The sequence below is a fragment of the Scardinius erythrophthalmus genome (assembly GCF_964197995.2).
Source record: "Scardinius erythrophthalmus genome assembly, chromosome: 19".
Taxonomy (NCBI): Eukaryota; Metazoa; Chordata; class Actinopteri; order Cypriniformes; family Leuciscidae; genus Scardinius; species Scardinius erythrophthalmus.
Window position 1 is genome coordinate 27,913,915 of NC_138239.1, and position 72,089 is coordinate 27,986,003.

The 72,089-nt window shown below is 40.3% G+C and overlaps 2 protein-coding genes across 2 annotated transcripts; both read left to right on the forward strand.

Moving 5' to 3' along the window:
* Positions 1-9,769: 9,769 nt before the first annotated feature.
* Positions 9,770-50,896, forward strand: grm1b (glutamate receptor, metabotropic 1b; the record flags this gene model as incomplete). The annotated part of the gene is made up of 8 exons (XM_081394098.1): positions 9,770-10,481; positions 11,858-12,107; positions 26,132-26,367; positions 30,606-30,852; positions 31,038-31,206; positions 31,342-31,468; positions 36,094-37,024; positions 50,071-50,896. The coding sequence occupies 8 exons, from the start codon at positions 9,770-9,772 to the stop codon at positions 50,894-50,896; spliced, it is 3,498 nt and encodes a 1,165-aa protein (XP_081250224.1).
* A 2,675-nt stretch (positions 50,897-53,571) lies between these two features.
* On the forward strand, positions 53,572-58,266 carry rab32b (RAB32b, member RAS oncogene family; the record flags this gene model as incomplete). The annotated part of the gene is made up of 3 exons (XM_081394119.1): positions 53,572-53,785; positions 55,176-55,453; positions 58,129-58,266. The coding sequence occupies 3 exons, from the start codon at positions 53,572-53,574 to the stop codon at positions 58,264-58,266; spliced, it is 630 nt and encodes a 209-aa protein (XP_081250245.1).
* Between the last annotated feature and the right edge of the window lie 13,823 nt (positions 58,267-72,089).

A 72,089-nucleotide genomic window follows, 5' to 3' on the forward strand; every position in this document is an offset into this window, starting at 1 on the left:
GAAAAACAGACCAAACGCAAATGTGACCAGACACATGAAGGACGAACTTAAATAGTAGACAGAATAAGGCTAAACAGGGTAATTAATCAAATACAATTGAAAAGAACAAACTCATAATGACGTTGCCCTAGAAACAAAGGAGTGGGAAAATGAACAAAGGAAGATAGAAAACTAATAAATACAAACTAAAAGTCCAAACTAAATAAACTGAACTGTGACACACCCATTGTAAGAACACAGCTCACACTCACTATGGCTACGTTTACACTTGGCATTAACATTCGACCTGTGTCCAGATGTTGTCCACATACATATTGAAAAGACAAGTGTAAATGCGCTTCTGATCGGAAAGCTATCCGATTAGCGTGTCCAGGTTTGGAGGTAGTCAAGGACGCATTGTGATCGGATCTTAGTGTAATGTAAACACAATCCAGCCATCGTGTCTGCATTCACAGGTGGACGTCACACAAAAACCCGCCCATTGTCATTATTCTCCCTCCTCTTCTCAGGAATTTCTGCACGTAACTGTGTGGTTTTGCAATACAATCGAGTGCGAAGTACATCTCAAATATACTGAAATGTTTGCCTTCGCACCCAAAAGAACCATTCATTTTCTGTAAAGAACGCACATTTTTCCCACCACAGCTGGCAATGTGTTCGGACCCATACATTTCTCTGTACCGTTTCCATTACGGCATCTATCCACATTATTAGTACTTGTAGCTTCTCTATCCTCCTCATTTTGCGAGATTTGTAAAATGTCCCCCGACTGAAAACTGTTTTTAAAAGAAAACCCACCACTTTGCACCGTAGCTATCCTTTTTTTTTATTTTTATTTTTTCCCGTGGGAATGCGAGATCCGATCTGTTATCCAGATACAGAAGCCACGTGATGTGTACAGGTGTAAACACACTGTGTCCTGATTGGCTTATGAGCCGATCTGCTTGATCTGCATGTTAATGCCAAGTGTAAACGCAGCCTATTTGTCTGGTCTCGTTAGTCTCTACACAACTGAACCTTCAGGTGAACCTACCTGACTACTCACCTTAAAAAACCTACCTTCTTCATCCTCCTTATACTACATATTCCTTCAGACTGCGCTCTTATTTACAGAGCATTGGACTAGCTGGGGAAACACTAATTAAGGGGACACAAGTTCGATCTCCTTGTCAAGGGAGACAATTACAAAAATATTAATAAATCAAAAAGAATACTGAAAAAGAATAACAAATTAAACTAAATAAATCATAAACCTCATATGAGCTGACGAACACCAAAACAACAAGAAAACTAAAATCACCAAAAGCAACAAAACAAAACAAAACAAAACAAAACAAAACAAAACAAAACAAAACAAAACAAAACAAAACAAAACAAAACAAAACAAAACAAAACAAAACAAAACAAAACAAAACAAAACAAAACAAAACAAAACAGCAGCATCGAGACCATGTCGCGATCAAACGCCCAATTTACAGGCTGACCAGCGGGACTTCCCGTCAAATATCCAGCAAACCAATCCTTTGTTGAGCCGATTTTCGACCCCCTGACAAATTATTACCCCCCTCGTTGAAGTCAGTACCTGATTGCCTAATCCTAACCCCACCCCTAATCCTAACCCCTCCCCTAATCCTAACCCCTCCCCCACAACTAATCCTAAACCTACCAATACTAGGGGGGTAATAATTTAGCGGGGGTTGAAATTCGGCACAACACCGGCAACCATGACGCCCAAATAATGCAATAATGACGTGATATCCCGCTAACCTAGGGACGCCCTTTATATACTCTAAATACCACTCGGTTAATAATCATGTGGCGGAGCTAACCGTAAACGGCACTTCACCACATTTGGAATTCTTATTTCAACATACTACGATTTGGGACGTACTAATTCTATTTTCAAATACTATTTAGGATGGATAGTATGCGAATTGGGATGCACCGTCAGTGATGGAGCAGTGACCTCTGACCCTGAATGAGTATAATGTGGTTTTACTGTACTGGACTGCAATCCACTTTCACTTATGCCCTTCCAACTCTTATTTCCATACTTTCCATCTTCCAACTATGACTATAAAAAACACAGTCTTAAGGTACAGTAGCAAGAAGTATAATAATAATTCATATAGCATTCAGTAGAGTTGTGTGGGGTGGAGGTAAGTTAAACACAGTCTTCTGTGACGTTGCATTTTGGGAGAATGTCACGGTTGGTTGCAAATTAAGTTGAATGCAGGATCTAAACACAAGCAGTTTTTAGTTTATTTTAAAAAAGAACTCAGGATACATAGAACTCAGGACAGAAAAAACTCTTAAACGCAACAACAATAGACAACTGAACAGGACTTATCACAGGACTTAAGCAAACAAAGGAGCTAGTTAACTAGATACACCTGCACAGAATACGAAATCAATCAGTAACCATAGAAATAAACAAGCAGGGAACGGAGGAAGCCAGAACTGATTAACACATTAGAAAACTAACCAAACTCAGACATGAACAGAAAAACAGATAAAAAAAAACATATTCTAAACATGAACAAACAAACTCAAAACAAGACAGACAGAGCTGCCTAATGAGTACATATGAGTCGACTCGCTTTCTCTGTCAAAATCGAGTAGTTGAGGGTCTGTCCACATAAACTGTCCTCACTTGACGAAATGGATTGTACCTCATAGGCTAATGGCTGCAGGGATTCCTCCAAAGGGAAGTGCTTAGGGAAAGTCATGTGTGTTTGCTTTATTTGTGTTGTGCTCTTTGCAGTATATATTATTTAACAGTCTCTTTACATAAAAAATATACCTTTACAACTCCCAGTGACAAGCCAAAGGTGGTGACTTCAGCAAAAAGTGTTTGTTCAATCAAGCAGCAAAAATCTATCCACGCTTATCTATAAGTTTTTATAGTATGAAGAGGAAAAGAAACACATAAAATCTGGTTGTCACAAGCCTGGTCGAAAACAACTCTGAATTTCTGAATTAAAATGAGATTGTTCAGAGCAGGCCCAATAAAAACAATCTTTGTATTTTTCGTTATCGATTTTGTACTGTACGTCAGGCAGGTTGCATCAAGACTTGATTAATGCATTGATGACAATGAACACAGGTTATCAGTGGCTTGTACAGGGGCCTGGAGCGATGTAGAAGTCCTGTCTCATGTCTCTGTGGGGGTTACCTCTAAATACTGCCCTCGAGATGACGGGCAATGTAGATATGCTTACAAAAAAGCAACTGTAGTCGGTAACACTTTATTTTGATGGTCCTTTTTGAACATTCTGTTGACTATAAGTAACTTAGCAACTACATGTCAACTAACTCTTATTAGAGTATCAGTAAACTTTCTGCATAATATCTTCTAACTCTTTACTGTGATGGTCCTCCAACAGTCATTCTACTGACTATAAGTAACTATGTCAACTTATTCTATCCTGAACCCTACCACCGAACACTCTAATGAGAGTTAGTAGACATAGACATGTACTGTAGGTGTAATCTCACTTACAGTCAACTGAATGTGTTAAAGGGACCACCAAAATAAAGTGAAACCCTGCAGTCTAAACAGAAAAATCTAATCGGGTCACCTTTGACTTGGAGTTTGAAAATATCTAATTTCCCCTGCAGTTTAAACTAAACCATAGATGTCTGAGTAAGTTATAAAGGACCCATACTCAATTTCATTTTGGCAATGTCAAACGCTGATTTAACACTCCACTTCTTATCGGACATGTGTTAATGTTAATTATTCACAATTATATTAAGTACCCAAAATACTAATGCAAATGGAACAATTTGAACCATGTCATAATGTAATTCTGCTGGATCAGTCTTATTGCTGTCGTTGGATTTCTGCTGTCCATCTGCTGATTTAAAGTGCTGGAGAAGATTCACACAAATGCAAGCTGTTAAAGACACATTGGGCCTTATCTTGCACCCAGCGCAATTGACTTTGTACACCGACGCATGTATCATTCCTATTTTGCACACGCGCAAAGCGCGCTTTTCCCTCCACAGAAGCACGTCACTAAACTAGGGAATGAACTTGCGCTCCCTGGGCGGTTCAGCGCAAAAAAGGAGGCGTGTTCCGGCACAAACGTTCCTTCATGCTATTTTGCAGGTTTAGAAAACAATTGCGCCACTAACCAGGAAAAAATAGTTTAAAGTCAGTGGCGCGTTGCGCATGTTATTCATATGCTATTTTAAGGGCGCATGCTTGGCCATAATCAATGTAGCGTGTGCACAACATACACTTTGATTCTCTCATCTACACAGAAGCAGCAGTTTTCATTTTTGCAAATCATACATTATTACAATAGATAGATAGATAGATAGATAGATAGATAGATAGATAGATAGATAGATAGATAGATAGACAATTTATTATAAAAGCATACATCTAGCTTACACATTTACCCAAATTATCATACGCCTTTTTAACCGAAGTTAATTTGGGTGGGTTTCTCCATCCCCAACGTCCCTGACGAGAGCGTTGCTCTCCTTGGCTGTGAACCGCTCCTGGCGAGCGCCTGGCAAATCCGCCGTTATAATAGGAATCCGCTTTAGAACAAGCGCCCCTGCTCTTAAAGGGAATGTGAGATGACGCTCTGATTGGTTTATTTCACGTTACGCCCAAACCACACCTATGAATAATGAAGCTACTTCAGACCAACCCATTTTAGATTTGCGCCTGGCGCAAGAGTCATTTGTCCCGCCGGGAAAATAGCAACAGTGCCAAGACCCGCCCACAAAGTTACTTGCGCTTTGCGCTTTGACACTTGCGTTTCAGATCGTTAAAATAGGGCCCAGAGACTAAATAACTAAAAATGCTCTTGAATTATAAAGTTTAATTTGCATTTACAAGCAACAAACAAACCTCAAACCTCTGAGTAATGACTCCTTTGTCTATTATTATCTTCTTCGACGTGCGTCACCTCACAACTCGTGACAGTTAAACTCTTCCTAATGTGTAGTCTAAAATTATATGATGTTTGCCTTTATTGGTCCAATTAAACAGCCTTCAAATTTGTTAACAGAATTAGTGTTGAAAAGCTGTGCACCTCAGGTTAGCTTTATATAATCATGAAACAAAATAATCATATGTAAATATGTTCATGATAAATATTCAAGAACAGTATCCATATGAGGAAACATTTTTTTAGGCTATGTTATTTTTTGTTGAAACCTAGCATGTACAAGGGACACATGCGCAACACACTTTGGAAAGTTCACTGTTAAGATCACTTTCAGGAAGGGGAGCTCCAGCGAACTTATTTATTCACAATGTTCTCTCTAAAAAAATAATTATAAATGTATAAGGGATTGTAGTCTGTCAGGTAAAACATGAGCCCACTGATGTAATTCAGTAAATCTGCCATTATATGCCAACCATTATCGGGGGCTTCCAATAATATTTAATTTTTTGGAAGCATTTTTTATGTTTGAAAGTGGTATTGCAGGGATTGAATGATCCTCAGAAGGAGGAATATTTCAGGAAGAGAATCAATGACGAGCATCAAGCCAGCAGAATCATCTCACACATTAGAAGATCAAGAAGCCTCCACATCATGTGTCACATACCCGTCTTCTGCTGGATCTCAGCCACTGTGCTTCAAAACCTCCTGAAACAGGGTGACAGTGCAGAAATCCCTCAAACTCTGACTGAAATGTACATCCACTTCTTGCTGACTCAGATCAACATGAGGAATCAGAAGTATGAAGAGAGAGATCCAGAGAAGCTCCTGCAGTCCAACAGAGACATGATTGTAAAACTGGCTGAACTGGCTTTCAATCAGCTGATGAAGGGCAATGTGATGTTCTATGAGGAGGACCTGAGAGAGAGCGGCATAGACGTCACTGACGCCTCAGTGTATTCTGGGATGTTTAAGGAGGAATCTGTGATTCATCAGAGGAAAGTCTATTGCTTCATACATCTGAGCTTTCAGGAGTTTCTAGCTGCTTTCTTTCTGATTTACTCACATGTAAAAAATAAAAAATTGTTTCTGAATACAGAATATCAGTGGAAAAAATCTCTGTCTGAGCTTATAGTATTAGCAGTTAAGAAATGCCTGTGGAGGAAAAATGCACACCTGGATGTTTTCTTGCGGATCCTGCTAGGCGTCTCACTGGAGTCCAGTCAGAGACTCTTACAGGATCTACTGACACACACTGTGAACAGAGACCATGCAGAGAGGCACACAATATACATCAAAGACATAATCATAAATGAACATCTCTCTGCTGACAGATGCATCAATCTGTTCCTTTGTCTGCTGAAAATAAAGGATCAGACTCTGTTCAGAGAGATTCAGGAGTTTTTGAAATCAGAGAATCACTTTCTCAGTCTCACTGCTCAGCAATAACCTTCAGATATCAGAGGGGCTGGATGAGTTTAATCTGAAGAAATACAACACATCAGATAATGATCTGTAATCATATCATTTACAATAAGTGCTTTTGAAGAAAGGGCTCGTATATTCACCAACCCGAGCTTTATCATTTATATATCTGTATTATATCTGTTGTTTTTATTTTTGTTTTTCCTCTCACAAATTCTCACAAATCACACTCACTAATGCTCACAAATCCGTGTTTTTAAAACAGTAAAAGCTCTTTTCATGTAATTGTAATGTTATATTGTGTCATGTTTATCAAAATAAAACTGATAAAAAACATAGATCCCACAAAATGCAATTTGTTGAACTTTATTCTTGTACAAACAGATGCTGTATTAAGCAGTACAAATATTGCATTTATTTCACTTCATGATAACTCTTTATTTTGATGGTCCCCCTATAGGGGATATATAGGCTACACTTTATATATACAGTGTGTGCAGAATTATTAGGCACGTTGAGTTTCTGATCATATTTTTTTCCAGGCACATTTTACCAATTCCAAACCACATTAATCTTAATAACTACTATTCATTTTTTTATCATTTATAAGTGATATACAATTGTTCATGAAGGCTGGAAATGAAAAACACCTTATATTCAGGTGTGCATAATTATTAGGCACATTTTCTTTTATGGATGAAATAAGCCAAATAAGAGATTTAACTATAAAATTATTAAATGCCCATGAGAAGGATGCAATACTAATGCAATACTAGAAATTCCAGTTAAGGCATGACCATTGGACAGTGAAATGCTCAGGTCAGCAGGGTCAGACAAAAACAGGTGGAGAAGAAAAGACACATGTTAACTGCAAAATAATTAAGAATTAAGGAGAAGAATTAAGTGTGAAACTATCAGTAACACTTTAGTCTCCAGTGCCACCATTTTCCAGAACTGCAACCTACATTTTGAGTCTCCAGAAGTACAAGGTGTCAGGGTCTCAGAGACTTGGGTTAGGTAAAGAATCCTAAAAAATGACCCCCACTTAATAAGAATCTCAAGTGTAGTAAAATACATGAAGACTGTTTTTTTTTATAGGCTTTATAGACAGACAGATTGAGAGTGACTCTTGATGGACCAGCACCACATCCTCTTGTACCACTGTTTGAAGAATACATCTCAATAATCAACAACTAACAGCTATAATCTCTTTATTGTTTATGTACTAGAACACACACATTGACTTCCGTCTAGATAAGACACTGCACAGTCTTCTACTGTGTTTTATTAAGACGTTTGAATGCAGCTGAACAAGAGTTTTGTCTTTCTGATTCTCTGAGCGCCACCTGGAGGAATATTAAGGAATTAAGTTGATTAAAGATGAAGGTGTCTGAAATCGCCCCCCTATATCTTTAAATAGGACACTATTTGAGGGGACAGCCATTTTTAGAGGTGTCTGAAACCATAGTGGACATTATTGAGCGCACTCATTCAATCCCATAATGGACTGCAATAACGAGTGTACAACTGATGCAAAGCCACTTAAAGGCAGGCCTGCAAAAAAAGGCAAAAAAAGCTGATTGTTCTTGTCTCCATTTAACAATGCTTGGTCCGACCTTTGCGGCCTTTGAAGGATGCAGCCTCTGAATTGGGACACAGATACAAAGCCACTTGAAGGCAAGCCTGCAACCTTAGCTGAAATAAGCGTCAAGCCTGTGGTACGCATGGGAGACAAGGCCTTTTTTTTTATTGATGTAAATGGAGGAGAGGCTTCACTATGCTGAATAAACTGCTTTTGTGAGGAAATAGCTTATCGTTTAATGAATTGACAGCCCATTGGCTAATCTTCAACATATTTGCTCTAAAACATTCGTTTTGGAATGATCTATTTTTAGAGTTTATACCAAAAAAAAATAAAAGTCATGGACAATATTGCACAACAGGTATTATTCAGAGCACTTCTCAAAATGTAGAGACACAGCTGTGAAACCTTTAAAATGAACCTTCTTCTGTCAAGATATACAGTAACAGTGTAATTGAATTGTGGTCTGAAGACAGAAGGTTTTGGGGTAGTGAGTGATTATGTAATATCACTATTATAAAATCAAATAAAATGGTACATTTGTGTTAAGAAAATTCTTGTGATCATCTGATTAATTTCAAAGTGGACTTTTTTTTTTAAAATCTAATAACAGGTGAAACTGTGGGACATGTTTTGTCTCATGTCTCCAGAATCAGTGACGGGAAATGGTTTGATGTTTCAAGGTCAAATGAATGTGGCATCCAGTGAATTCCGTTCATCTCACCACTAGGGGTCTCTGTCACCCGCTTAATGAAATGGAGTGTCTGAATGTCTGTACATTCTGCACACTGTAATATATCTCCTCCAGTTCTGCATCATTAGTGTCTCCTTTCAAACCCTAATTGTGTTACTTCTGTGCATTTCTGAGTGTATCTGTTTCTTTTTGAAGATGTTTTGTGGAGTTATCTGGAAATGAGATCTGGATAATCTTGCAGTAGCCTACTTTTCTGGCTGCCTTCATATAGCCTAATATAACTGAAGTAAACATAATAGAAACACATTTTTGTTTCATTTTCTTCATTGCAATAAGATACTCATACAGATATCATACTCGATAAAAAAAAAAATTCTCTGTATTTGTGTCTGTGTCTGGTGTTTGACCTGCTTTCACATGAAGTGATGCTAAAGGAGGAGGTTCCTGCGCTCATGTTGGAGGATGAAAACGGGAGGCTCAGTTTGTGCTCCAGCAGCTCAGGAGAGAGATGTGACGACACACGCTGTGATTTCAGGTGAGAATGAGCACTGAATGCATGGCACAGATATACATCAGTCAGATCACTAAACTAATGTCCTGTTTGCAATTATTGCATGCCGGCTGTTATACCAGGTATTATATTTTTGTTAAATTATAACAGAGAACAGCTTGTCTACAGGTACACGGTGCAATTTTGAGGAAACTCTGACCTGTTCAGATCGAAACTTCCTTTTTCCTCCAGCTGTTTCAATATATATATTTGATTCAGAAATGTCATGGCCATGGCAGATATTTAGGATAATGTGCATTTATATTGTTTATGAATATCAACTATCTGTATCAGAAATAATCTACAAAGCATCAGGATATACTTTCACTATGATTGAATCGCTCTTGACAAAATTAATTTCTGGTTCAACGCAGTCCACAATTCAGTGACTTTAATCTACTGACATGAATTATAAAAAAACAAACCATTTACAGTTTATTTAATCTGTATGATGCTGCAAGAATGCGATATGAAGTGATTCATTCTCATCTTTATTCTGCAGGGAAGCTGTTTGGATTGTCATGGCTGGACTGGAATGCAACAAATATCTTTGTTTCTTACCAGCAAGATGGAGCTGATTTGAAGTGAAGACATCTGACACCATGACGACGATGATGCTGAGAATCAATGTCATTATTATTTTGTTTCTTTCAGTCTTATTGTTCTGTACCCGTCCCATCTCATCAGCTGATGTAAATCAGATGTCAGTGATACCCAGGGCAGCGTCCCGCTCGGTGGCGAGGATGGATGGCGATATCATCATCGGCGCTCTGTTTTCTGTCCATCATCAACCGGCGGCAGAGAAGGTCTCGGAGAGAAAGTGCGGTGAGATCAGGGAACAGTACGGGATCCAAAGAGTGGAAGCGATGTTCCACACGCTGGATAGAATAAACGCTGATCCCAACCTTCTTCCCAACATCACTCTGGGTTGTGAGATCAGGGACTCCTGCTGGTACTCATCAGTGGCTTTGGAACAGAGTATTGAGTTCATAAGAGACTCTCTCATTTCCATCCGTGATGACAGAGACGGGCTGAAGTGGTGTGTTGAGGGAAATCTTTCTGCTCAGCCGCCGGCCACCAAAAAGCCCATCGCTGGGGTGATCGGACCTGGATCCAGCTCAGTGGCCATTCAAGTTCAGAACCTGCTGCAGCTCTTCAACATCCCTCAGATTGCGTACTCGGCTACAAGCATTGATCTGAGTGATAAAACCCTCTTTAAGTACTTCCTTAGGGTCGTGCCCTCTGACACTCTTCAGGCCAGAGCGCTCTTGGACATTGTGAAACGCTACAACTGGACGTATGTGTCAGCCGTTCACACTGAGGGTGAGTTATAGCTCTTCTGAAGCTCAGGATACTGTATGACCTGAAGTATCAAGATGTTTCTCCTGATAAATCAAATAGACACATTTTAAAACAAGAGAATATAACTATCAAATAGATGTGTAGTAGCTTAGATTGGATTTTGGAAGAATTTGATAAGAAATGTTTTGTATTGAAATCAAATCGGAGCATGGTTTGACATGTTAAGATCTGTTCTGAAACTTTTGCTGAGGAGAAACTGTGAATTTAACTTTCTATTTGCTTTCCATAGTATCATTGGTGTCCAAGAGAAACATTTAAATAGCATGAAATGATCTGATCAAATATCACTGGAACCATGCAGGGTCAAAACTGCAAGACATTTTTTAACAGACTTTTTAATCACCATATCATTATCAAGAGATTGATATTGGTCTCATATCAAGCACATTATTCCAAATATAACTCAATCTGTGATTAAAAAGTAAAACTGTAATCTTCTTAACAGCATTTGAAAGCACAATCAGGGTCACAAGCTGAGCTCTAAAATCATTCAATTAAATAAATGCCTGTGCTATAATCTGTAGTTTCATTCATTCATTTGCTTAATTCCTTCAGTCATTATTTTGTTAGTTTGTTCATTCATTCATTGTTAATTTGTTCTTTCAGTTGTTCATTCGTCATTCATTCACTCAAGTCAGTCGTTCATTATTTGTGTTGTGGGTTGGTTCGTTCATTAATTTGTTTGTTTATTCTTTCATTCTCTTTAATCATTAATATTTTTCACTCACCCTTGACATGATATTGTACTTTTTAAGTAACAGTAATGCTTTTTGAATTGAATTGTGAATTGTGAATATGGATGTTGTTTTCAATTCAATACACATATTTTGTCTTTTCAATTCAATATCCTGAATTGAAAGGAGACAATCCTTACATTCTGAATACTAATAGACAACTCTGGGTCTGTTTTTTTGTGTAATATTCAAGGTAGGACATGAAACTTTAAGGCGCAGTTTCACAGACAGGGTTTATATTAAGCCAGGATTTGGCCTTGGTTTAATTAGGACATTAAATTAGCTTTTATAAATGTACCTTAGAAAAAGAAACATGACTGGTGTGCATCTTGAGACAAAACAATGGCACTGATTTAAGATATCTCAGTGCAAGTTGCTTTCAGTTAAAACAGCTCAAATATGCACTTTAATCTGGGACTAGTTTAAGCCTTGTCTGTGAAACCAGTTGTTAATAAGTTAAGCTAAAGTCTGATTTTAAGACCTTTGAAGATGCTGTTAAGTTGTCCATCTCACTGCATTTTCACTGCAGTCCCAGGTGAGCTGGATTGAGGTAATGAGAGAAGCTCTGATGCAGATGCTCTTGTGTTGGTGTTTGTTCCTCAGGGAACTATGGTGAGAGTGGGATGGAGGCCTTTAAGGAACTGGTATCTCAGGAGGGTCTGTGTATCGCACACTCTGACAAGATCTACAGCAACGCTGGGGAGAAACACTTCGACCGGCTGCTGAGGAAACTTCGAGAGCGTCTGCCCAAAGCTCGCGTGGTGGTCTGTTTCTGCGAGGGAATGACTGTTCGTGGTCTCCTCATGGCCATGAGACGCCTTGGTGTAACTGGAGAATTCCTCCTCATCGGAAGGTGACTATATGTTTAGTTTTTAATTTAATGAAATGTGTAGGGACATTAAGGACATTTAAAGGAATTAAAGCATAATCCTTGATAGTTTCATAAAGTACCAGATCTATTCTGCTTAGAAATGATCATGATTTCCTGATGCTGCAGGTGTCTGTTAATGAGATATTAAAATGATGGATGACTGTCCCATAGGTTTTTTTTTTTTTTTTTTGCTCAGCAGAACCCTCTCTTGTTGATGTAAAGTATTTCAAACCTCTGTCTTGATGCCAGTGCAGTCTCTATGAAGTGAAAAGAGGAACATCAATTGGCCAAGGCTGCTTTATTCTAGGTCAAGGAGACAGTTTTAAAGGAGGCTAGTTCAAAGCCATACTTTAGTTATTTACTGAAATACATACTAGTCACACCAGGCTGATTTGACTAGTTAAAAGTGTATACACAGCATCAATTAAAATTATTCAGTTTTAATGTTATGGAGGCTATTTGAGATGAATGATGGATTTGAGGCACTTTTAGAACCCCCCTGATACTAAAAATGGCGAAAATATTTCAATTGAGTAAATTCTAATTTAAGACATATGACATGTAACAAAATTTATTCAGATTTTTTTTTTTATTCTAAGTTTTTAAAGGTAAAATTAGATGTAAATATTTAGGTTATAAAACTATAGTTGTAACTATAGTATTAAAATTAAGAAGCACCACTTGAATCAGAGAGCTACTACAAATCTCTTTGGTGTGGTTTATCAGAGTATTTTTATTTCGGGAAAACTGTTTTTACCTCACTACATTCCAAAGAGACAAAAACACATATTTTTCTATAATGTCATACAGTGAAACAGAGCCGCTCTTTTCTGAACACGGGTTTGGTAACTTACAAAAAGCGTAGATACAATCTGCGTGTCATCTGAAGGTTTTAGATCCAGTCACTGTCTTCCACCAGACTTGTTTCATATTATGGTATTTTTATTCTTTAGTATAGTCAAAAACATACACATTTAAGAGATATAACCAGTTTAGATGGAAAGGATCTCAAGCTGACAAGCTGAAGACGTTACTGTAGCTATACCCATTAATAGACACTGTACTTCCTTGAAAAGAAATTACCCAACACCACAACAACCATAATGAAATGACCCTTTACAATAGATAATGCTTTACAATGAACTCTGTTAGAGAGCTACATATTGGAATTTATCTGTTCAATAAAATACCTTACTCACCTGTTGAGTAATAAATATGTAATAAACATCTCTGTGTCGCTTTTACATTTCAAATCCCATCTCCAAAAATGCCAAGCCAATGTTGATTCTTGTTTTATTACAAGCTCTGTCGCATTCTTCCTCTGTTCGGCGCTTGTTTAAAATGGGTGATTCCCTGTTCGAGGTTTGAGAATTATCTGCTTTTAACCTTTCTCACTCGTTGTCACAGCTAACATATCACTGTAAAAAGTGGCAACCTGAAATTGTCCACCTTAAAGAGATGGGGTTTTTTTGTACTTGATTTAACCCATAAAAATTTATTTTGTTGGTATAAACTAATGGATTTAGGTTGATACAACAATATCAAATAATATTTTTGACTTGGAATAAATTATTAGATAAATGAATTTAGATGTTATCATTTTAGGTTACCTTTTTTGTCAGTGTACGCCACTCCTACGCCATGAGACATGCACGAGCGAGTGACGTATGTACGCAATTTCCCGCAAAAACATCCCGACAGGTCTAAAATGTAAACACGTATAATAAGCTTACCTTAGTGACTCTAGTGACGTTTTGGAAGAAAGGTTGATGATGTATTGACTCATTATTTAAATTTTGTTATTTTTGTCAAGTCAAGTCACCTTCGTTTATATAGCGCTTTTAACAATATGGACTGTTTCAAAGCAGCTTTACAGCGATAATAGGAAATTAAAGTAACAGAGATTGTTTTGGCTTTACAGCAGCTCTAGAATAAAGTTATTGTCCAGCTAAAGTTAGTTTTGATCGATTCACTTCTGTTGCAAAGATCAGAGTTATTAACTTAGGAGGAACTTTCCTTATTAATTTTCCGCGTAGCCATGTGAACCGGAACTATTTTCACAACGTTTTATCTGTACAGAGGTAAAGAGAAGGAGAAGAGGCCTTCACAGGGGAGAGACTAGTTGACACTTCAGGACTGTGTTGTCGTCGTGTCCAGGCGCAGATCCTTCATCAGATCTGGATACGGCCTGGATACGGCGGACTGCGGTAAACCTCGGGATAAACAGAGGGACTAATATTAGCATAGACGTAATTCTTCTTATAATGTAACGAGTACATCAGGATTTATTGGGAGTGTTCCCAGTTCCGGCTGACCTAATTTATGCAGCCTAACATTGAATTATAGAAGTTTATAATATGTTATGTGTATGCCAAGTCAAAGAGATTTGAACTGACAGAGTGTGTCTGCTTCACGGACAATGTTAGGAAGACTGTTCCAGAGTTTTGGTGCTAAATAGGAAAAGGATCTACCGCCAGCAGTCGATTTTGATATTCTTGGTATTATCAACTGGCCGGAATTTTGAGATCACAATAGACGTGAAGGACTATAATGCGTTAAGAGCTCGCTCAAGTACTGCGGAGCTAAACCATTTAGTGCTTTGTAAGTAATCAGCCATATTTAAAAAATTATACGATGTTTAATAGGGAACCAATGCAGTGTTGACAGAACCGGGCTAATATGGTCAGACTTCTTGGTTCTGGTAAGAACTCGAGCTGCTGCATTTTGGACCAGCTGTAGTTTGTTTATTAAGCGTGCAGGACAACCACCCAGTAGAGCATTACAATAATCTAGACTTCTTTCTAAATAGGAACATAGTTGTGAGGATACTGCCTTTTCTTAGCCTGGCAAGCCAGACCTACATCAAGATGTTGGGTCTGGCAACTCACCATAGACACTGCTCAATCCGAGGGGCGGGATAAACGGCTGTCTTTCAAATTCACTCTGCACGCAATAGGACAGCGCTTCAACCAACCAGAGCGTTTTCCCAACAGCGGAGCTAGTTGATAGATTCAACTTTTGCCATATCTGGGCAGCAAAACTACGAATACATCTTCCTTTTTTTAAGAATGACTTAAGTGCCGTTCTTTGCTCTTTTCTCAAAGAAAAACCTAACTCCAAGTCCTCCACACTGTAAAAACTAAAGGAGCCTCAAATACCCTGTCGGATACTCAAGGAACTTCAAAATGTAATTTTGGTGCCTCAAAGCTCTTTCTCCTATAGTAGGGTTACTGGAGGAGCATTGACAATCTTTGAGGTTCTTGCTGGAACTTATGGGATCCTTTAAGCACTTTGTATTTAGTTCAGAGGTTCTGGAGTCACCTTTTCATTACCATGAGACCTCGAAGTGCTTTGGGGGAAAATAGAGGAACTTAAATGCGATAAAAGGGTTATTGGAAGATCTTTTAACATTTAAGTGGTTCCTGGAAGATCTCTTATGTTAAAGCCAGCATCTGGAGGAACCCAATGGTTCAGTGAGGCCCGAATTAGATTATTATTCTATTATTATTATTATTATCCTATTATTATTTGATTCAGTTTGATTCAGTATACATACCCAGGTGAAAAAGACGTACTATTAAATGTATTAAAAATGTACTTGAGTGTGTTTTTAGTAGACCTACAATACAAATATACTTTAATGCATTTTTATTATTATTATTATAGGCAAGTTTGATTCAGTATACATACCCAGGTGAAAAAGATGTACTATTAAATGTATTAAAAATGTACTTGAGTGTGTTTTTAGTAGACCTACAATACAAATATTTAATGCATTTTTAATACATTTAACAGTAACCTAGTCTTTTTCACTTGGGTAGCTTACATATATTTAGTATAGGCCTATTTTATTAAGTAATTTAAACCTTAAACAACAACACTAAATAATAATAATATTATATGAAGAAGAAGAAGCAGGAGGAGAAAAGTTTTATTCTGTCACGAAACTGCTGCTATTCCTCTGCTGTCGTCGCTTCAGTGATCCTCGCGCTGCTCGCGCGCAACAAAGCTCAGCTGATCGTCATCAGGAAACTAACGGCTCCTCTCATCAAAGCTTCCGCCGTTTGTTCTGCTCTCCATTACCAGGTTTGTAAACTCGCCAAATAAATATAAATACAGAGTTTACTCACTATATATTTAAACACACACACATATATAAACTAAATTTATTATACATTACTACGTTTTTACAGCGTTTACCACTCGTTTATTGCACAGTATCTGGTATGAAGGTTTTAGCCCCGCGCGGATGCTAACTTCGTTGATCTAATGAACAAATGGAAATGATTGACTTATTGTCTTAGATAGATTTAGTCATTCAATTTAACATATTTTGTACAACTGTCTTCAAATTGCTGATATAGCCTAACTAATTTAGAAAATTCTCCGATTCTTGCGTTTGTTATGAATAACAAAAACAGGTTATAGTTTGGTCTTTTTTTGTTTAGCCTAACTTTACTTACTACAGGTGCCCTCATTCTCTCAAATACCATTTTAAAGCCATTTACTGGTCAATAAATATTATGTTGTGAATAATCAGCTTTGTTCTTTTGTTTCCCCAGAACAACCATTACATTTCTAAAATAATCTGAACATTTCAGTGGCAACATTGAATTACAGTAAGTTACCTGCACCACATGCTGTACTTTATTACTATGAACTTTCTCTGTGTGCAATTGTATTGTTTGACTGTGTAGCAGCTACTTGTGTTTTTAATCAGTTATTCTCTGAAAATATTTTCTCATGATCTCAAATCTCATTCATGTTACTCAGAAAAATAATATCACAGGTTTGGTTCACAAATAATGCTATGCATTTTTTTCTGATATCTTTATCATTTGCATTTGAATATAAGACATTTTTAACTCTGAATTATAACTTCAAGTTTAGTCTTTTTCGACAAAAAAAAAAAAAAAAGGAAAAAGCTATTATATGGCCTCAGAAGACTTACAACACAACCCAATCTTTTCTGGGACATTTTTGGAGCTTAGCCATTTTTACATAAATTGTTGCATTGAATTGAACTAGACAAGTGTACATAAGAATGGTTTCATGAATGATTTACACATTTGTTTTCTGCTTGTGTTTCATGCAGTGAAATTGAATGGTGACTGGGGTTGCATTATGCCTGAGATCTGCTTTTGGGTTCCACAGACAGAAAGTCAAACAGGTTTGGAACGTCACAAGTCTGAGGAAATTATTTAAATTTCACAACTATCACTTTAATAACATTACTAACTGTAAATTTTGTACTTTGTAGGGATCTCGGTAAGCTGAAATACAAGTTTGAACAAGAATAAAAATCCTCCTGTAGACCTGAAAATCACTGAAGTGCCTGGACCATCCACCAGAGAAGAGGAAAAACAAACGGAAAACGATGCTGTACCTTTTCACTTTTCTAACTCTTTAAGTACCTCACACCAACTTGGTCCCATAGTGACATTTTTGACCACAAACGAAATTGCTGATCGTGTGGATTCTTATTGAAATGACTGGAATTCACCAGTGAACATTCACAGAACAACAGATAATTTTACTGCACCTTAATACTGTTTCCGGGTCGAAGCCTCTACTGCTACTTCCTCTATCTTGTTTCATGAGAATACTCAACAACCATTTATGAACACTGTTGATTCAAGTCACACATTTAAGCTTTTCAAAAGCCATAGTATACATTACAGTCTCCAGTCTAACAGCATCCCAGACTTCAACATTTTATGATTCAAAATAGCTGAATATCTAACCATCTGAGATTTCTGTATAGAGATAAAGGTTACAGCACAATGAGTGTATATTAGCACTTGTTTGTTTTTGGCATCTGATAGAGCTTTTGGACTTGGAAACAGTGATGTCAGACTCACCATCGGACTGAAACACAAATGTTTAAAGTTAAGTAAAGATGGACATTTTTAATTAGTTCAAATGTAATTACATTGATTTATTTCGTGGAACATATGTGTTTCCATGCATTTTGTTGAGATGTCTTTTCTTGTTTATCTATTGTATATACATGGTTGATTATTCATGTTGCTTATGTATTATACTATTTTTTTGTGTATTCATTGATATTAAGCTATAGTTAGCTTTTTTCCCCATGTGCATGGAAGTGTATGTATAAAAATGAATATCAAATATGTAATAAACAATTCTTATTTTGTATTTGGTTCAATTTGTTTATTATAATAGAAGTCAAAGGTAACCATAGTAACAACATGAAATTAAATATTTAAAAAAAATGAAATTTGGTTCCTGGAGGCACCCAAAGTGGTTCCACACAGTGCCTAATATAAGAGTTCCTCAGGAAACTTGTGTGGTTCCTCAGAGAACCGGCCCTTTTTAAAGGGTGCCTAGAGGATCTACAGACGGTTCCGCCGGTGTGGCAAAGTGAAGAACCCCAAAAGGTTCCTCCAGGCACCTTTAATTTTTACAGTGCAGAGTCGCGGACAAAGCCGATTCGAAAGATGTTCGCCAGCAGCAGCCGTCATTCTTTGTTTTCAAGTGGCAGGTAACCGTCGCAACTCTGTCAACATTATGTTAAACCCGCCCCGCCTACTCTATACACGACGTGATTGGCCTGACCCAATTTAGGTTTTTGCAGCTCGAAAGTCAATGGAGAGTTGCTAGACTGCCCTGGCTGCAAAATACATTTTGCTGCCGCTAGGGTGCGTCTAGATTTCTAGGCTAGCCTTTTCTAGTATATTTGACAGAAAAGGTAGTTTTGAGATTGGTCTGTAATTGACTAATTCTGTAGGATCAAGTTGCGTTTTTTTAACAAGCGGTTAAATCATAGCCAGCTTAAAAGTTTTAGGTATGTATCCTAATGACAAAGATTAATTAATGATATTAAGAAGAGGATCTATGACCTCTGGAAGCATCTCTTTCAGTAGCTTAGTCGGAATAGGGTCTAACATACATGTTGTCGATTTAGATAGTATTGAATGAATTAAATTTTTCCTTAGGAACACTACAATGCACTGCCTGAGGCGATACTGTAGTAGACGGTTGCATAGTTATAATTTTCTCCCTGATATTATCAATCTTGTAAGTAAAGTGCATAAAGTCATTACTGCTGTGCTGCTTGGCAACTTCTGGGCTTGAAGCTTTATTTTTCGTTAATTTAGCCACTGTTTCAAATAAATACCCAGGGTTTCGTTTATTTTCTTCCTATAGGGTTGAAAAATAAGTAGATCTAGCTGTTTTTAAGGCCTCTCTGTACGCAATCGTGCTCTCTTTCCATGAAATGTGAAAAAACCCTAGTTTTGTTTTCTTCCAGTTGCGCTCCATTTTTCTGGGTGCTATCTTAAGGGCCTGAGTGTGCTTGTTGTACCATGGCTTTGGACTATTTCCTTTAATCTTCTTTAAGCACAAAGGAGCAACTGTGTCTAAATTGCTGGAAAAGAGAGAGTCAAAAGTTTCTGTCGCAATATCGAGTTCTTCTAAGCTATCTGGGATGCTGAGATGATGAAACTGATCAGGAATGTTATTAATAAAGCAATCTTTAGTAGCAGAAGTGATAGGTCTAATATATTTGTAACACAGAGTTGGCTTTGCAACCTTGGCTAAATTAAGTATACATGAGATTAAATAATGATCTGAGATGTCATCACTCTGCTGCAGAATTTCAACGGCATCAACATTGACTACGCTTACAAGCTGTCAATATTCGGGTTATGGTCGGGTTAAGGTCACTATTTGGGTTTCTGAAACATTTGGAATAACCTGTTTACATGCGTGAGCAGAGAGAGTTACTCCTGTATACATGGAATTTGTAATCAATTGGCAATATCCCGATGTAAACGGCGACGCACGGTTAGCGTCTGGACGTACGGACAACCTTAAGACGCAATATGCGTCATTTCCGATTCTTCTTCCTGTATCCAAAGACGACAACAACAGCAGCAGCACGCGGATAATGAATAGTTCGGGGCAGATAGCGATCGCCTTTGTTTGCGCTTTCCTCCTCGCTCCAAAAGTGTGGTGCTGTGCTGCGTCTCGCCATGTTTACCTCTACTTCTTGTTTACTTCCGGTATACTGCACGCGGTTTTTGTATGCGCCATCTCTCCTCAAAAGACCAAGATTCCTTGCGAATAGAACATGCGCAGAACACATATCAATGTTCCTTTTGATGGGGATATGCCGATACGCGTTTACATGACCAAATATTCGGGTTAGAAAAGGGGTACCCCAGGGATCATATCCAGGTTTTTAAAAACCGGGATATGAGCATATCCGGGTTTTTGCCGGTGTTTACATGGCCGTGTGCGACCGGGTTATTGCTAATATTCCGGTTTTGAATGGGTTATTGGCTGCATGTAAACGTAGTCATTGATTCCATGTGACAATATTAGATATAGAGTATGATCAGTGGCGGCTGCTGGTCTTTCAAAGAGGGGAAGCCCATTTCCGGCCTACATCATAAAAATTGTCCATTTATTTATACGTAAATTCTGCCCAATGTTCCTTTTCAAGAAAATGCTCTGTGACCCTGTCGTACCAACTAGGCGTCTTTTCCAGTGACTTGACCAGTGTCCTCTCAATGGCCAGCAGAGTTAGGTATAATTGTATAAATGTAATAATATAATAAATGTATAAATAATAATATAATAAAGTATAATAATACTACTACTAATAATATATTTTTAATTATTTTAATAATTATTTTTTAAATTATTACTAACAATAATATAAAAAATATAATAAGTGATAATATAATAAAGGTATAAATGTATAATTGTGTGAAATGTATCATGAAAATTGGCTAGCAATTTCGACAAGCAAATACCAAGAATCAATAAAATGTTAACACAATAGTACATATTTGACCATTATTTTTTTTACATTATAGGGGAAGCCGAGCTTCCCTTGCAGTCTTAAAGAAATCCCCACTGAGTATGATTACAACAATGAGTAGGTCCTGACACGTGTTGTCTAACTCCAGTAGAGTTCAGAATGTCTTTAAATGCCAATCCCAATGCATATTTTGCATCTACATGTATATTAAAATCACCAACAATTAGTCTGATTATTAGCAAATTCTTTGATAAAATCTGTATGGTGCCCTGGTGGCCTGTATACAGTAGCCAGCACAAATCTCAAACGTGATTTATCATTTACACTAGATAGTGTTACATTAAGCACCAACACTTCAAAATAATTAGGGCCCAAGCCCTGAAAGGGCGAAGGCCCTATTGTTTCCGTAAGGATTATTAGGGCCCAAGCCCTGAAAGGGCGAAGGCCCTATTGTTTCCGTAAGGATTTTTTTTTTTTTCTTCATTATTTTTTTTTTTGCCTTTTTGACACTTTTGGGGCCCTTAACATGCTCAAAAACTCTTGAAATTTTGCACACACGTCAGAACCCGCGGCCATCAGGGCCGGGCTGAAGCTGGTACCGGTGCGTGGCAGGGGGGCTCGACGGCGCCCCCTGGAATGGGGTCCGAAAACTTGGTCCATAAATCAAACACGCTTGCATGTAATAATATGAAACTCAGTACACATATAGATCTCATCGGGCCGAACAACTTTCGTGCTCTAAGTTTTACAAAAGCCCAACAGGAAGTCGGTTATTATACGTTGTTTGGAAAACGCATACAATGGAATGTGAAATACTCCTCCTAGGGATTTCATCCGATCGCCACCAAACTCGGTGAGAATAAAGTCAAGACATTGAGGATGAATTCTTGCGAACAGATTTTTGATATCTCGAACGGTTTGGCCGTGGCGAGGAAACTAATTTATGGCGAATAATGGGACACAGGAAGTGTGTTATAACTTCTGCATACATTGACAGATCTTGATGAAACTTCAGCAGTGTATTCGTTGTAAGAGGCCGATCACATGGATGTGACTATTGTGAGTCAAAGTTATAGCGCCACCAACTGGCAGCAGGAAGTGTGTCACTTTCAAAATGCTTTGAAGTCACCCTCTTACTTTTACCCGATTTGCTTCAAACTTTATGTGTATAATGTAAACACACGGCAGATGTAGACCTGTGAAAGGATTATTGATATCTTAGATACTGTTGCCGTGGCAACGCATCAAATTTTAATATTCTTTTCGGATGCGTTTGAAACTCTTAGCATGCTTGAAATTGGATGAAACTCGACAGACACATAACACTTATTAGCCAGTAGACATGTGAAAAGTTTCAGAAACGGGCGTGGCAGGGGGGCTCAACAGCGCCCTCTTGAACAGGGTCTGAAAACTTGGTTCATATATCAAACACGCTTGCATGAATTAATATGAAACTCGGTACACATATAGATTTCATCGGGCTGAACAACTTTCCCTCTGTCAAGTTTCACGCCAGCCCAACAGGAAGTCGCTATTATGGGTTGTTTGGAAAACGCTTGCTGTGGAATGTGATGTACTCCTCCTAGAGAATTCATTCAATCACCTCCAAACTCAGTCAGCATGAAGTCAAGACATTGAGAATGCTAAATTGCGGACGGATTTTTGATATCTCGAACGGTTTGGCCGTGGCGAGGAAACAAATTTATGGCGAGAAAAGAGAGGAGACGAAGTGTTATAACTTCTGCATACATTAACTGATCTTGATGAAACTTTAGCAGTGTGTTCGTGGTAAGAGGCAGATCAGATGGATGTAACTATCGTGAGTCAAAGTTATAGCGCCACCAACTGGCAGCAGGAAGTGTGTCACTTTCAACATGCGTTTGACAAAAGTGGGTGGGTTAGTTTTACCAACAGTTACAAAAATCAGTATATATATTGGTCTCACCGAGCCGGACAACTTTCTAATTTACAGTTATTAGCTCAGAGCAAAAGGAAGTCAGATATTTTGGTTTGAATGTGGATTTTTTGGATATTTCAGACTCTGAGTTTTTAGCTACTCTTCCTAACTGGTTTATTTTATTCACACCAAACTTTTTCAAAATGATAAAGATACATTAAAGATGCTAAATTGTGAACGGATATTAAACATCTCAAACGGTTTTGCTATAGTGAGGGACTAAAGTAAAGTAACACTTAAAGCCTCATCTTCTAAAAATGTAATTAAACACCATTTATTTCTATATAAAAGTATAAAAATATCACAACTAAACCCATTTTATTCTTTTTTTTTTCAATTTAATAAATATTTATAAGTTTAAAAATAGTAATTGTACTATTTAGTCCCATAAAAGTCAAGTCATACATAGGGCTATACTGCCCTCTTGTGTTCAAAATCAGGTAGGCCTATTGTATCTACTTAAAAATATACTAGGTATGTGACGGTGAGAATATTTTACCACCGGTTAATCGACATGTGACACCGCTGGGGGCTTTTGAATCGCCAACTTAAAAACGAAAGTAAAATATGTTCGTCCACACTGACATTGATAGTGGTTGAGCGAGCGTTTCAAATTAATTCCTATGGAAGTAGGAATTAACTGAAAAACGTTCACTCTGTTCTGCTCATTCCTCGCCGTGGATGTGCACCGTTATGAATGCCCGTGCAGCCATGAGCATTTTAGTTTAATTTTAAAATTAGCGCCTTTCGGGGGTTGATTGCTTGAAATTATTTTACAAAAGCACAATGTTGTGTTTTATTGCGACTGTACACAAATATAAGTTAACACTTTGCAGTTTGAATGTCGTCCTGTATAATGACGGAGTATGTTTTTATGTGTCCACTGTTCAAACGCGCCCACGCCACACACACACACCCACCCACACACACACGGTTTACTATCTTTGTGGGGACTCTCCATAGATTTAATGATTTTTATACTGTACAAACTGTATATTTTATCTCCTTACACTAACCCTACCCCTAAACCTACCCATCACTGAAAACTTTCTGCATTTTTACATTTCAAAAAAAACTCATTCTGAATGAAGCTTGTTTACCCATGGGGACCTCTATTTAGGTCCCCACTGTGATACGAGTCCCCATGAGTCTGTGTGCATTCAGGTTAAAGTCCCCACCGGGACAGAAAAACATGAACACACACACACACACACACACACACACACACACACACACACACACACACACACACACACTAGCATTGCAATCTTGACATTGCAGCCTGTTCATTATAGACTTAATAAAATATAATAATAAAATGGTCAACCTAACATATAAAGATTACACTGCTCTAAATAGTCAGTAGTACAATTCGTACAATCACAGTAAGCACCGCTCCACTGTGAATTTTCCAAGGACATTTTTGCGCATGTGAAGAGGATCATTTTTCCCTTCGATATTGGAACGTGAGTGAAGTACAAAGCATATAATAAACAATAGTTTAGCATCCAAAAAAAGGTAATTATATATATATATATATATATATTTTTTTTTTTTTTTTTTTAAGTGACAAGACAAAGAATATTACTTGTCTGATATATATATATATATATATATATATATATATATATATATATATATATATATATATATATATAAATATAGCTGCGAGCAGCGATGGAGGGCCCAAGCCGGTGACACCGCCACCCCGGTGCCTTTAGTGTACTAAAGGCACCAGGTTGGCGGTGCCACCGGCTTGGGCCCGCAATCGCTGCTCGCAGCTATATTTTTTTTTTTTTTTTTTCATTATTTTTTTTTTTGCCTTTTTGCCACTTTTGGGGCCCTTAACATGCTCAAAAACTCTTGAAATTTTGCACACACGTCAGAACCTGCGGCCATCAGGGCCGGGCTGAAGCTGGTACTGGGGCGTGGCAGGGGGGCTCGACAGCGCCCCCTGGAATGGGGTCCGAAAACTTGGTCCATAAATCAAACACGCTTGCATGTAATAATATGAAACTCAGTACACATATAGATCTCATCGGGCCGAACAACTTTCGTGCTCTAAGTTTTACAAAAGCCCAACAGGAAGTCGGTTATTATACGTTGTTTGGAAAACGCATACAATGGAATGTGAAATACTCCTCCTAGGGATTTCATCCGATCGCCACCAAACTCGGTGAGAATAAAGTCAAGACATTGAGGATGAATTCTTGCGAACGGATTTTTGATATCTCGAACGGTTTGGCATTGGCGAGGAAACGAATTTATGGCGAATAATGGGACACAGGAAGTGTGTTATAACTTCTGCATACATTAACTGATCTTGATGAAACTTCAGCAGTGTGTTCGTTGTAAGAGGCCGATCACATGGATGTGACTATTGTGAGTCAAAGTTATAGCGCCACCAACTGGCAGCAGGAAGTGTGTCACTTTCAAAATGCTTTGAAGTCACCCTCTTAATTTTACCCGATTTGCTTCAAACTTTATGTGTATAATGTAAACACAGGGCAGATGTAGACCTGTGAAAGGATTATTGATATCTTCGATACTGTTGCCGTGGCAACGCATCAAGTTTTAATATTCTTTTCGGATGCGTTTGAGACTCTTAACATGCTTGAAATTGGATGAAACTCGACAGACACATAACACTTATTAGCCAGTAGACATGTGAAAAGTTTCAGAAACGGGCGTGGCAGGGGGGCTCAACAGCGCCCTCTTGAACAGGGTCTGAAAACTTGGTCCATATATCAAACACGCTTGCATGAAATAATATGAAACTCGGTACACATATAGATTTCGTCGGGCCGAACAACTTTCCCTCTGACAAGTTTCACGCCAGCCCAACAGGAAGTCAGCTATTATGGGTTGTTTGGAAAACGCTTGCTGTGGAATGTGATGTACTCCTCCTAGAGAATTCATTCAATCACCTCCAAACTCAGTCAGCATGAAGTAAAGACATTGAGGATGCTAAATTGCGGACGGATTTTTGATATCTTGAACGGTTTGGCCGTGGTGAGGAAACGAATTTATGGCGAGAAAAGAGAGACACGAAGTGTTATAACTTCTGCATACATCAACTGATCTTGATGAAACTTCAGCAGTGTGTTCGTGGTAAGAGGCTGATCAGATGGATGTGACTATTGTGAGTCAAAGTTATAGCGCCACCAACTGGCAGCAGGAAGTGTGTCACTTTCAACATGCTTTTGACAAAAGATTGAAAAGGAAGTTGGTGGTAATTTTGTGACGGGTTTCCTTCAGTGATGGCTGGGCAGACCGAGATGAGGTCGTGGAGGGCTACGAGCAGGAAGCTGTTGGCGGCATCACTATAAAGCTTCAGTCGGCCGAGGTCACGTCCTTTGATGACTACTACCTGAAGTTACGCCTCAACACCAACAATAGAAACCCCTGGTTTGCTGAATTCTGGCAGTATCGTTTCCAGTGTCGCCTCCCGGGACACCCACAAGAAAACACGAATTATAAGAAGAACTGCTCAGGTATGAGGAGTGAGAGAGAGGCTGTATTTGGGTCATTCCTATGCAGTACATTTCCATGTAGCCTACCCATCATAGATGACCTAATATATTAGATAAAATATTAATTAATTCATATGAGTTTGTTTTCTTTTATTAAAGTATCACAATTAAAGACTTATATGAACTAATTTCTCAAATGGGGGGAAAAACAATATTTAGAAATATTCCAAGTATTTCTTCATATTTTCCTTACTCTAATTGAACTGTATCAAGCTTCTAGGTATTGTTTTAATTTGTAATCAGTCAAGTTTTTTTCCCCCTAATATTATCCTTTATCCTTTGCCCTCTATAATTTTCTGTGAATAAAACAGATATTTTTTCACTATTATAACCATGTGATCCTCTTTAGGGTTGTGTGGTATGGACAAAAAAAAAGAAAACGAAATCATATGTCTGTATTTTTGGGCTGAATGGTGATAGTGAATGGTGAAACTTTTAACTGGTAGGAGGAACACATTCACTCATCTGAGTTTAGAAATTATATTAGCCTACATTTGATTACCCCATTACAATAGTAATTTCACAGTTAGTGCTATAATGAAAATGCACTACATGTAGGTTTAAAAATGTACATGCGGCACATTTAATGTCCAACAAAAAATATTGACCAAAATGTATCTTATAGTCAGAATTATTGTACTATTCTATCGCAAATGAGGAGACTCGTCCACTCCTGATAGCAAAATTTCAATATTTGCATGACTTTCTAACATTTACAGATGGAGAATATACCTGTAAAATGTAAGTTATGCACTGAGGAAAACACTGCATTAAACAGCGCAAGTATCTGTCTGAGCATCTGACAGGGCAAGCCACGTTAACTATATCTTAACAATTATTTTGAAGTTCTTAATATAAAGCATGGCTCAAGTTTAGGACAAATTGGATTATGCAGCAGTTCCTCTGCTTTTTGCTATTTTTCAGATGCGCTAACTAATGTGGGCTCCGTACGCGTTATTGCCTATTATATTGCCTAAAAATTATCTATATATTGTACAAACTCGATATCCCACCCAGAGCAAATCATCTTAAATGGCCTTACTCTTTGCACCCAGTTATTATAAAAACCTGCCCAACAATTTACCTGGTCATTTCTACTATATTTCTATTTTTCATCCTGTTTGATTAAATTACAGTCCATGTTTACTAGTCAATACTTCACTGAGCAATGACGAGCTTTAGCTCTCATCTTAGCCATGCTGTTAATTTTCTAGTTATTAAAGTGTCTGACCAAAGTATGTTTTATAAACATATCTTCTTAAATTGCAATTGCAACAAGCATATAGATTTGAAAGAAAAGTTAAAAAACTGTACTGCAGAACAGGAATGACCCATTTTGCATGCTACAGTATAGCTGTTATTTCCCAAAACAGAGGAAAATAAAATATTTGCTTATTAAGTTTATACTAATTTAAAGGTGTTTTTTGCTCTTTTTGTATCTTTGAAACATTCTCTGCTGACTGAAAAAGGTGATCTAGGTAAATTAACTCTTTTTATGGCACATTTCTGGCTGGCTTGGTTGATATTTAAACATAAGATATTTATTTATTTAAAGACAACACTCAGCATGTTGTCAAAATGATACCTGACTTTCTTTTCTGCATTTGCAGCCACATCTTGTTTCACAATGCAATAAATATTTTAACGTGATAAATAATTAATTTTTTAAACTTTATACAACTTATTTAAGTGCCATTATAAATACAGGGAAGCATGCCACTCACTTTATTTTCTGATTTTATGCTATTTTCATGTTAGTTGTCCATATTATGTCTGTGTTTTTTTACAGCATTGCTTTGCTATATAATTATTATTTATTTATTTTCTTTTTTAGTTGTTTTAGGCAAGAGGTGAACTTTCATTGGTCAAATGATTTTGAAGCAAAAATGATCATTTTAACTCTGTGCAACGAACATAAAGCCAAAATGAACAGAGAAATTGTCATAGTGTGTTGTTCTGTTATTATTTCTTTGTCTAGAACTCCAAGATGGTAAGTGAATATTTTTCTGAAGAGCTAACGTGGAGACACCTCACTTCAGAAATATAGATAGAGGTCGACTGATATTGTACAACCATATGAACTTAAAGTAAATTATGCTGTGTGATTCTGTGTCTGTATAAAACATAAGTCTGTTTTCTACTATTTCGGATCACTAGTAAAGGTTATTAGAAAAGAATGTCCTTTACTATTGTCAATAAGGTCACAAAGCAGCACTGTATATCGGTTGACCTCTAATATATGAAGTTATTGGGATGTTTTATCCCCAAAATATTGGCATCTGTAAGGGCACTTTGGTTTTAACTTTACTGTATATCCCAATAACATTAACTAGATCTCTCATGCCAGTTGGCTATGCTGCATGGGGAACTTTTTTAAGCTCCAAGCATTTTTAGTTGCTTGTGCTAATATTAATCAGAGCCTTCAGAGAGAAGAAATAAAGAGGTCACGCTTCTTATTTCTATATATTTGGCTCCACTTACAACATGCATCTGCTAAATACGCACACAAAAAACAAACAAACAAACAAACAAACAAACAAACAAACAAACAAAAAAACACTGTATTGATGTCATACTGTGACTGTGGTGGAAAAATTTTAGAGTGTTAGGTGTTTTGTTGTTCACTATTTTTTACACAAATAATAGTGGGACACATTATTATCCAGCAAAATTTACACAGAATTTTAAACATGGTAAGGCCATAGTAGGCCTATATGCGGACTACTTAGTTATTTACTCCTAAAAAGTAAAATATTACAAAATGTCAAAAAATGTGTTAGAAAGTTAAAGTTAAAGTAAAACACATTCGAATACATTTCAAACATTTTTATCTGATTATTTTATTCGTAATGATAATGAGATTTGATGATACATTTTTATATGATGGGAGGATATTTGAGTTGAAATATCATAGCACAGTATCATATCTTTACTGAGACTTTCTGTCCTAAATATTTCTCTTTGCATGGAAACAAACCTTTGACATACCACAGAAAATATGTTGTTTTTGCACATAAATGATTGAATAGAGAGTGAGGGTGTAAGAAACACTGAGAAATCTTTCTCCCAATCTGCCTCTATCATTAATAAAACATGGATTTAATGTTTCAGTTTGTCCTCAAAGTGTCACTGCTTTCTTATGGTTAGTGCCCATTTAAAATGAGGGATCAACCAAGACAGCATTTTCAGCGAAGCATGCCTAGGTTTTAGCTTTCGCCCGTTGCTTGCTGCAATGCCCTTTATTTTACACATGTGTAATGTGAGAGCCATGTTATGATGAGAGTTTTCTTTGAAAATGTGTTTCTTAATCTTCAAAATCATCATATATATCAGCTACAGTGCCTGATACTGCTTCCTGCTGGCTTGTTACAGATAACCAGATAACGATCCGATAGGGTGTCCTTTGACATTGCCCGTTCCTTTGAATTAATACAGCAACCTTTTTTTTTTCTCAATTGTCAGCCACATTTACATTTGCTTGAGGGAGATGGGCAACAATGAGAACATGGATGAATAATTAATTTCCTTGCTCAATTAATAATAATGTCAACATCATGACCATTACTAATTAAATGCTGAGTTTGGTTACATAAATGGTTTGCTTCGCCATGGCAACAAGCATTTCCTTTGATCTTCTGTTTTAATGCTGCTGTCTTTTGATTCACTGTCCATGGAAATAGAAAGAACTTACTGTCCTGTCGCCCGTGGCTTTGGAATAATAATGTGTCTCTGGACACCCTATCGTTCCCTTTCAAGTGCTCAAAAATTATATTTAAAATGTGGTCGGAAAATATGGCTGCACTGTTACAGTGGGGGTTTTTTGTAACAGTGATTTTCATTTCGGTAAAAGTGGAATAATTATTTTGTAGAATTTGCAGGTATTGCTAAATGATTTAGTGTAGTCAATATGAAATCAAAATGGACCCTATTTACTTTCTTAACGCATGTTTCTGGGTTTACTGTGCACGATATTCCAAAGAAAAACTATTTGTCTTCATTGTCTGTATAAAAAGACTTTCCTTTTCAGCTAACATCTCTTAGGCCATGCAGGCTGTTGGACAATGTTAACCAATAGTCAAAAAGGTGTTTAGATATAAGGAAGTAAATTGGGTTGCAAATGTTGTTTTATGTTGACTAAGACGCTCAATTTGTCGCAGTGATGCTCTAATAATTGCTGTTTGGTTTGCTGATTCTCTCAGGTTATGAAAGCCTTGAGGATAACTATGTCCAGGACAGTAAGATGGGGTTCGTCATTAATGCCATCTATGCCATGGCTCACGGCCTTCATGATATGCATGAGTACTTGTGCCCGGGTTACAAGGGACTTTGTGAGGCGATGGACCCCATTGATGGCAGCAAACTGCTAGACTTTCTCCTCAAGACCTCCTTTACTGGTGTGTCTGGAGAAGATGTGTGGTTCGATGAAAACGGGGACTCGCCAGGCAGGTCAGTCTTACTTACTGGCCTACATAAAGCTACATTTTATGCACTAAATGAATAACACAAAAATAGCTATTAATTAATTTTTAAACCACAGTGGAGTTGCATCCAATACGTCCAATGGCCTGGCTTCAGCAAACACTCACTTGCAGGAATTTCTGGAAATAACTTTGTGTCTTTCTTTTTTGAAGGTATGACATTATGAACCTGCAGCATGTAGAGCCTGGAGTCTACGACTATATAAACGTCGGCTCGTGGCATGAAGGCATTCTGAGTATTGATGATTATATGATCCAGATGAACCGCAGTGAGATGGTCCGATCTGTCTGCAGTGAGCCCTGCTCCAAAGGAGAGATCAAGGTAAGTTTGTATATTTATTAGCATTTAGCAAAAACCCTCATGCAGATGCATTTGTATTGTTGCCGTTATTTTAAGTTGCTTCTTCTTAAAGAAACTTTAGTCCACTGGGGAAATGTGTGTAATGTGTCCTCACAGGTGATCAGGAAAGGTGAGGTGAGCTGTTGTTGGATCTGTACAGCCTGCAAGGACAATGAGTATGTCCAGGATGAGTTCACCTGCAAAGCCTGTGAGCTGGGATGGTGGCCAGACGAAGAACTGCACGGTACTTCATTTGCAATAGACATCATTTTATTGCAATAATTATTTTGTTTAATGTGGTCAGATTTCACTCTGTCAGATGTTTCTCCTAAAATTCCTCAGGAGAAGTAAAAATACATACTAATAGTGACTATAGTGGACCAAGTAGAAGTATAAATCTACTGTATAAAATGAATCTGCATAGTATAGCTGAGAAAATTTGATCTTGGAAGAATTTGATGAGAAATGTATGAGGTCGTATTGAAGACTCAAAATTAAAAGCTTAAGTATCTTAGTTTCTTGTTGAAGTCGAGATCTTTTTTCAAGCTGTTGAAGAGACATATGAGATTACTGAGGTCTTTTTCTTAGCAATAAATAAATGCAAATCTGAGAGTCAAGAGACTTCAGCAAAAGTCTCCAAAAGTTCTCTGTTTAGTCTCGTAGTTGTCTTAGAGAAATAATAGAGATAGGGAAATTATGTGACAATCAACCGGTCTTCATTTGAATGTTTTTTGTAAAACTAAATATTCAAACATATAAGCTAGTCTGCATCTTAAAACAATCCATTGTCTGTCAGCATTTATTCTATCAGGCTTGTTGAGGAGAGGTGTAATATTATTTTTCTAAGCAATCAGACTTACTCTGGTGACTTTTGAATGGACAAGCACAGAAAATTTCTTCAGAAAATGTCAAAATCCAGTACTTAAAGATTTACCTATGGTGCTCTTGCCCAGAGTTTTGGTAATTCACTTTAATCAGTTTTGAGTTTTGAAGTCAAAAGAAAATGTCTGAATCAAAGCATCAAACACCCATGCAGAGGATTATTCTCCAAGTCCTGCATTATTACTGATTTGGCTCTTTAAGAGACCTTCACTGTCCTATTTTCAAAAGGTTTCCCATGACTCCTGAAGGCCATTTATCATTTTTACAGATTGCTTGTGCCGTACAACTTATCGCCTGTGACAGCCCTACTTCACTGCCTACTTCTCTGGCCTATTTTCATACACTATGATGGTCAATGTCAATGCAGCAGCTTAGAGTGTCCTAGCAATGTATTTTTCATTAGTTCTCTCTGTAGTTCCATATATGTTTCTGCCGTAATGCACAGATTCACCATAGCTCAAGAAAAACCCATGCGGCAATGTCAGGAATGCTGAAAAATATGAATTTTATTTATCTTTTAGGAAGTTTTTCATATCCTGCTAGATGTAAATGGTTGTGTCCTTGAGTTTTAATCTTTCGTAAAAGGGTCTGGCTTTCATGAATTCTGGTGTTGGTAATGAGGAAGCATTCATTTCCTCTCTCGTGCTGAAGTCTCTCAAGTCTCCTTTGGCTTGGTTCTTTCTTATGGCCGGTCCCTTAGTGGAGGTGCTGTTTATTTTTAGGTGAGCTGAAAACCTACTTTAGCACTTGGTGCATAAGCGAGCTGGCCACACTCAGATGGCCAGTCCTACAAAGACATGCAGCAATGCGAAGTGAACGCTTTTGCCATTTTTATTTCATATTCAACAATGTACGCTTTGATCTCAATCCCCTGTTGGCCTCTTAAAGTGTTTGCATATTGGTGGAGGCATACATTCATAATGCATCACATCTTATGAATAATTTGAGTCCACAGTAAAATGGGGAAAAGCTCTGCAGGTGTGTTGGCCTAATTTTTAAAAGAAAACAGCCCCAATTTTTTTTAGAGATTACCAGGGCATTGCTATGTGGTTAAAATGTGTTCAGAAACATTTAAATGTGTTGTTATGCAGTTGCCGGGGCATTGCTATTGTCATGGTCACCAGCTAGTCACCACCTCCTCACTACATTTCCCATCATCCTCCCTGGCCCTCACCTGCATGCACTTCCCAATCACAGAGATCGCTGTCACCTGTCACCAATCTTCACTGATCATCATCCAGCACTACATAACTCTTCCCACTGCAGTTCACCATAGTCTGGTCTTGTCGTTCCCTCAAAGAACACTTACCTGACTCGATACCTGACTCGATACCTGACTCGATACCTGACTCGATACCTGACTCGAAACCTGACTCGATACCTGACTCGATACCTGACTCGATACCTGACTCGATACCTGACTCGAAACCTGACTCGAAACCTGACTCGATACCTGACTCGATACCTGACTCGATACCTGACTCGAAACCTGACTCGAAACCTGACTCGATACCTGACTCGATACCTGACTCGAAACCTGACTCGAAACCTGACTCGATACCTGACTCGATACCTGACTCGATACCTGACTCGAAACCTGACTCGATACCTGACTCGATACCTGACTCGAAACCTGACTCGAAACCTGACTCGATACCTGACTCGATACCTGACTCGATACCTGACTCGATACCTGACTCGATACCTACCAGAGTGATTTATCTTCAGTCATCCTCTTCCTTCGTCCGTCTTCAGTCATCTGCCTCGATCTCAATTTCTTTCCACCATTTCTCATCCAGATATCCATCCTGAACACTATATTCATCAGTTACTCACCTGCTTCCATCATTGCGATCACATACTTCTCCAAATAAACCTGTTGATTACTTCACCTGTGTGAATCCTTCTGTTTCATGACAGAAGACCAGACTATAAACATAAAATATGGGCATTTCCCGCATCCATCAAAAACCAACCGATCGTCTGATAATTTTTTTCCAGGATGGCTGTCCGATCAAAGTATGTGAAAGATTTCCTAGAAATTTCACACCAGGTCAACTGGACAGCTGATGTCCTAAAGAACGTGTTCGGGCTTGGACTGGACGATCCTCTGCACCAGCCAGCTTCAGCCGCAAAACCAGGGATCATGTGCTGTTGTGGAGCAGTTTAGCCTTCACCGTGGGTGAGGCTGATGATTACATCGCCACTCAACCACCATCACCAGCCATCTTCCTCGCCACACCGCCTGAATGTCTTCACGTCATGCCTGCCGAGCCAGAGACTGTTCACACCATGTCAGCCGTGCCTGAGAATTCGCCGCCGGTTCCTGAGCCCGCTTCAGCCCACAAGCCACCCTTCCAGGGTCTCATCCCGCCGAGGCCACCCTTTCAGGGTCTCGTCCCACCGAGGCCACCCTTCCAGGGACCCGTCCTGCCGAGACCACCCTTCCAGAGTCTCGTCCTGTCCAGACCGCCCTTCCAGACCTTCTTCATGTTGAGACCACCCTTCCAGAGCTTCTTCACGTCAAGCCTGAGCTTCCTCACGTCATGCCTGTCAAGCCTGAGCTTCATGCCACGCCTGAGCCCTCGTCCCAGGCTAAGATGGCCGTCGCCACGTCAGAGGCTATTCCTGTTCCAGACCTGTTCCTGAGTCTGTTCCTGAGCCTGAGTGTAAGCCCATAACTCCACCCAAGAAAATGTTTGGGGGGGCTATAGGTCCCCGGCCATAGTGGCCAAGCCGGGCTGCCATGGAATGGCCACGATGGCCAATCCGCCCTGGCCACCCGAACTGCAGACTTCGCCCTGGCCGCCCGAATGGAAGGCTCCACCCTGGCCACCCGAACTGCAGACTCCGTCCTGGCCGCCTGAACAAAAGGACCCTCCCTCCCTGGGTATACTTCTTGAATTTCTGCCCACTTTCTCCAGTCTTTCACCCACTCCTGTTGCCAGCCTTCCACCTGCTCCTCTTCCTCCTCCTTCATCCGTCTTCATTCATCTGCCTCGATCTCCTTTTCCGAACCTGCAACAGATAAGACCATTACTCATCCAGATATCCATCCTGAACACTATATTCATCAGTTACCTGCTTCCATCGTTGTGATCACATACTTCTGCAAATAAACCCGTTGATTACTTTACCTGTGTGAATCCTTCTGTTTCATGACAGCTATGTGGTTAAAAGGTGTTCTGAAACATTTAAGTGTATTGTTATGCAGTTGCTAGGATGTTCATAATTGTTATTTTTTAGGTTTTGGTGCATTGCTATGCAGTTGCTTACTGGTCTAAATCAACAGAACGCATTCAAAAATTTTGTGGCCATTTGCCAGGATGTTGCTATGTGGTTTTGTTTTTTTGTGCATTACTATGAGGTTGCTAGGGGATTGCTAGGTGGTTACTTAATATCCCATGTCCCCCCCCCCCCCAGACAAGACAAAACACCAGACAAAATGCAAAGTTTGATGCTTAGAAAATTAATTGCACACCGCTAATAGCACAGTATAGTGTTGTAGTCAAGACCACCTAAACCAAGACCAAGACCTGAGTGTGAGACCAAGATCAAGACTTGATGGGTTGAGACCAAGACAAGACCTGACCAGACCAGCACTCTGCAATTTCATCTGACAGATACATGAGAAATGTCTTATATTTAATAAAATTAGAATAGTATAACAATAACAGTTACACTAGAGCATGTAAAATGAATCTGACAATGCACAGGAAATTAAGTGATGTCCCTGCAGTTGTGGTCTTGACTGTTCTTGAAATAAATAGAAAATAGAGTCCTATTGGTCTGAGACCGAGACGAGACCTAGTACAATTACAAATGCGGTTGATACCTAGACAAGACTGAGACCTTCAAAAAGTGGTCTCGAGTACTACAACAGTACAGCAATAATAATAGTGATGCTTGCCCTAACAATTTTAATACTAATTTAATGCATTGTTCATACTCTCACATTGATATAATAATTTTGTCTTGTCTCTTCAGTCTGTGAGCCACTACCCCTGCGCTACCTGGAGTGGAGTCATCCTGAATCCATTGCTGCTGTCGTCTTTTCATGTCTGGGCATCCTAGTGACCAGTTTTGTCACCTTTATCTTCATACTGTACCGAGACACACCAGTCGTCAAGTCCTCCAGCCGTGAACTTTGCTACATCATCCTGGCTGGCATCTTCCTGGGTTACATTTGCCCTTTCACTCTCATCGCCCGTCCCACCCTAGCCTCCTGTTACCTGCAGCGCCTCCTCGTTGGCCTCTCTGCCTCCATGTGCTACTCGGCTCTCGTCACCAAGACCAACCGCATTGCTCGCATTCTGGCCGGCAGCAAAAAGAAGATATGCACGCGTAAACCACGCTTCATGAGTGCCTGGGCGCAAGTGGTGATCGCGTTCATCCTCATCAGCGTGCAACTGACTTTGGAGGTCACGTTGATCATCTTGGAGCCTCCAGAGCCGATTAAGTCCTACCCCAGTATTCGAGAAGTGTTTCTAATATGCAATACCAGTAATGTGGGCATGGTGGCACCACTGGGCTATAATGGCTTGCTCATTCTCAGCTGCACCTATTATGCGTTTAAAACTCGCAATGTCCCTGCCAACTTCAACGAGGCAAAGTACATTGCCTTCACCATGTACACCACCTGCATTATCTGGTTGGCTTTTGTGCCGATTTATTTCGGCTCCAACTACAAGATCATCACCACGTCCTTCTCTGTGAGTCTCAGCGTGACGGTGGCTCTCGGCTGCATGTTCACGCCAAAAATGTACATAATACTCGCTAAACCTGAGAGGAACGTACGCAGCGCGTTCACCACCTCCGATGTGGTGCGTATGCATGTGGGCGATGGAAAAATTGCTTGCAGGAGCAACAGCCTACTAAACATGTTCAAACGTAAGAAGAACGCATCTGGAAATGCCAAGTAAGTAGCTCAGCGGCATTAGCACAGTCTTTCTCCGTCCTGTTGCACTAGAGCCCATGGATCCAGTCCTGTAATTCTCTCCAGACCTCAGGATCATGCCATTTCCAGGAGCTTACTCAATTAACGGCTCTCTCAGACATCTTGTGAATTTCAGGTCAACTACAATTAAAACCTGCACACCCAGGGGCGTCTAAGCAGCAGGGCTGAGAGAGACTGTGTGACTATAGTAGCTTTAGATGTATGTAATGGCAAGTGCAAGAGTTATTATTCTTCTACAACCAATTATTGAGTTGCTGGAGTTTTCATGGTGAATATCAGATAATGGAAGGAATGTGTCAGCCGGAAAAAGATTTTGCTATAATTTTTATTCCACAGTAAATATATTTCTGGTATCTACACATGGTGTATATACCAGAATGTACTGGTATGTACGCAAAAATACAGAGAAGGACTTGTCACATACAAGTCAAGATACAGTATGTATGACCTCTGCACATAGTTGTTTATGGTTGCAACTTGTTGCATTTAATATAGATCATATTATGTATACAGTATATGCTGTTTTGCAACAGCTGTGGTCAGAATTTAGAGTTGCAACTAATTGTTATATAATATTAATTTTACTGTTACTGTTAAAATACTGTTTACAAGTATTTTTTCAATTCAAATGTCCCATAGTGCGAAGCTGTTTGTGCACTGATGCCAGACTAATTAATTTGTTATGAATAATCTGGTGTTTGGTTTGAGTCCATCAAGTTCCAAATAAAATGGGAAAATAATAAAATAAGCTGAAGTTCCTTTTATTTGTAATGTATTTTGTTATATAAAGTGGGGACCAAAAGTCTGAGTGTATTAGTAGAAATGCTGCTATTTGCTATTTTTTATGGCATATTTTATATTTATATACACAGTCACACACACAACAGTTTTTTTCTGGTTCTCGAATATGATTGGCTAAGAGCCTTCTCCATCCATGCGATATTCTACCAGTATCACCAAAGAAGTAGTTTCACCTTTTGTATCACACCGCTTGCAGTATTACTCACACGAGTGTCATGGCGGATGAGCAAACCCACTATAATTTAAAAAAAACTACTGTTGTTCTGTGATGGAATGTAGTTTTTTTTTAGGAGAGAATGTAGTTATTTTGATCTCAAATATGTGACTAACATAGCACCTATTTTACAATTTGTTTAGATGTTTGCGGACATGTGAGCTCAAGGCCATCAGCGGCCGTTCAGCGTGTGAAAGTTAGGCAGCAAAGACTGTCTTTATGAGTGAGTCAGTAGCAAGTTTGTAAGACGTTATTTTCACTTTAAACAACACCTTATAAAAAGCAACCAAAAAATTAATTGACTAGCGCGGTCATGTGAAATCCCCTTAACTGTTAAAAGGACAAAGACAAAAATATTCATTCATATTCATCAGTGGGCATTCACACTGATTTTGTGATTATAATGAATATAAGATTTACCTGAAAAATATCAGCTAGATGCATGTAATTCACTCGCTTAGTCGATCTCTCTCTCTCTCTCTCTCTCTCTCTCTCTCTCTCTCTCTCATAATACTCTACATAAAACAATAAGCTTTAATGAAGCAACTCGGCGTTCCTTCATTGCTAGTTCTAAAGTTACGTTTTAGACTTAGTAACGGAGGCTTGGGCTCAACTGTTAAACTGTCAACTTGAGATTTTAATCTGTGGCTGGAAGGAAGTAGTTCTGTACAAAAGAGGGGTTTTAAAGACACTGTTGTTATTTCTTATTTATTTACACACTGTGCTGTCGAACTGTTCTATAAACGCAATTGCGATATTGCACTGCTACTCATGTGATATTGTTCATACACATATATATACACATATATGCTGTCGGTGGAGTGGACTGCCCCTCCCCCTCCTCCGGTGCCAGGGACAAATAAGTTCACTTAATCAGAGACGAATAAGTTTATGATATTCAAAGGAATTGCAGGTACCCCCACTCTCCCAATGGGTCATTCAAACAGCTCAGCAGGATTTATTCTGATTCAGGATTTATTCGGTGGAGTGGACTACCCCTCCCCCTCCTCCGTGCCGGTTCTCATACAAACAGCTCAGCAGGATTTATAGTGACCAGACCTGCATGGTTAGAGCTTTGAGCTATTTGCTTGAGGGAGCTGAGCAAGGCCATGTCAGGGGGAGGACATGTGATGAGCTTATGGGGGAAGTACGGTCCACGGCCAATTACATACTATGTGCAACGTTGCGCATTAGTGTCTTTGGGTCATGCAATGGCCAGTACAGTGGTACAGTGGATCTGACGCATTTCAGGCGCGGTTTGAGAACTCCAAGAAACAGGCAGAATCTCTGAGGGGTTCACTGCCTAGAAATTCAGCAGACCAGTGCAGTCGTCTGCACAACCGAAGTTTAGGTCGTCTTCCTGACCGCCACCAGCCAAGAGGCCAGCCAGAGTACTTGGGAGGCTGAACGGGCGCATACACAGCCTAAACAGCAGGTGTGGTCAGGGAAGAAGGGTCCGCCCCCGGCGAAAGGGAGATATTTCTCTGCAGAAAAGAAGAGGCAGTCGGATCCCTAGCTCTTAGACAAGGGAAGAACGTCAGTCCAGATGTAGCCGCTTTCTTCTCTATGTGCAAAAAAAGACCCTGCAAGAGACCAGGTTCAGCTTTAAGTTTATTATCAATAAAGAAACTTTGTCTTCAGCATACAATGCCTCGTGTTGGTTTGTCAAAACAATCAAAATGCATTAGAACCACTAACCTCACAATCAGGCTGTGTGCTGACAGTTAAGAAAAAAGCAGTGATATGCAATATCCAGCAATGTTCACAAAAAGATGCGGAGGTTCCCCAGGGGATGCCAGGGATCCTCGCTGTCTGCCTGAGGCGCACTAACACCGTGGGTTCTCCGCACGTATCAGTGGGGCTATCGGCTGCAGTACCTCACGCGCCTCCCCGGTTTCAGCGGAGTAATTAAGACTTCAGTGTAGGGTGAAGGGTTTTAAAGCTGTTACTTCCTATTCAAGTGAAGTCAAGTCACCTTTATTTATATAACACTTTTTACAATACAGATTACATCAAAGCAGCTTCACAGTGATAACATGAAAATAATACAATAAAGTTTGTTTCTAGAAGAAAATTGCGTCATCGTCCACCTTAAGTAAGGCAGATCAATAATATTCTTGAATATTAAATGTCCCCAACTAAGCAAGCCAAAAGCCAAGGCAACAGTGGCAAGGACAGTTGTCCTCTGGGCAACAAACGAACAGTGTATGATAATGATTCAGGCAGCATTACAGGTCAGAAGTCAGATTGGATCAGAACATTCAGAATATTTATCCAGATCCATCTGGTTGGAAGTCGGAGTCATCATGCCGGTATAGAGACGAGTTTGTTGAGGATCAGTGCCGATGGAGTTCACAGGGCTGATGAGGCTGGCACTTCAGGGATGCGTTGTGGATGGGTCCAGGCACAGGTCCACCATCTGATCTAGATCCGGCCCGGATCCGGCTGACTTCAGTAAACCTCGGAATAAACAGAAAGATTACAGTAACATTAGCGTAGAAGCCATTCTTCTTATGATGTAACGAGTACATCCAGTGTTATAGGAAGTGTCCCTAGCAAATCTATATGAATGCCAGGTAAAAGAGATGCATTTTTAGTCTAGATTTAAACTGACAGAGTGTGTCTGCTTCCCGGACAATGTTAGGAAGACTGTTCCAAAGTTTAGGTGCTAAATAGGAGAAGGATCTACTGCCTGCAGTTGATTTTGATATTCTAGGTTTTATCATCTGGCCAGAATTTTGAGATTGCAGTAGACTTGATGGACTATAATGTGTTAAGAGCTCGCTCAAGTACTGGGGAGCAAAACCATTTAGTGCATTGTAAGTAGTCAGCAATATTTTAAAATGTATACGATGTTTAATAGGGAGCCAATGCAGTGTTGACAGAACGGGGCTAATACGGTCATAGTTTCTGGTTCTAGTGAGAACTCTAGCTGCTGCGTTTTGGACCAACTGGACTTTGTTTATTATGCGTGCAGGGCAACCACCCAGTAGAGCATTACAATAATCTAGCCTTGAGGTCATGATCATGGTCATGAACTAACTATTCCGCATTTTTCATTGAAAGCATTTAGTCGTAATTTAGATATATTTTTAAGATGGAAGAATGCGGTTTTACAGATGCTAGAAACGTGGCTTTCAAATGAAAGATTGGTATCAAATCTTTCCATTTGATTTGGAAGCTTAGTCAGTATAGGGTCTAACATACATGTTGTTGATTTAGATGATTTAACGAGTTTAGACAATTCTTCCTCGCCTATAGCAATGAATTAATTAAAATTTTCCTCAGGGAGACTACAATGCACTGTCTGATGTGATACTAAAGTAGATAGTTGTATAGTTATAATTTTCTTTCTACTATTATCAATCTTGTAAGTAAAGAAGTTCATAAAGTCATTACTGCTGTGCTGTTTGGAAACGTCCGGTGTTGGAGCTTTATTTTTCGTTAATTTAGCCACTGTTTCGAATAAATACCCAGGGTTATGTTTGTTTTCTGTTGTGTTGAAAAATAAGCAGATCTAGGAGTTTTTAAGGCCTTTCTGTACGCAATCGTGCTCTCTATCCACTAAATGCAAAAAACTTCTAATTTTGTTCTTCCAGCTACGCTCCATTTTTCTGGCTGCTCTCTTTCGGGCCCGAGTGTGCTCATTGTACCACGGTGTTGGACTATTTATTTTAATCTTCTTCAAGCGCAATGGAGCAACTGTTTCTAAAGTGCTGGAAAAGAGAGAGTCAATCATTTCTGTTGCAACATCGAGTTCTTCTAAGCTATCTGGGATGCTGAGGAGATGAAAGTGATCAGGAAGATTATTCATAAAGCAATCTTTAGTGGCAGAAGTGATAGTTCTACCATATTTATAACACAGAGTCGGCTTTGCAACCTTGGCTAAATTAAGTATACATGAGATTAAATAATGCGGCATCAACATTGATTCCATGTGACAATATTAGATCTAAAGTATGATTACGACTATGAGTAGGTCCTGACACGTGTTGTCTAACTCCAATAGAGTTTATAATGTCTGTAAATGCTAATCCCAATGCGTCTTTTTTACTATCTACATGGATATTAAAATCACCAACAATTAGGACTTTATCTGCAGCCAGTACTAACTCTGATAGAAAATCAGCAAATTCTTTGATAAAATCTGTATGCTGCCCTGGTGGCCTGTATACAGTAGCCAGCACAAATGTCAAACGTGATATATCACTTACGTTGCAGAAAGCACCACCAATTCAAAATAATTATATTTGAAACTAGATTTCTGAGTAATACTGAAGATATTGCTATAAATTACAGCAATACCTCCCCCTTTTCCTTTTAAACGAGCCTCACGTTTATAACAATAATCTTGCAGGGTGGACTCATTTAAAGTAATGTAATAATCTGGTTTTACCCAAGTTTCTTTTAAACACAGCACATCTAGGTTATGGTCTGTAATCATATCATTAACAATAAGTGTTTTTGAAGAAAGGGATCGAATATTCAGCAACCCGAGCTTTATCATTTGCTCATCTGCATTATATTTGTTTTTATTTGTTGAACATCAATCACAAATTTTTACCCTTAAATGAGTTTGGGAGTTTTTTGTATTTCCTAGTTTGGGGAACAGACAGTCTCTATGTGATGATATCTAGGTGAAAGTGTTTCTATGTGATGGGATTTATCTGACCTCAGTGACATGAGACAGCTAGTAGATGGTTGGTTTAGTCAGTCTGTCTGCATCCTGACCTGAGCCCCAGATTGCCATGTTTGATCTCTAAGACCATGTGCCATATTACTAGAGAGAAGAGCTGCACCATCCCAAGGGGGATGAATACCATCTCTTTTCAACAGGTCAGGTCTGCCCCAAAAACGTTTCCAATTGTCCATGAACCCTATATTATTTTGCGGACACCACTTAGACAGCCAGCCATTGAGTGAGGACAGTCTACTAAGTATCTCATCACTCCTTCGAACAGGAAGGGGGCCAGAGCAAATTACAGTGCCTGACATCGTACTTGCAAGTGCACACACCTCTTTAATGTTAATTTTAGTGATCTCCGACTGGCGAAGTCAAACATCATTAGTGCCAACGTGAATAATAATCGTAGAGAATTTATGATTAACATTAGCCAGCACTTTTAAATTTGCTTTGATGTCAGGCGCTCTTCCTCCTGGCAAACATGTGACTATAGTGGCTGGTGTCTCTATTTTCACGTTCCGTGTAATAGAATCGCCAATAACTAGGGCACTTTCAACAGGATTCTCAGTGGGTGCTTCATTGAGTGGAGAGAACCTGTTTAATGTTGTTATCGGAACACAAGAGCAGTGTTTTGTCCCGCGACTACAGCGTCTGAACAATGTACAGAGTTCACTAAGCAAGTCGCATCCAAAGCAGTATCTAAAGCCCTTGCATTCTTACTATCCTCGATTAAAGTTTGGATGTCACTGAAATCTTCTCTGTCAGCCTGACTATCTCCCTGCATTTATCACAAATAAAACCCTCGCGCTGACAGAGAAAGCTATACTATAAATGTGACATGAAGTGCAAGTGACAATAATAGGAGAAGACATGACTCACCATGTTTGTTGACTGATCCTACTCACCACAGTTGTTTGATGGACTCGAAAAGGCGCGAGCAAAAAAAGACGGCAAACATGGATGGCAGATTAACAGGCTAGCGGAAGGCTAGCGCGTTTTGCGAATGATAGTGATTTAGATTAAAGCTAGCGAAGTCAGATCTTCCCAAAGAAAAGTGAGGGCTTGCGCCCTATCCTAGATTTACAGCAGTTGAACAAGCATCTCAGATGTTACAAGTTCAAAATGCTTACAGTACGTCACCTGCTATGCTCTCTGTGTCCTCGGGAATGGTATACATTGGTGGATTTGACCAATGCATATTTTCATATCACAATCCGCCAAGGGCACAAAAAAAATCCTGAGGTCCTCCTTCAAGGGGACTGCATACGGATTACAGGTCCTGCTATTCGAGCTGTCCCTAGCACCCTGCATATTTACGAAATGTGCAGAAGCGACATTGGCTCTGCTGCGTCATCAGGGCATGAGAGTGTTCGCGTATTAAGATGAGCTGCTCCTGGCTACAGACAGCAGGGAACAAGCAGTGTTGCAAGCGCAAGCACTTGTCTCCCATTTATGAGCCCTGGGATTCTTAATAAATCTCAAAAAGAGCTCCCTGGGTCTAAATCAGCAGATTTCGTATCTGGGTTTAGGAATAGATTCAGGACAGAACACAGCTATGCTGTCAGTATGTAAAGTGTTGAGACTGCTGGGGCTCATGGCCTCAATGATAGCGGTCATTCGGCTGGGTCTCCTCTTTATGCCTGCATTCCTGAGCACTGGGCTGAATGCCACGCGACATTTAAACGGACAAGTCACGATAACGCTATCGTGCGTTTGAGCTCCGATCCCCTGGGAACCCAGGATCTGTTGAGAGAGGGAATTTCCCTGGGTAGGGTTACGTCACATATAGTGGTGACGACAGATGTGTAACTACATGGATGGAGAGCTCTATAAATGGGGAGTGGTCAGCGACAGTGCTGAAACAGCCCATGCTAGACAAAGTGCGTCAGCAGGTTCTGTCATGTTCTGATTTTAGTGGCCCCTTGCTGGCCAGCAAAGACATGGTGCGCGAGTATCGTAATGTTGCTGTCAGGGACACCATGGTGTCTTCCCTGCTGTCTCAGACAGGGGGGGGCAGATTCTACACCCTCAGCCAGAACTGTGGTCTCAATGAGCCTACACGCTGAGAAGGAGAATCTGAAGGCAGGGGGGCTTCCAATCAATGTCGTGGTCACAATACAGAGCACAAGGCCGCTGTCGACAAGGGGGCTTTATGTGCATATTTGAAGAGTGGTGCGGGGAAGATCTTTATTGCCTTATTAATGCCTAATTGCGGGAATATTGAGAATTATTGGAGGAAGGTCGCTCCCATTCCACGCTGAAAATTTACTTGGCGGCCATTTCGGTCTGTCATGAGGGCATTAATGTTGCTGCGGCCACCTGCTTGCCATTCAGTTTCTTATGTGTGGTGTCTATGGCCTGTTACAAAATCAATGCTGCCATCATGGGACCTGATTGTAGTTCTGGAGGCTATTTGTGAACCACCATTTGAGCCATTAGAATCCTTGAATCTAAGGATGATGTCTTATGAAACAGCTGCTGGCACTGGCATCAGCGAAGCATGTTGGTGATCTCCATGCACTGTAAGATGGGTCAAGAATGGTATTGTGTCCGAACGCGGCGTATACAACTAAAGTCATGTCAGGGGTGTATAGTGTGCTCTCGTTCAAGCTGCCCACCCTGTCAAACCTCTCTATTGACTCAGAGGAAGGAAGGAGACTCCATGCCTTGTGTCCTGTGTGAATTTTATGCAGGTACATCAAGCAGACGCAGGCTGTGCTTTCTTCTGGACAACTTTTTTTATATTTTGCCAACCCGGTTTGTGGGAAACCACTATCTAAACAGCGCCTTTAAAGATGAACTGAACTGAAAATTTGAGTAAAGGTGATATAACAGATGTATTTTATTTATTCTCATTGGTACAATTATTAAAATGGCAGAATTTGTTAAAAGGGATAAAATGGTACATTGAAAATGTTGTTGTTGTTACACGGGCGCCGCCATGTTGGATTTAAGCATTCCGCTACGTCACTGGCATGGTAAGCTACTCTGTTGCTAACCAACACAAGCAGAGCAGCCATAGCATGTACATAGTCTGAGGCTGGAACGCTCACGTCAGGCAGAGGACAGAGAAGTATGTTAACTGTTATCATGCTAGCAAGTATACTAAGCAAAGGGCTGTAGGCTATGTAACGTTGTCACATACACAAAACATGTACATATTCACTTACACGCACATATAACGTGTAACGTTAGGCTTTATAGCGTTCAATAAAAGTGAGACTGACACACTCTGCATTCATTGAAATTGAGTAACAAAACCAAGCTACACTGTAGATACCAAACGATCCAACCTAGGTAGAGCTAGCAGCTAAACACGTTGGAAGCACTTTTGTCAAACTCCACAAGCCACCACTCCGACCATGTAAACTGTATAAATAAATCATGAATCATGACTCCGACGATATCACAGGTCGATAATAATGCGTTTACTAGCAGCTAACTAAACCCAGCAGGTCTGTAAACAGAATCCAATGTCCCTCTCCTCACCCTGAAGCTAGCTGATGTTCATCGTGTCTGGAAACGTTGTTGATGCAGGGAGTTCAACTCGCAGAACTATGTTAGCTGTTAGGTCCATAGGAAGAGGTATCTGTGCAGTAACTGGCCGTGCAGTATTTTGATTTTAACATTTTCATGTAATTTACAACGTAACGGCGTTGCATGCTCGTAGTTTATTTTGCACTTGATCAGTGAGGCGATACAGCGCGCGCCGCTGCATTTGCGCGTGCATTTGAAGAATGTGCGCTACGAGTACAGTATAACGGCTGACAGGACAAGAAAGTCAGTTTTTCTGAGGTGAAAGACTTTATTTCAGCGTACACTTATGTCACTGCCTGGTAGTTTCTATTGTGCTGGGTTTTCTGAAGTAGTCGTGATTCGCCTCTCATAACATAACATGCTCTAAACACGCACGCAGAGTGGAAAAGGAGGAGCGGGGGCACGGGGGAGCAAGGATCACAAATTTGAACTATATCGATATATGCGATATGGTCTAATACCATATCGCATTTCAAAAATAAATGTTCCAGGTTGACCTCTCTGCAACAGATCGATTCAGGTGCAGTGTCCATGCTCCGGCAGCGCCCGCGTTTACAGGTTTATATACTGTCTATGGGCAGCGCCCGCACCCACACCAGTCACTTCCCCCCAAATGATCCTGTACTGTAGGTGGAGCCTGAAACTGATCGTCCTCCTTGTAGTGGTAGTCAGGTACTACTGGCCTGTCCCTCACAGGCTCAAACGCATAACCAAAATGACTCATTTTCGTGTGTATAGGACCTGCAGCTGCCTATATACCTTCGCAGGTCCTACCATTCCAGTGACGTCATCAGAATGGCCAGCGTTCTTATACTAACAAACGCAATTTTTGTGTTGCTTTAAAAAAAAGCTATATTGATATTTTTAATAATTTTTTTGTGTGTAATTTACTTTTAATTGTCATAAACAACACGTTATCAATGTTGATTATTTCAGTTCAGTTCATCTTTAACATTGGATCGTGGAGGCGATTTCTATTGCATACAAGAGTTAAGTGTTGGCTCTGCCGGCAAGAGGCATGATGACATCATGGGCGCTATTTAGAGGGGTGTCTGTAGAGGACATTTGTGTGATGGCCAGTTGGGCATTGCTGCACACGTTTGTTCAGTTTTACTGACCATATGTCACTGCGGTGACGATGGCTCAGTCCGTGCTTACCGCAGGAGCTTTAAGCCAGGGGCTATCGTTCCCTTGAAAACATGGAGATAATATGTCGCGGTGCTGGTCCCTTTATGTTTAGTTCAGCGGACTAGTAGTTATATGCATAACTCAACGTTTTGAGCGAATCAACCGGGTGAGCCAATGATTTATAAAGAGCCATTTACTTTATTCCTGAATGAATCAGCCATTTAAACGAATGACTCAATGACTTACTCATTTAGACATTTACTGCCACCAACCAGCAGTTTTAGTTTCTCTTTTATAGTTTCATTTCATTAAAAAAAAATGATTTCAAATATTGGGGATAGTTTGCCCAAAAAGGAAAATTGTTTGTTTAGCCTACATTTAGGCTACTCACCCTCATGTTGTTTCAAATCTGCATGACTTTCTTTCTTTTGTGCAACATAAAAGAAGATATTTTGAAGAATGCTGGTAACCAAACTGTTTTGGTCCTCAAAGATATCTCAATACCAATTCAGATGCAGCTCCTGAAAGAAATCATGGCTGTTGTAGCCTAAAAATGTATGTGTAATAAATTATATGTTAAATCAAATAAAATATGTCTTTCTAAAGCTAATTTTTGTAATGTCTATTTGTTGCTTTTCTCATTTAACACAATTAATAATTACTTATTTCTCAGCCAAATTTTATGTGCGATGAATTTGCGATTAATTAGCGTAATCTTTGAGTGAAAAGTTTAATTGAATTTTCCACAAATTTCTGAATCTTTTAGTGTTTACTTTTACTTTTACTTTAAAGGGATCATTCACCCAAAAAGGAAAACCATTATTTACTCACCCTCAAGTTATATTAAAAAATATCCTTGCTCTTCCAAGCTTTATAATGGAAGTGACCTGATTTTGAAGTCCAAAAAAGTGCATCCATCCATCATTAAAAATATCCACACAGCTCCAGGGGGTTAATAAAGTCCTTCTGAAGTGAAGCGATGCGTTTTTGTAAGAAAAATATCCATATTTAAATCTTTAGAAACTATAATAACTAGCTGCCAGCAAATCGACTTAGGCCTAAAGAGTATCCTCTGACATGACGCACTGACAAACGCGGATGTACAAAGGATAGTCTATAACAAGAATTTTTAAAAAGAAATATTGGAAGTAGAGCTGCACGATATGAGTAAAATCTGCGATGTGCGATAACATTGTTTAATATTGCGATGACGATATGACTTGCGATAAATATTCAAATGTGAATGTTAGCTATACTGTTCCCATGTCTGCTTTAATAGGTTCTTTGCGTGTTAGGTCAAACGTTTATTACCAGCCTGGTTCAGAATCAGATTACACGATTTTAGCGTGGTTTTGGCACGATCCGTTTGACGTAGGGTGTCGTGGGGATTCGTAAACGACAACGGGCGTCGGGACGCAAGATTCGATCGTTTCATCTCGTATGTGGGCGACAACCTACGCTTCACCACATCACGACAGAAAGACTAGCCTGTTTATTTTTTTAACGGTCCTCCACGACGGGTTGAGTCCAGCGAGGGACAGTGAGTGTGTGCGCACGCGAATGAGCGAGTGTGTGTGTGCGTGCGTGCGAGTGAATGTTTGCGAGTGAATGTGTGCGTGTGAAGGCACGCGATGACTGGTCGGAAAGCAACGTGTTGTCTGACATGTTTCTTGTCCACGACACAACAAGATTTTAGGAGTCAAAATCGTGTAATCTGACACCAAGACTATCGTAACAACAGACACAAAAATCTTGTAATCTGAACCAGGCATTATTCATCGTGTCAGGCTGTCTGTTGCGATGTGTTCATCGCGCGAGTTCATATCGCGATGACGATGAAAATTCGATGTATCGTTCAGCCCTAATTGGAAGATTTCGATATAAGAAAATAGGAGCTTGAGTTTGTTGCCCAGCCCTGTTTGTTTGAACTGTGCGAGGCGTCTAAGCTTACGCTACATCCTACGTCATACATTGCGTAAGAAGTTACTCTTTTGGCGCAAGTCGACTCGTGTAGGCCATCTGCCGGAAGCTAGACATTATAAAGTTTTAAATATGGATATTTTTCTATTGTGAAAATATACAATTATATTTTACAAAAACCCATCGCTTCGCTTCAGAAGGCCTTTATTAACCCCCTGGAGTAGTATGGATTACTTTTAATAATGGATGGATGCACTTTTTTGGACTTCCAAATCAGGAATAATTTTCATCTTTGGGTGAACTATCCCTTTAATGACATCGGGACTGGAGCTGATTTGAACAAAACCTGATGATCATATTCTCCATGTTCCAATGTGCATTTAATAGAAAAACGTCTGACTGTCTGTACAAAGAGTCACATGATCCAGGTTTATGTGGAAAAATACCACATTTAAACTAGTTTTAGACTTTTGGTCCCCACTGTAAATCATTATGTAATATAAAATTGCTCATTCTGTGATTTAGGATTTTGGTCACATAAGATTTCCATCCACCTGTAAACATGAATATTGTAAGGATACTCTAGATGTCTGAATAATAATAATAATATTCAGCATCATTTTTGCTTGTTCAAACTTTTTTTTACACGAACGAGAAATGTTGTTCTTGTGTTCACCTTTCTCGGTTCCTGTGAAATAACAGTCGTCTTTATTTTGTTCATAGTTCTAATGGAAAGTCTGTGTCATGGTCTGAACCAGGTTCAAGACATCCTCCGAAAGGGGAACACATGTGGCACAGACTGTCTGTACATGTGAAGAGGCAGGAAGCCGGATCCAATCAGACGGCTGTCATCAAACCCCTAACTAATACCTACAATAACCCAGGCATGGAGTTTTCCGATTTAAGCACCAAGACTCTATACAATGTAGCCGAGGAGGACGAGGGCGACCCGATAAGATACAATCCCTCGGGCAGCCCTCCTCTGACGGCTCTCAGGCTGTCGCCTGTTAGCAAGCCTATGAAGGAGGTGGGCCCCCATCTGACTTTTTACACTTCTGAGCAACACGTGCCACAAAAAAACAGTGTTTTCCCCCAACATGTTATTGCAGACCACTTTCAGCAAGAGATGGTCAAGTTCATACCCGATCTGGATGAGATCATAAGCCTGCCTGAGCCAGGCAACAGGGTGATGCTGCCGCTTCAACCCCAAACAATGCATCCGCATCCGATTTTGCCCATGCAACTGGGTGCTTACCCAGACGAGCCTGTCTCCCCTTTGGAGGAGGATGAAAATGAGCAGTTTGGACTTCTTCATGGCTACATGTATGACAATGCACAGATACACGATGAGGAGGAGTTGGTACAGATCAAAATGTCAATGGAGGACTCTCTGGATCTGATGCCACCTTCTCCATTTCGTGATTCTCTCGGCTCGGGCAGCCCCGTTCCCAACTCCCCGGTGTCTGAGTCCATCTTATGCATGCCGCCGAGTGTGACGTACGCGTCCGTCATTCTCAGAGACTTTAAGCAAAGCTCCTCGACCCTTTGAAACATTGAAACACATTTATTTTAAGAGATCATGTCAGCTATTGTGAAATAATAGCTACTAGTTTGTACAATGGTGTGACTTAAGTCGCTTGCACTGGAGAGCTTTAATATTATATTTGTTTGATAGCAGAGCATTTAAAGAAACTGTATGGAAGTGGATGTATGTTGACCAGGGTCCAAAATTAACAAGTGCCAAATGCAAGTCAAATTTTGCCAGTACATCTTTTAAAGTTTCATATACTGCAGACATGGAGAAGCTTGTATTTATTTTCAATGAGCCAGTGTTTGCTATTTTAGTATCATTACTATTATAGTTTGTATTATTATTTTGAACTAGTTTTTATTTTCGGTTTTAATTTTAGATAAAGTTTTAGTAATTTTGTTATGTTTTTTTATGTCTATTTAGTTTGTATTGCTTTTCATTTCAGTTTTAGTTACTTTAGTACTTCAGGTTGAACTAAATGAAAATGAGAAATGTTGCCTTGGCGACCAGCTGAAATAAATAAGTTTTTTTATTTTTTTATTTTATTTCAGTTAATGTTTATTTTATTTCAAGTATTAGCTTTATTTTACAATAACCAACTTTAAAAAACAAAATAGCCTACTGTTTAATGGCCATTAAATATTCTCAATTTACCCACCATTGACAGGTATGGCCAAAAAAAGTTATTTTAATTAGTTTTTATTTTTCATTAAATGTTTAATTTTGCATTTTTAAGTTTTGGTAATTTTGTTGTGTTTTGAAATTGATATTAGTTGTTTTTTATGCATTTATATAGTTTTTATTTTAGTTATTAGTAGCTAGTTAAACTTCAAGTTAAACTGACTTAAAATGAGAAATGTTTGTCTTGGCAACCAACTGAAATAAAATGTGTTTTCTTTTTTTTCTTTCTTTTTTTCTCAAGTAATGAATTTTTTTTTTTTAATGATTTTATATATAGCAGGTACATTTTCACAATTCACCCACAATTGGCAGGTGTGGCCCCAAAAAAAAAAAAAAAGTTAATTTTGGACCTTAATGTCAATGCTGAATTGAGTAAAAGCAGAAACCCAAACATGCAGGATCCCTTTGATTTCTGTCACTATCACTTGCTTTAGTATGGCAGCAGTAGTTGACATGAAAACAACACCAGTCATTGTAATGCTGTATATTCTGCGCTGTTTAAGCTTTTAATTATAGATCAAAATATCTAAAGGACCAGCAGAAAATAACCATTGTAGCAGAAACTGAAGATTTAGAAATTTTAAAAATGTGCAGTGACTCTTATGAGTGACAATTTAATGTGTTTAATGTGTTTTATACAATCAGTCTACATGACTTTTATAAACTATATTTTAAAACTGAGACTTGTATTAAATGAACATGATTATCAAACAGTTTTAGGTCTAGTTAAAGCATCATACCATGCAGTATATGTATGCTGTAAACTAAGTGTAGATAACCAATGCCTACAAGTACAATGTAGCAATTAATAGTGTTTAAGTGCCAATGTCAATATTAACTGTATTTTTCCATGCTGTATTATTTTTATGTAATTTTTGTATAGTTTGTGTGTTTGAAGTACAATAGAAAGTGTATATATTAATTGTCTTCCATTTATATGTGATTTTGTAACGTTATGAAGTAATGTAAATATTTATAGCTTTGGATTTAAATGGTCATAACTTAAAGCCAGAGATTGAATTATTACATAGACCTTTTCAATAGACAATATTGATCTTTCAGTTTCAATGCCTGTATTTAGTAACTTCTCTTTATTGTTGGTTGAATGTTTTCATATCAGTTCCGAATACTTATATGCTTCAGATAGTGTGTTAATGAAGATTCAAGAACCCCTAATGCTCAACAGGGCCACCGACGGCAGTTTCACCAGAATGTATCATGAGTCCTCATATGTGTGCCTCATACCTGTAGACAGTTATATCCTCTTGTTGTTATGACCATTTAAGTTCTGTATGATTACTAAATTATTATTATTAATAGAATTTTAACTTTTTATGCAATTATAGAAAGTTGTTGTAAATTTTAAATATTAATGATTATGCTATACGTTTTTTCTTTTCTTTTGCAATGCAATATGTGTTTGTTTCTGATCTTGTCAGATTGCATTCTATTGTCTTGAAACTACAGTTTATCTTTAAACATTTGTGCTATTATATTTTTGAAAAGAATCATCGGTGTCCTATTGCATACCATATAGATGTAGATGAGCTACATGTTTCTACAGATTAAATATACAGTATAGTTCTGTATTTGTCAGAATTGCTTAGCTTATAATAGTGTGAGCATGTTTTATTGGGTTTATGTTAAATACTGTATTGTACAATGTTAATAAGCTCTCAGGGTTGTTGCTGCAGTAGGTGTTTAGTTAATAATTTCCAAAAATGTGACTAGTTGTTGCTTTCATATGACAATGTTAAAGAACTGTCTACAACACCCGTCTGTCTCACTGTCACTTTATGCATTTTTTTTCATTTGAAATGCTCAAAATGGCCTTTTATACCTTTTATGTGACTTATCTGTTTTATGTAACTTCTTTGTTTGATTGTTTTGATGCTGGTATGGAAACTGTCTGTGTTAGGTAGTTGGAAAACAAGACAGGGATTTCAACGGCAGAATAAACCTGAACTAGGTCATTTGTTGCAGATGAGATTTGTTAGAACTATCCAAGGAAAATGCCAGGAGACTCAGAATTAAGATTCACTGAACATTTATTTAAAATTTTAGTGATTGGAGACCATGAAGTTGGGAAAACCAGCTTTGTTAAACGATATGTGAGAAATCAATTCTACGAGGAGTTGAAAACGACTATAGGTGTGGATTTTTCTATGAAGGTGATCGATTGGGATAGTCACACTCGCGTGAGATTACAGCTTTGGGATATAGCAGGTAAGTCGTATTACCTTGTTTAAACGAAATGATTTTAATAGAATTATGTAGATTACATCTGTTATTTTGATTTGTCATAATAGATCATCAATGCATAAAACTAATCATGTTAATGTGCATCATGAGAAAAATGGAATCAAGTCAAGTCACCTTTATTTATATAACACTTTTTACAATACAGATTGTATCAAAGCAGCTTCACAGTGATAACATGAAAATAATACAATAAAGTTTGTTTCTAGAAGAAAATTGCGTCATCATCCACCTTAAGTAAGGCAGATCAATAATATTGTTGAATATTAAATGTCCCCAACTAAGCAAGCCAAAAGCCAAGGCAACAGTGGCAAGGAACCAAAACTCCATCAGTGAAAGAATGGAGAAAAAAACCTTGGGAGAAACCAGGCTCAGTCGGGGACCAGTTCTCCTCTGGGCAACAAACGAACAGTGTGTGATTATGATTCAGGCAGCATTACAGGTCAGAAGTCAGATTGGATCGGAGCATTCAGAATATTTATCCAGTTCCATCTGGTTGGAAGTCGGAGTCATCACGCCGGTATGGAGACGAGTTTGTTGAGGATCAGTGCCGATGGCTGTCGTGTCGATGAGGAGTTCACAGGGCTGATGACGCTGGCACTTCAGGGATGCGTTGTGGATGGGTCCTGGCACAGGTCCACCATCTGATCTGGATCCGGCCCAGATCCGGCTGACTTCAGTAAACCTCGGAATAAACAGAAAGACTAAGATGCCATTCTTCTTATGATGTAACGAGTACATCAGTTGTTATAGGAAGTGTCCCCAGTTCCGGCTGACCTAATCTATGCAGCCTAATAGTCATTTAACTGACTATTTAACTATTTGAATAATAGAAATGTATAATGTTCTATATGAATGCCAGGTAAAAGAGATGCGTTTTTAGTCTAGATTTAAACTGACAGAGTGTGTCTGCTTCCCGGACAATGTTAGGATGACTGTTCCAAAGTTTAGGTGCTAAATAGAAGGATCTACCGCCTGCAGTTGATTTTGATATTCTAGTTATTATCAACTAGCCAGAATTTTGAGATTGCAGTAGACGTGAAGGACTATAATGCGTTAAGAGTTCGCTCAAGTACTGGGGAGCAAAACCATTTAGTGCTTTGTAAGTAGTCAGCAATATTTTAAAATGTATATGATGTTTAATAGGAGCAGAATCAGGAGCAGAATAAGACAGAAATTAAACCTTGTAAAAAGAATTGAGTTTGAGTTTGAATTTTATTGAGTACAAAGCACCAGGCAAGAATTACATAATATCCAAAATGCAAGTAAGTTGATCAGTGTCTGTTTTTCCATGAAACTGGAGAATTGGGACCAAAATTTGCTTTAAAAGTATTTTTATTTGCTGTTATTTATTTAGGTCAAGAGCGTGTGAGGGGACTGAACCGAGTGTACTTCAAGGGATGCAGTGGTGCATTTGTTGTGTATGACGTGACAAACGGGTCAACATTGGATGGAGCTCTGAACTGGAAACATGAACTTGATTGCCAAGTAATGTTGAATAATGGCTGTCCAATCCCTACTGTTCTACTGGCCAATAAATGTGATGAGACTAAATTGTGCCAGAGGAATGCCTCTCTTTTGGAGAACATCTGCCAGGAGAAGGGTTTTACTGGATGGTTTCAGACATCAGCAAAGGTGAATGGATTTTTATCATGCTAGTTTCCATATTTAGACTATACATTTAGGATAGGAAGCTGGGGTTCCCTTTTTGAAGTGGAACTTTGAGGCAGCATCATTGAGTTGGCGCTATGGTGAACAAGTGTACCAAGCACAGCAATTTTACTGGCTGATGGCAGTCTATGACATCATGAGCAGGGTTTTCTAAGTAGGACTCAAGCTCCCAGTGGCACCCTTGGGTTGGAGCCTAGGTGATCATAAGTTTTTGGGCACACTATATTATGCACTGCTTTCATTTTCTCCCTCTATGGTTAATATAGAGGAGTAGGCTTCCCCTTGAAGGAAGAGCATGTTGAACAGAACTGCAGAAATTCACATCTCCCTATCTTTCGTTTATCTAACTCCCCATTATTATTGGGTTCTGAAGTAGAAGTTTCACTCTTCTTTGGATAGGTGCTCTACTTAAACTAATTGTTGGCTATAGCAGTTATGAGCTGCTCCACCAACCCCCCCAACCCAATGACATTGGGTTTTTAAGTAGGGCCTGAGCTCCCCTGCGGCTCCTTTTGGGTTAGAGCCTGGGTAGGAGTTACTGGGCACATTGCATTATGCCCTTCCTATTTGGCAAAGTACAGAAGTAGGCTTCCCTCTCGGAGGAGCAGCAGCTCTAGGCAGCCTTTCTTGCTAAATTTGTGATAGCTGCTTAAGTACCCTTAGGGTAGAGCATGGTAAATGAACTATGCTTTATTTACCTCCTTCCCCAACTATTGTTGGGTTCTGAAGCAGGAATATGGCTCCCCTTTGGTTAGGTGTTAGACCATGGTGACAGTACTAATGAGTAGAGGCGGTTCGCCCCTTTGGCATCCTTCCTTGTTATCTTTCATATAATTTAAGGTTGTGTGCCTTTTCACGTACTGCACGCAGACACGAAAGATGATGATCCAAATGCAATATTTATTGAAGGGTAATCCAAAGACGTAATCCAGAAACAGGCAAAAGATCATACACACAGGCAATCAATCTAAACAACAACAACAGGGGAATAAACACAGACAAAAGGGTATTCCAGAATAACGGGCAGGAAGTTAAAAATAAATTTAAAAAAAAGACATGAAACAAGGAAACGCTCAGAATTGTAGAGTGATGTACGGCAAGACTTAGCAATGAATGACTAAATTGACCAGGCTTTTATAGACAGAGTGAACAAGGCTAATGAGCAACAGCTGAGTGCTAATGAGCCTGGGCAAAGGATGATGTGAAAAGAAGTCCAAAACTGATTGGCAATAGTCTGGGGTGGAGTGCACTCTAGTGAACAACCAGGGCACTCCTGGTGACCTTGACACCTTTATTAAAGGCAGGTTTCAGCTGTTCTTCCCCAGTTATATTGGGGTTTTGAAGTAGAACCTTAGCTTCCCTGCAGTTCCCTTGGGGTTAGTGTCTGGAACGATCAACAGGAATAAGGACTAGGCTCCCCCTTGGAAGGGCAGCAATAGTGAAGGTTGTGGCCTGGAAGGCTAATGACTAAGTTTTTAGCATTTGGCAGGCTTCCTTACCTAATCTGCTCTTAAGCTAAAGGGTGGACAGAACTACAATGGGCAACTCACAAGATTCCCCCTGTTTCGTTTACCTCTGTTTCCAATTAATATTGGACATGCGAATGGATTCAAAATGTTCAAGCGCCCAAGTAGACGCGAATTTGACGTGCTATTCGCGTTTGGTGTGAACGCACAGTAAGGATTAAGCTCTCTCTCGGAGAGGCAGAAGTAGTTAATAGTCTGAAGGATTAATTACTAAGGCTTTGAGCACTTAAGAAAAAACATGAACTGCACTCAAGATACCCGTGGGGTAGAGCAGGAAGGATGGAATTGTGATAGGTATTCACAAAATGCCCCAGTTTTTTTTATTCCCTCCCCAACTAAGGTTGTGTTTTGAAGTAGGACCTTATTCTCCACTATGGCTGCAAAGTCTCTAGTTGGTCCATGCTGGCCTCCCTTCTTGTTAGGGCTGCACTCTGATTAGACGAGTGTATGGAATCTCTTAGCGGTTCCTGGATAGGTTCTTTGCTCAAATAGGGTTAATCATTCTTCCCTATGACTTTAGGGTGAATAAGTAGAGCTTAAGCTCCTCTGCAGTTTCCCTAGAGGTTGAGTTGCAATGGCAAGAGTTTTGGCATTTATTTTATGCCACTCTTTCCTCTGATGAAAGTGGAGGTTATATTCTCCCCCTTTGAAGTAGTGGTACATTGAAGGTTGTAGTTGATTTACTCCCTTTGATAAGCTACTCCCGAAGAGCTTTGTCTAATTATTGACATAGCTAGCACGTTATTAGACAACTCCATGACGCAGCGTCTCTTTACCCTTCTCAGGGAATTCAGGGTTGCAGTCCTAACCTGAGATGTTTTTCAACCTTCACGGAACCAGGGTTTTTTCATACTACTTAATTCACATAATTACAACAATTTGTATTTATTTATTGGAATGTCATGAAACTTAATCTGATATATTTTCAACTAATATATATATATATATATATATATATATATATATATATATATATATATATACACACACACACACTGATGAGCCAATACAAAATATGATCCAAAACATACAATTATGTCACTACTTGTCCACCTAGATTTAAAATTAAATTTAAATAAAAGTTTTGTGTTTTGTCTGTTGTGTTTGTTTTAGGAGAATATCAATGTGTATGAAGCTGCTAAATTCCTCGTGAAGCACATTCTCAAGACCAATGAGGAGTCAGTGAAAGAAGAGCAGACCATGCAGATAAACCTGAAACAGCAGACAAAGACCAATTCTGCCTGCTGCTGATGTTATAGTCCAACTCTAGTATATCATTCTTTCTGTACAGTATATAATTTTGAAATTTGTATTTTTTATGTATTTTATTGTATTTTCAATGATTAATATTCATCTGAACAATTTTGGGGCCATGAACGAGTACCATGATGAGTATCTATCTAATAAATACCCCTGTGGCGATGCGTCTCATTTTCACTGCTAATCCGCTACATACTTACTGGTTATTAAATACATTAGCAGGGAAGGAAACTAACTGAGATCCGCTGTACACACTTACGCTGTACGCCTAAAACATTTCATCAAGTGAACAGAAATACTGTCAAGATGCCAGATTCATTATGTTTCTCTCTTCAGAAAGGACTGTGCACAGGGACATGGCCTATATTTTGTCATAACTGTTAATTTGTTTATTTGGAAAATAGCAATAGGAGAGAATGGGTTTAAAAAAAAAAAATCGAAATAAGTTGATGAAAAATAAAAGTATCTTCAGGGTAAAATTCATCAGGGCGTAGAGGCTCTCTGTTGTCCCATCAAGGGTAAATGCCTCAGAATGTAATCAGATCGCATACTAATAAATCTATCTGTGATCTTAAAGCTCTTTTTACATTATTTGACAAATAAATCAGAATTTCCATTTCAGTGCATCATTTTCAGACATTTCTGCAAACTTAATTGAGAAGTTAGAAAACAGACTCTAATATAGGCTAATGCCCTACCCTATTTATCCAGTTTATTAAATAATCAAATACATAAAATGTAGAAGTGAAATATCCCTCATACAATGATTATTTATCCAGGTCAAGGGAGCGATCAAACACAAAAAGGGAGCTTCCATACACAACGGCTGATGTCACAGAAATAGGAAACAGTTCCGAGCATGACCCATTTTTGCTGTGCATTTTTGAGGGAATGTTAAGAACTCTGGCGTTCTGATACTCCCCCTAGAGATCTGTACTATATTGAGCAAACAATACTGTGTTCAAGCCTTCACACCAGCCTGGACTGACTGTAGGCATCAGCTGCCAGCAGATTCTGAATTCTGTGGATGGAAGAGCAGGTTTGAATGCATTTATGTGCTCGTACACAAACATCCATCAAGTAGTACAGGTCTGATGGTGCGCAGTGCATTGTGTTCCCCCAGAGGCACGAGAAATGTTCCCATCTAGGCCCTAAGCGCTTCCCATCTGTTCGCGCTGCCAGACAGGTTGTACAGGTGTAGTGCATTTACATTTTCTGGCAGATTTCCATGTGAGTATTGTGAGCAAACGAGAAGGCACTGTTGTATCATTGTGTTTTGATAAAGATGAGTTGTGACTCTTTGAAAAATTCAGTAGAAAGTGGATTATTTATTAATTGACTCATTACTGTGCTGGTCTCATTCTGGTCTCTCTCATTACTGTGCTGGTCTCGTTCTGGTCTCTCTCATCACTGTGCTGGTCTCATTCTGGTCTCTCATTACTGTGCTGGTCTCGTTCTGGTCTCTCTCATCACTGTGCTGGTCTCGTTCTGGTCTCTCTCATCACTGTGCTGGTCTCATTCTGGTCTCTCATTACTGTGCTGGTCTCATTCTGGTCTCTCTCATCACTGTGCTGGTCTCGTTCTGGTCTCTCATCACTGTGCTGGTCTCGTTCTGGTCTCTCATTACTGTGCTGGTCTCCTTCTGGTCTCTCTCATTACTGTGCTGGTCTCATTCTGGTCTCTCATTACTGTGCTGGTCTCATTCTGGTCTCTCTCATTACTGTGCTGGTCTCATTCTGTTCTCTCATTACTGTGCTGGTCTCGTTCTGGTCTCTCTCATTACTGTGCTGGTCTCGTTCTGGTCTCTCTCATCACTGTGCTGGTCTCCTTCTGGTCTCTCTCATCACTGTGCTGGTTTCATTCTGGTCTCTCTCATTACTGTGCTGGTCTCATTCTGGTCTCTCTCATTACTGTGCTGGTCTTGTTCTGGTCTCTCATTACCGTGTTGGTCTCCTTCTGGTCTCTCTCATTACTGTGCTGGTCTCGTTCTGGTCTCTCTCATTACCGTGCCGGTCTCGTTCTGGTCTCTCTCATTACTGTGCTGGTCTCATTCTGGTCTCTCTCATTACTGTGCTGGTCTCATTCTGGTCTCTCTCATTACTATGCTGGTCTCATTCTGGTCTGACTCATTACTGTGCTGGTCTCATTCTGGTCTGACTCATTACTGTGCTGGTCTCATTCTGGTCTCTCTCATTACTGTGCTGGTCTCGTTCTGGTCTGACTCATTACTGTGCTGATCTCGTTCTGGTCTCTCTCATTACTGTGCTGGTCTCGTTCTGGTCTGACTCATTACTGTGCTGGTCTCGTTCTGGTCTGACTCATTACTGTGCTGGTCTCGTTCTGGTCTGACTCATTACTGTGCTGGTCTCGTTCTGGTCTCTCTCATTACTGTGCTGGTCTCGTTCTGGTCTGACTCATTACTGTGCTGGTCTCGTTCTGGTCTCTCTCATTACTGTGCTGGTCTCATTCTGGTCTCTCTCATTACTGTGCTGGTCTCATTCTGGTCTCTCTCATTACTGTGCTGGTCTCGTTCTGGTCTCTCTCATCACTGTGCTGGTCTCATTCTGGTCTCTCTCATCACTGTGCTGGTCTCCTTCTGGTCTCTCATCACTGTGCTGGTCTCATTCTGGTCTCTCATTACTGTGCTGGTCTCGTTCTGGTCTCTCTCATTACTGTGCTGGTCTCCTTCTGGTCTCTCATTACTGTGCTGTTCTCATTCTGGTCTCTCATTACTGTGCTGGTCTCATTCTGGTCTCTCTCATTACTGTGCTGGTCTCATTCTGGTCTCTCATTACTGTGCTGGTCTCGTTCTGGTCTCTCTCATTACTGTGCTGATCTCGTTCTGGTCTCTCTCATTACTGTGCTGGTCTCGTTCTGGTCTGACTCATTACTGTGCTGGTCTTGTTCTGGTCTCTCTCATTACTGTGCTGGTCTCGTTCTGGTCTCTCTCATCACTGTGCTGGTCTCGTTCTGGTCTCTCTCATTACTGTGCTGGTCTCGTTCTGGTCTCTCTCATCACTGTGCTGGTCTCGTTCTGGTCTCTCTCATTACTGTGCTGGTCTCATTCTGGTCTGACTCATTACTGTGCTGGTCTCATTCTGGTCTGACTCATTACTGTGCTGGTCTCATTCTGGTCTCTCTCATTACTGTGCTGGTCTCGTTCTGGTCTCTCTCATCACTGTGCTGGTCTCATTCTGGTCTCTCATCACTGTGCTGGTCTCGTTCTGGTCTCTCATCACTGTGCTGGTCTCGTTCTGGTCTCTCATTACTGTGCTGGTCTCGTTCTGGTCTCTCTCATTACTGTGCTGGTCTCCTTCTGGTCTCTCATTACTGTGCTGGTCTCATTCTGGTCTCTCATTACTGTGCTGGTCTCATTCTGGTCTCTCTCATTACTGTGCTGGTCTCATTCTGTTCTCTCATTACTGTGCTGGTCTCGTTCTGGTCTCTCTCATTACTGTGCTGGTCTCGTTCTGGTCTCTCTCATCACTGTGCTGGTCTCCTTCTGGTCTCTCTCATCACTGTGCTGGTCTCATTCTGGTCTCTCTCATTACTGTGCTGGTCTCATTCTGGTCTCTCTCATTACTGTGCTGGTCTCGTTCTGGTCTCTCATTACCGTGTTGGTCTCCTTCTGGTCTCTCTCATTACTGTGCTGGTCTCGTTCTGGTCTCTCATTACCGTGCCGGTCTCGTTCTGGTCTCTCTCATTACTGTGCTGGTCTCATTCTGGTCTCTCTCATTACTGTGCTGGTCTCATTCTGGTCTCTCTCATTACTATGCTGGTCTCATTCTGGTCTGACTCATTACTGTGCTGGTCTCATTCTGGTCTGACTCATTACTGTGCTGGTCTCATTCTGGTCTCTCTCATTACTGTGCTGGTCTCGTTCTGGTCTGACTCATTACTGTGCTGATCTCGTTCTGGTCTCTCTCATTACTGTGCTGGTCTCATTCTGGTCTCTCATTACTGTGCTGGTCTCGTTCTGGTCTCTCTCATTACTGTGCTGGTCTCATTCTGGTCTCTCTCATTACTGTGCTGGTCTCGTTCTGGTCTGACTCATTACTGTGCTGGTCTCATTCTGGTCTCTCATTACTGTGCTGGTCTCGTTCTGGTCTCTCTCATTACTGTGCTGGTCTCGTTCTGGTCTCTCTCATTACTGTGCTGGTCTCGTTTTGGTCTCTCTCATTACTGTGCTGGTCTCGGTCTGGTCTCTCGCATTACTGTTCTGGTCTCGTTCTGGTCTCTCTCAATACTGTGCTGGTCTTGTTCTGGTCTCTCATTACTGTGCTGGTCTTGTTCTGGTCTCTCTCATTGCTGTGCTGGTCTCATTCTGGTCTCTCTCATTACTGTGCTGGTCTCATTCTGGTCTCTCTCATTACTGTGCTGGTCTCGGTCTGGTCTCTCATTACTGTGCTGGTCTCATTCTGGTCTCTCTCATTACTGTGCTGGTCTCATTCTGGTCTCTCTCATTACTGTGCTGGTCTCATTCTGGTCTCTCATTACTGTGCTGGTCTCGTTCTGGTCTCTCTCATTACTGTGCTGGTCTCATTCTGGTCTCTCATTACTGTGCTGGTCTCGTTCTGGTCTCTCTCATTACTGTGCTGGTCTCGTTTTGGTCTCTCATTACTGTGCTGGTCTCGTTCTGGTCTCTCTCATTACTGTGGTGGTCTCGTTCTGGTCTCTCTCATTACTGTGCTGGTCTCATTCTGGTCTCTCATTACTGTGCTGGTCTCGTTCTGGTCTCTCATTACTGTGCTGGTCTCGTTCTGGTCTCTCTCATTACTGTGCTGGTCTCGTTCTGGTCTCTCATTACTGTGCTGGTCTCGTTCTGGTCTCTCTCATTACTGTGCTGGTCTCGTTCTGGTCTCTCATTACTGTGCTGGTCTCGTTCTGGTCTCTCATTACTGGTCTGGTCTCGTTCTGGTCTCTCTCATTACTGTGCTGGTCTCGTTCTGGTCTCTCTCATTACTGTGCTGGTCTTGTTCTGGTCTCTCTCATTACTGTGCTGGTCTCGTTCTGGTCTCTCTCATCACTGTGCTGGTCTCGTTCTGGTCTCTCTCATTACTGTGCTGGTCTCGTTCTGGTCTCTCTCATTACTGTGCTGGTCTCCTTCTGGTCTCTCTCATTACTGTGCTGGTCTCCTTCTGGTCTCTCATTACTGTGCTGGTCTCCTTCTGGTCTCTCTCATTACTGTGCTGGTCTCGTTCTGGTCTCTCTCATTACTGTGCTGGTCTCGTTCTGGTCTCTCATTACTGTGCTGGTCTCGTTCTGGTCTCTCTCATTACTGTGCTGGTCTCATTCTGGTCTCTCTCATCACTGTGCTGGTCTCATTGTGGTCTCTCTCATTACTGTGCTGGTCTCATTCTGGTCTCTCATTACTGTGCTGGTCTCGTTCTGGTCTCTCTCATTACTGTGCTGGTCTCGTTCTGGTCTCTCTCATTACTGTGCTGGTCTCGGTCTGGTCTCTCTCATTACTGTGCTGGTCTCGGTCTGGTCTCTCTCATTACTGTGCTGGTCTCGTTCTGGTCTCTCTCATTACTGTGCTGGTCTCGGTCTGGTCTCTCATTACTGTGCTGGTCTCGTTCTGGTCTCTCTCATTACTGTGCTGGTCTCGTTCTGGTCTCTCTCATTACTGTGCTGGTCTCGGTCTGGTCTCTCTCATTACTGTGCTGGTCTCGGTCTGGTCTCTCTCATTACTGTGCTGGTCTCGTTCTGGTCTCTCATTACTGTGCTGGTCTCGTTCTGGTCTCTCATTACTGTGCTGGTCTCGTTCTGGTCTCTCATTACTGTGCTGGTCTCATTCTGGTCTCTCATTACTGTGCTGGTCTCGTTCTGGTCTCTCTCATTACTGTGCTGGTCTCCTTCTGGTCTCTCATTACTGTGCTGGTCTCATTCTGGTCTCTCATTACTGTGCTGGTCTCATTCTGGTCTCTCTCATTACTGTGCTGGTCTCATTCTGTTCTCTCATTACTGTGCTGGTCTCGTTCTGGTCTCTCTCATTACTGTGCTGGTCTCGTTCTGGTCTCTCTCATCACTGTGCTGGTCTCCTTCTGGTCTCTCTCATCACTGTGCTGGTCTCATTCTGGTCTCTCTCATTACTGTGCTGGTCTCATTCTGGTCTCTCTCATTACTGTGCTGGTCTCGTTCTGGTCTCTCATTACCGTGTTGGTCTCCTTCTGGTCTCTCTCATTACTGTGCTGGTCTCGTTCTGGTCTCTCATTACCGTGCCGGTCTCGTTCTGGTCTCTCTCATTACTGTGCTGGTCTCATTCTGGTCTCTCTCATTACTGTGCTGGTCTCATTCTGGTCTCTCTCATTACTATGCTGGTCTCATTCTGGTCTGACTCATTACTGTGCTGGTCTCATTCTGGTCTGACTCATTACTGTGCTGGTCTCATTCTGGTCTCTCTCATTACTGTGCTGGTCTCGTTCTGGTCTGACTCATTACTGTGCTGATCTCGTTCTGGTCTCTCTCATTACTGTGCTGGTCTCATTCTGGTCTCTCATTACTGTGCTGGTCTCGTTCTGGTCTCTCTCATTACTGTGCTGGTCTCATTCTGGTCTCTCTCATTACTGTGCTGGTCTCGTTCTGGTCTGACTCATTACTGTGCTGGTCTCATTCTGGTCTCTCATTACTGTGCTGGTCTCGTTCTGGTCTCTCTCATTACTGTGCTGGTCTCGTTCTGGTCTCTCTCATTACTGTGCTGGTCTCGTTTTGGTCTCTCTCATTACTGTGCTGGTCTCGGTCTGGTCTCTCGCATTACTGTTCTGGTCTCGTTCTGGTCTCTCTCAATACTGTGCTGGTCTTGTTCTGGTCTCTCATTACTGTGCTGGTCTTGTTCTGGTCTCTCTCATTGCTGTGCTGGTCTCATTCTGGTCTCTCTCATTACTGTGCTGGTCTCATTCTGGTCTCTCTCATTACTGTGCTGGTCTCGGTCTGGTCTCTCATTACTGTGCTGGTCTCATTCTGGTCTCTCTCATTACTGTGCTGGTCTCATTCTGGTCTCTCTCATTACTGTGCTGGTCTCATTCTGGTCTCTCATTACTGTGCTGGTCTCGTTCTGGTCTCTCTCATTACTGTGCTGGTCTCATTCTGGTCTCTCATTACTGTGCTGGTCTCGTTCTGGTCTCTCTCATTACTGTGCTGGTCTCGTTTTGGTCTCTCATTACTGTGCTGGTCTCGTTCTGGTCTCTCTCATTACTGTGGTGGTCTCGTTCTGGTCTCTCTCATTACTGTGCTGGTCTCATTCTGGTCTCTCATTACTGTGCTGGTCTCGTTCTGGTCTCTCATTACTGTGCTGGTCTCGTTCTGGTCTCTCATTACTGTGCTGGTCTCATTCTGGTCTCTCTCATCACTGTGCTGGTCTCGTTCTGGTCTCTCTCATTACTGTGCTGGTCTCATTCTGGTCTCTCATCACTGTGCTGGTCTCATTCTGGTCTCTCTCATTACTGTGCTGGTCTCATTCTGGTCTCTCATTACTGTGCTGGTCTCGTTCTGGTCTCTCTCATTACTGTGCTGGTCTCTTTCTGGTCTTTCATTACTGTGCTGGTCTCTTTCTGGTCTCTCATTACTGTGCTGGTCTTGTTCTGGTCTCTCTCATTGCTGTCGTGGTCTTATTCTGACTCAGTTTTGTGAACGCTGAGCCTGAAGGCAGGTTTTTGCTGACATGGTGTGTATAGGAGGGCAGATATTTTTACTCTCCCATCTGTTCCGCACTGTCCCGTAGTTTTACTTTGTAGCGTCCTTGGTGTGCGTCTAGGGATCTGTTCTACATACCACTTATTTGAGCCCCTCCGCTGCAGTTGTTTACAAATATTGTGGAGTGAATACATCTGTCCTGATAGAGCAGAGTCTTTATAATTAATCTCAGCACATAAAACTTTTAAGATTTTCTTTGGTACTTTGTATCAAATGTGACTGATTCATACTGCTTGAAATGTTCTGCTCTGATGGATGCTCATGCATTATAACTGTTTCTGATTGCATTTAAAGTGGATATTTTGCTAAGAGGAAAAACAGAAAGCAGCCTGTGTCCTACTTTAGACCTAGTTTCAGAGACAGAGTGAAGGATTATCTGTAGGAAATACTAAAATAATAAGCACAAAAATATTACATGTATAATATGTTTGAAAAACTTTAGAATTCTACTCTTTTAAAGGTACAAGTTTATTTAATTTTTATTAACATTAATGTCAGCCAAGGACACATTTCTCATATGGCTTAGGTTGCTTTGCCTAATCTGAGACAAAGAGCAATTTATCCACTTGGAGAGAGTGGTTAAGATGTGTCAGTGGTTTTTAAAGAATTATTTAATGAAAAAAAGAAAAAGTTTATTAAACAGAATTTTGGTAACACTTTACTATAAGGTTCCATTTGTTAACATCAGTTCTGTCAGGACCATTATCGTCAAAGATGATAGACAAATTTTGGATTTGCGGTATATGATTCTGTTCTGAGCGAGAACTCCCGCGCATATGCAGTCTAGCATGGATAAGAGCAGGGATAACCCTCCTTAGGGTAAACAGAACAGAACCAACATAAATCTATTGCAGATAGCATTAATGTTCAATAATTTAATGTAACAACATAATTCAAGAAAACTGAGTCTGAATCGAAGAGGAATTTCTGAAGGCCAAGTCCTGACTGAACGAGAGGAGCTGGGGATGAAGGAGGGTATTAGCTCCTAAACAATGCAATAAAGCTGCTGATAATTCTGAATGGACCTTATATAGGGATGCTGTGATGGGCGTCGTATCGCTATTGGTAGGCGTGGATCAGCTGAGAGTCGGCTGATGTGAGTTTGACTGACATGACCTGCCAGAACTAATGCAATGCTTGATTTATTTGCATTTTATAAATGGACCTGAGCTAAAATAGTATTTTTATTAACTAAAATTAACAAATATAAAAAAATACTGTAACAATTGTATTGCAGCTAGTTAATGTTAGTTAATCAATTAAACTAACTAATGGAACCGGATTGCAAAGTGTTATCAGGATTTGCTAGAAATTGCTTGCATGGTAACATATATATATATATATATATATATATATATATATATATATATATAGACAGACACACACACACACATATACACACATATATACATAATTTACATGTTTTATATACATTCTACATGATACATATTTTATACATGTTAGAGACTTTCTAATGTATAAACCATGAAAACTGTCTGGCTAAAAATCAATGAATTATTAAATAAAGCCCAAACTGGTATCTGTGGGGTAAAGTGTGTCAGTGACAAGTACAAATACAAATTTAAATACTATTGTATTGGTCTCATTGTCAGTATTTCCATCCGAATTTCCATCGAAAAGTCAAAGGGGCAAATTCATTTCTGAATATTAAACCCTTTCCGGTCTTTTTCGGATCATAAATCGGATCATAAATCATTTACTACATATTCCCATCAACTTTTCTCCGGACACAAGACAGCTTACCCCTAACAAACTGTGTCAAGGGACACAAAAGGCACTGCATTTGAGTCTGGTGGGTAAAGCGGCAGCTCCATGTGTGAGAGCAGATGGCCCTCATGGAGAAGCGGATGATGACTTTGCTGACGTACGGAGACTGAGAATCGCACAAGGAGGGATGCTGGACAGAAGAGAATCCACAGGATGCAAGAAGAGCTGCGCTGAAAATGATTCCAACAAGACCTTTCTGCATTTCAGTTGTATTTTTGTTCTTGATAAGCCATTTAATATATAGTTGGGGTTGACATTAAAATATGGGATTTTCATAAGCAAAAATTAGTTTTAGGCTTTAAAAAAAGGTGTGTGTGTTTTTTTTTTTTTTTTAATAAATGCTATGCTGATAATGTATTTTGATAATACTTAAATTGAAAATATGCAAAATAATTTTCACTACTGCACAAAGAAAAAAAAAACATTACAGAATATCACTGATGATGATATAAATAAGTAATTGTATTTTTGAATATAGTGATTGTTTTCTTTTCATTTAAAATCCAGCATATGAGGTACCTAGTCTGAACCTCATTTTTGGCCATGTTAATTTGGGCATCTAAGAATGATTATGGCACCATCTAGTGGGTGAAACACATACTGCCCTTTAATTCAGTGCTTTCAGGAAGCCCTGTAGCCTATTTGTGCAGTAGTAAAATGTGTTGTAATAGTTTCTCTGACTTTGTTTGTTGCAAAAATTAAACAGGTTTGTCTTTTGGCCACAATATATAGTAAAAATGTTAAAAACTCAAATGTAAAAAAAGTAAAGTTGAGATTAGTTTGAAGCTATTATAAAGAACTGCATGATTAATCGTTAAAGATCGGGATCTCGATTCAGCTGTGTCTATTAACCTTTAAGGTGTGAAGCATCTTCACAAACAGCCTTTTCAACCTCACAGAATAGTTATTTCTGTTACAAATATTAAAATGATCACAGAACTACTGGAATAAAAGTTTATAGTTCGGATATAAACACTGTGTGACTATATATGAAATCGATCAAAAGAGCAAATCCTTTTGAAACGTGGCGCTTCAAATAATTGTATCAATTACATTGTTATAAATTACTTAAAAATGTATTTGTCATTGAATCATTCATTAAAGAGATTTGTTTAAAATCTCTGTTCTCTTACGAGAGTCCTCTCATACTGCGTTTTGTAAAACGCTACGGGAAAAACTCTTTTTTCACGAAATACTGAAGCAAAAAATTATCCTTAATTTTCATACATGTAAAACGCGTTGCAGCAGTACACAGCTATGGCGAGACGGCTTGCTCGCTCATTGGCTGTTCTGCGGCAACTGCATAAGCCTATCGAGCGAGGCCTGAAGTGACGTCAGGCCAATGAGACCTTTTGCCATTTCCCGCCGAGACGGGTGTGGCTAACCTCTATAAAAGGAGCTCGAAAAGGCTGATTCACTTGATTTTTCATCTCTTCAGCGAAGCGCACGCATCGCTGGATCACGAGGAAGCACGCGTCGTCTGAGGCAAGCACTTCAGCGGGACGAGCCCTTGAAGCCGCTGGCCAACGCCGCCTTCTACAGCCGTACCTGCTGCGCTTTCCGACGCCATATCCTTTCCATTCTATTGTTCTTGTGTGTGTGTGTGTGTTCGCTTTGCAACACTCACCCCTAAAAGAGCTGCGTCTTTTTCAAGATGCCTTCTCATGCAGCGCTCGCGCTCGCTGACGGCGAAACGCCTTCACTCCGAGCCAATTGCCTACGGTGACTCTGAGGACTCGCCGGGCATCCTTTCCGAGGCTGCCCTTCCTGGAAGCGGATGGCGGGATTAGTTTTTCTTTACGTTACAAGAAAAGCTACCCTGCCTCTGCACGCGTCATTCACCGAAAAGAGTGTTCTTAGTCCCGCCGTTGGTCGGTCTGACCTCTTTTCTCTCACATTTCTCAGTTCCCTGTTCGGCGACTGGAAATATTATTGCAAACGCAAACGCCGAAGAATACATGTGACGCCGCTTTCAAAAGTATACCTGTATACCCCTGTGGCTCAGTGGTGGAATTATAGGATTTCCGCATGGGAGACCGGAGTTCGAATCCCGGTCTAGCGGCATATATATTTATGCCGCCAATGCTTCGCTCTGTCAGTCCCCTGAAGGCGACTGCAGAGATGCATTTTGCAGCCAGCGAGCGCGTAGTACCCGCTTGCCTGCAACCGAACACCGTTTCTACGGTTCCCGTGCGTCACTGGCAAAAGGAGAATGGAGTGTTTTCAGCCCCGCTGAAACTGGGCGATATCCACTCTTCTCACATTCTGGCATTTTTCAGGCGTCTGAAAATGTTAGTTTTGCATGTTGTGCTTACTCGCATGCCTGGAAGCAAACGCCAGTGTGGATAATACTCGCGCTGACTTATGTCTATGTATCCCGGGTCTGCCGGCAGAAAATATTTATGCCGCCGAATGCAAATCACTCTGTTTGTTCCCCGAGAGGCAACTGCAGACGTGTTTTTTGCAGCCCACGAGCACGTGGTACATGGCCGGACTTCTACCGAAGTCCCGGCCACGGCCGATGATGCTACATGTGTAGAGAAGATGCCCACTGCCTAGTGCCCATCCCTACACACTAGCACAGCCCTTCACACAGGGCCCGTGCTCATATATTCGACTCGGGTCGACCACGCACACAACATAGTGAATGTGCCCACTACCTAGTGCCCACAAACACTATGTTCTGCATGCCTTGTGGTTTCTGTAAAGACGAAACCTGTGTGCATTCACTCTGCTCAGGCAGACAGTGCACTCATTGCAGTAACTGTGCCCGCTCTCCCGCGCCCACACTTACTCACGGCCATTATATGTCCTACGGGACTCGCCCAGCCCTCCTTTGCTCGGTTAAACACTGCAGCGGGGTCGAGCGCAGGCATTCTGTCCGCTGTGATCAGCGCGCTTCCCCCTCGGTAGAACGCGCTTCATAAAAGAATTTAAATAAATAAAAATCCCGGCCGCGGCCGATGGTGCTTCAGGTGTAGAGCAGATGCCCACTGCCCAGTGCCCATCCCTACACACAAGCACAGCCCTACACTCAGGGCTCGCGCACATAAAATCGACTCAGGTCGATTGCGCTTCCAACATAGTAAAAGTGCCCACTTCCCAGTGCCCACGAACACTATGTCACATAGATCACAGGTTTTCTGTTGTCCCGGCCACGGCCGATGGTGCTATAAATGTAGTGTCGATGCCCACTCCTCAGTGCCCATCCCTACACACAAGCACAGCCCTACACTTAGGGCTCGCGCACATAAAATCGACTCAGGTCGATTGCGCTTCCAACATAGTAAAAGTGCACACTTCCCAGTGCCCACGAACACTATGTCTCACAGATCACAGGCTCTCTGTAAAAATGGGACCTGTGCGCGCTCGTTCTGCTCAGGCAGACAGCGCGTCCAAAGCAGTGAATGTGCCCGCTTCCCACATTTACTCGCAGACATGAGTCCCACGAGACTTTCTCAGCCCTCCCTCACTCAGTTAAGCGCTGTAGTAAGGTCGAGGACGAGCGTTCTGCCCGCTGTAATAAGCGCGCTCCCCGCCTCGAATGCCACAGGCGTAACGCCTATGTTATCGCGCCCCGAAGCACCTCTGTCGCACGGCGAACAGAGCGCGCTTCGCATCCAGCCCTTAGCCAGCCATGCAGAGGCATGGGCAGCGCTTCCAGGGGTTTCGGACTGGGTGCTAGGCATTATAAAGAGAGGCTTCTCGCTACAGTTTTGTCGACGCCCTCCCCGCTTCACAGCGCGCATCGAAACTACGGTGTATTTAGAAGTAGAACACCTACTTCGCGCCGAAATATCAAAACTGATGAGCAAAGGGGCCATAGAGCATGTATCCCAAGCTCAAAGCGAAGGGGGGCTATACAGCAGATACTTTCTAGTCCCCAAAAAGGACGGTGGTATCAGACCCATACTGGATCTAAGACGGCTGAACAGAGCATTAGTGAAACGCAGTTTCAAAATGCTCACGACCAGGAAAATCCTCGCGCATATTCGCCGAGGAGACTGGTTTATGCCAATAGATCTGAAGGACGCGTATTTTCAAATACAGATAGCGTCAAATCACAGGCGATACTTGAGATTCACCTTCGGGGGTCAGACATACCAGTATACAGTCCTGCCGTTCGGCTTGTCCCTGGCACCTCGTACATTTACGAAATGCATGGACGCAGCGCTCGCCCCTCTCAGACTCAGAGGCATGCGAGTGCTGAACTATTTGTACGACTGGCTGATCCTAGCTCAATCACGATCACAGCTCGTGGAGCACAGAACCATGTTACTCGATCACCTCGAGAATCTTGGTATCACGGTCAATTGGACAAAGAGTTCACTGAA